Source organism: Malus sylvestris, chromosome 17 (assembly GCF_916048215.2).
Source record: "Malus sylvestris chromosome 17, drMalSylv7.2, whole genome shotgun sequence".
Classification (NCBI taxonomy): Eukaryota; Viridiplantae; Streptophyta; class Magnoliopsida; order Rosales; family Rosaceae; genus Malus; species Malus sylvestris.
Genome location: NC_062276.1, coordinates 13,326,696 through 13,395,276, shown reverse-complemented (window position 1 = coordinate 13,395,276; position 68,581 = coordinate 13,326,696). Strand labels below are relative to the sequence as shown.

Genomic DNA, 68,581 nt, shown 5'->3' with positions numbered 1-68,581 from the left:
GCCTCCCTTAAACTACTATAATGGCATTTGTTTAACGTTTAGTTGAAGGATTGAGCAATGGGTTACGCGTCGAATGTTTGTGCAGGTACTCACATCTGTTCTACAGAAGTTGAGTTGTTCATAAACGAAAGTGTTGTTTGGATTTTGCTGCTTCTTGAATTTATATATAAATGAGTCGTTGCGTAAAAAAAAAGTATTTGGGGTTTTGTTTTTATGTTGGAATTCTGAGTGTGGGTGTATGATTTGGTTCTCTTTCTATTTTCAAGAAACGGTGGTTTTCATTTTTTGGGGAGCGTAATAGCGTTCTAAGATTCATATAGCCGACCTCACTTAGTGGGAAAAGGCTTTGTTGTTGCTGTTATTGTTGTTGCTGTTGTTGTTTGTATTGTGTGGTAGGCTTCCAAGCGGTCTGTGCTTGAGGTATATAATTTCAGCTTTTTTCTGTGGGTTTTTTTATTGAAGAATGTAAATTTTTGTGTGCTCTGAAACTCGAATACGTAGGGATTCATCTGATCTTATATTTTTGTGTATTTTGAAAATGCCTTTTGCTGCCTTTTTACAGTTTTGTATCATATTTTGTGTGTGTGTGTGTGTGTATAGCTCAAAACAGAAAGTTACATGGTCCTAATGTGTTGTTTATTTAGCTGCAGCCAACATTCTGTTGGGGCTTAAAAAGACTTCACTACTTTGGAGATTTTATCTCACAAAGAAGAATGTAATGCAGCGGAATTGATAGGCAAGAGAAAGAACACTCAAAGTTTTTACACAAAATTTTTTATTCACTCATAAACTAGTACAAGAGGAAACACTTAAACACTCTTACACTTCTTCACTCTTTTCTCACTTCTTGCTCTCTTGGTTGTTTCAAATGGTGTGGATGCCTTCTCCTTTTATAGGCATGGATGGAACCTTGGAGAAGCATGGAAGCATCATGCTAGAGATATCTAGATAATTCCACTACCTTCTTAAGCTATAATTATCTACATTAATCTTGTATGTAGGTGAAATCCTCACCATTCTTCTAGACTCTTCCACCAACTTTGAACTTTGCTAGAATTCTCTAGCATGTGCATGGATCTTTCTTTGTGTATGGGCCGGATCAATTGTCTTGGACCAAGACAAGATTACATTTCAACATCCCCCCTTAATCTTGTCTTGTGACGCCGATTGATTTCCTCAATCAACAAAGTCTTCTTGTTTGAGTGCTTGGTGAATATGTCGGCGACGTGGTCTTGAGACTTCACGTATTCCACTTGCACATCCTTTCTTGCAATACACTCTCTTATGTAATGATAGCAGGTATCTATGTGTTTGCTCCTGTCATGGAATACTGAATTTTTTGCTAGAGCTATTGCAGACTTGTTGTCGATATAGATCTCTGTTGGCTTTTCTTGTGGCATGCTTAATACTTTAAGCAAGTTTCTTAGCCAGATTGCATGACAGACACATGAGGTAGCAGCTACGTATTCAGCTTCGCAGGTAGAGAGAGTGACAATCGGTTGCTTTTTCAACATCCATGTGAATGCAGTGTCTCCCATGAAAAACACAAATCCAGTAGTGTTTTTTCTATCGTCGGAATCTCCTACCGAATCACTTTAAGGTATCGAAGAATTCTTTTGGCGGTCTTCAAATGTGTAGTTGTGGGATTTTCCATGTAGCGACTGACTAATCCGACGGCATAGAGAATATCTTGTCTTAAGCAAGTCAAGTAGCGCAAGCTTCCAACTAAACTCTTGAAAAATGTTGGATCTACACTTTCTCCTTCGTCATGCTTGGTTAGTTTAACTCTGCACTCCACTGGTGTGCTTATGGGCTTGCAGTCATCCATTTTGAACTTTTTTAGTATCTCCTTTGTGTAGCTTTCTTGGGAGATGAAAATGCCTTCTTCGTTCTGCTTGACTTCAATGCCTAGATAGTATGCCATCAGCCCGATGTCGATCATCTCAAATTCTTTGGTCATCACTCTCTTGAACTCTTCATACATGCTTGGATTACTTCCGGTGAAGATTAGATCATCCACATATAAGCACACAATCAGAATATCTTCATCCTTGACTTTGACGTAAAGAGCATGTTCATGAGGGCATTTGATGAAGTTGTTTTCTTGGAAGTACTTGTCGATGCGACTATTCCATGCTCGTGGCACTTGTTTTAACCCATAGAGGACTTTCTTCAACTTCAAAACTTTGTCTTCATGCCCTTTTGATTTCATAGCCTGATGGTTGCTGAATGTAGACTTCTTCTTCAAGGACTCCATTTAGGAAAGCGGACTTCACATCCATTTGTTGAAACTTCCATTTATTTGGAGCTGCCAAAGAAATTAGTAATCGTATAGTTTCCAACCGAGCAACGGGTGCAAGTACCTCATCATAGTTTATTCCGGCTATTTGACTATAGCCATTTGCCACTAATCTCGCCTTGTATCTTTCGACCTTTCCATTGGCATTCTTCTTTGTCTTATGCACCTACTTGACTCTGATGGCTTTGTGTTCTTTCGGAAGAATAGTGAGTTCCCATGTATCGTTCTTCTGGATTGCTTCAATTTCTTCATCCATTGCTTTCCTTCACTTAGTATCTTGCACTGCTTCTTGGAAGTCAACTGGTTCACAATTAGCAAAGAGACAGAAAAGTGTAGGATTATCGAGTATTTCAGCTACCTCATAGAGATCTCGTAGACTTCGTATGCATGGTATTTCTCTTTCATTTAGACTCCCACTTGATGATGCTGATGCTGGTGAATTACCATGATTGGTTGATGTTAGTGAAGCAGGTGGAGTAGTGGATTCTTGTTGAACCTCTCTTGCTTGCTCCATCATCCCTTGTTCATTCTCTTCTTCAAACTGAGGAAAGAAGTGAAGATCACCTGCATGAGAGCAAAAATCCCATTCTTTTTTTTCATCGAACGTCACGTCTCGACTGATCACCATCTTCCCATTGTTTGGATTATACAGTTTATAGCCTTTTGAATTTGAGTCATAGCCGATGAAGATGAACTTCTCACTTTTGTCGTCGAGTTTGGTTCTTCTCTCGTCTGGTACATGTACATGGGCTATGCTTAAAAAAACTCTTAGATGGGAGATACCTGGTTTTTTTCCACTTCATGCTTCTTGCGGAGTTTTTCCCCACACATTTCTTGTTGGAGACCGATTGGATAGGTAGACAGCACATGCTACACCTTCTGCCCACAACTCCTTAGGCAATCTCTTACTTTTAAGCATGCTTCGAGCCATGTCGAGGATGGTTCGATTTTTTCTTTCCGCCACACCATTTTGCTGAGGGGATCTTGGAACTATCAAAGGTCGACGAATTCCATTGGCTTCACAGAATTCTTGAAATTCCCTTGAAGTGAATTCTCCTCCTCGATCAAATCTCATGGCTTTGATCTTACAACCACTCTCATTTTCTATAGCGGCTTTGAATTTCTTGAATGCTCCAAAGACTTCTGATTTTTGCTTCAAGAAATATACCTAGGTTTTTCTTGAAAAATCATCAATGAAAAGAAGGAAATAATTATTTTTACCCAAAGAACTTGGTTTTATTGGACCGTACACATCGGTATGAATGAGCTTAAGTGGGTTCTGGGCTCTTATGGTTGACTCCTTTGGAAAGCTTTTCCTGAATTGTTTCCCAAGTAAACATCCTTCGCAAACTTGATCAGGGCGATTTATGCACAGTAAGCCTCTCACCATCTCTTTCTTAGATAATAACTCCAATCCCCCAAAGTTAAGATGTCTAAAACGAAGATGCCAAAGCCAGGATGTGTCATTTCCTTTAACGGGCATTTTGGATTCATCTCCAAAAGAAATGTTGCCACTCACCGATTCATTGAGCTTTACGAACATGCTTTTTCTTCCGCACATGTGGTTGCTGGCATCGGTGTCAAGATACCATGTATAGTCTTGATCTCCATCATTGTTCTGGCATACTAGTAGCACAACGCCATTATCTTCTTTCTCTTCTTTCACATAATTGACCTTCTCATCAAGCCTGTTGCTTGGAGCTCTACATTCCCAAGCATAATGCCCAAACTTTTGACAATTGTAGCATTGAACTTGAGATTTTTCATACCTCAAGTTTGAGCGTCCTCTTCCACGACCATTTTTTGAGCTTTCTTTTCTTTCGTAGTTGCTATGGTTGTTGAAGTTCCAACCACGTCCACGTCCATGTCCACATCCGCGTCCTCGATCACGACTTCTTTCATACTGGCTTCTCTCGTTATCGAAGCTTTCTTCTTCCTTCTTTGGCTGAACATGCATCTTGAGGAGCTGCTCATCATTCCCTTGCCTCTTCTTATGTTTCTTTTCATATGCTTGTAGCGAACCCATTAATTTGCTCTATACTAATTTCTTCCAAGTTTTTAGTTTCTTCAATCGTCACAACAATGTGCTCGAACTTGGGGTCCAACGAACGTAGTATCTTTTCCATAATTCTAACATCTTCTAACTTTTCTCCATTTCTTTTTAATTAATTGGAAACGGTTAAGACTCTTAAGAAATAATCAGAGATTGATTCAGACCTTTCATATGTAGAGATTCGAACTCACCTTTTAATAATTGAAGATGAACCTTTTTCACTTGTTCGGCTCCTTTGTAAGAGGTTTGAAGCTTCTCCCATGATTGCTTGGCAGAGGTTGCACTCGAGACCTTCTCAAAGCCATGGTCTAAAATATCCATAATATCCCGATATTTCCATCGAAATTTTCGTGTTTTTGGACTACAGATATTTCCGATATCATCGATATTTTAAACTTTGCTAAGTCACTTATGTATCTTACCATGCAATGTAAAAAGTGTAAAATATTATACTAATTCATTATATGTAAATGATTATGGTGTGTTTAAACTTCTTTAATTAATTACTACATATTTTCTACACTCACAATGTTTGCCAGCTTGCTATATAATCAACTTAAATCAGTTATATCTATCATGCAATGCATTTCCTTCCAATTTTTGTGATAAACTAATAGATAATTGACTAAATAAACATCCTGCAAAGTTTTAATAAAAATTTCTAAGTTTTTCTTACAATTTCTGTGGTTTTTATTCAATTTTTATTGATATCAATAATATCCCGATATTTCTATTGTACTTTCCGTGTTTTTGGACTACCGATATTTCTGATATCATCGATATTTTATTCCTTGCTCAAAGCCATTGTTATCTAATGCTTGGTAGATGAGGTAGAGAGTCTTCTTGTCTCTCTTTCTTGAATCTTTCAAACTCTCCTTCTGGGGTTAGGACAGAGTAGCTTCATCTTTTGGCTCAGTGTAGCCTTTCTCCACTACTTCACATACATCGTGTACTTCCAAAAGGGCATTCATTTTGATACTCCAATTATCAAAGTTATTGTTGTCAAGCACTGGAACTTGGAAGGCTGCCATAGTGTTGCTAGCCATAGCTCTGATACCATTTTGTTAGGGCTTAAAAAGACTTCACTACTTTGGAGATGTTTATCTCACAAAGAAGAATGTAATGTAGCGGAATTGATAGGCAAGAGAAACAAAGAACACTCAAAGTTTTTACACAAAACTTTTTATTCACTCACAAACTAGTACAAGAGGAAACACTCAAACACTTTTACACTTCTTCACTCTTTTCTCACTTCTTGCTCTTTTGGTTGTTTCAAATGGTGTGGATGTCTTCTCCTTTTATAGGCATGGCTGAAACCTTGGAGAAGCATGGAAGCATCATGCTAGAGATATCTAGATAATTCCACTACCTTCCTAAGCTAGAATTATCTACATTAATCTTGTATGTTGGTGGAATCCTCACCATTCTTCTAGACTCTTCCACCAACTTTGAACTTTGCTAGAATTCTCTAGCATGTGCATGGATTTTTCTTTGTGTATGGGCCGGATCAATTGTCTTGGGCCAAGACAAGATTATATTTCAACACATTCTGGTGTCTGAGATTGGTGTGCAAATTACTGGTACTTTGGATTGGTGTCTGAGATTTAGAGAATGGCTCACATCTTTAATTTCTTTTTCCTGCATTACTACTGTTTTCAAAATTTTTACTACTAGGTATTGATGATTTGTAGTCTGTGAGGGTTTCAATCTGTTGGAATTTTGAACGGTTATTGCTTCATCGGTATTTGGGTGGTCCAAATTTTGAATTCGAAGAAAACCCATTTGATTTATATTTTAGGTGGATTGGCTCTCTGTATACTATTTGTTATTTCTTCCCCGGTTGGAAAGTGGAAGCCCCAACTTTGAGTTTAGAGCTTGAATTTCTCAATCATTCATTTCTCTGCACTCTCATAAGTCACTCTTGATCCTCTCTCTGAGGAACTGGGTAATTTTCCAGCTCTATCAAGTAACTCCATTTAATTGCTTAATTGAGATTTTTTTGTTTCTCTTTTTCGCTCTTTCATCAGTTCATTGGCTTTTTTGTTTCTCTTGATCCTTCTTAATTATCATCTATTAATCTTTCCATTCATAATGAAGCATAATTGTCAACCTGCTTTGAGGTAGCCACGTGAACCATTGCAGGAAACGTGCTGCCGACTCGGGATTTAACATTGCAAGTTTCATTGACTTCCTATCCTGTGCTTAGTTATTTTTTAGGGACACTTTGGATGCGGTCCCTAGCTATCAATATTTTTTTATTGAAACCTTGTTAGTTTTTAGTTTTTGATTGAGGTCCTTGACATTAATGTAATAATGTAAGTTACTATATTTTTTAATTAAATATTAAAAATTGAAATTTGTAATTGTTTATATTAATGAGATTTTAAATAAAACCCATAATTTATGGGATTAAAAATAATAAAATATAAATTATACTCTCTATTATATTGTGTGTGTGTGTGTGTGTGTACATATATGTATGGGTACATCAACCAAAATTAACAAAAAAAAGTTATTGTACCAAAACATGGATACATTTTCAAATCAACGAAAAAGAATCTACCATATAAGTTTAAACATGGTTTAAAAAATTTGAATGGATTTTATATTAAAAAAAGGTACATTTTACATATAACAAATTGATATATTTGAGAATGGGTACATTTAAGATTAAAAAAATTGAAAAATTATATGAATGGGTACATGTAAGATTAAAAAATTGAGAATCTTTTTATATATATATAAAAAAACTAATAGGTACAAACTTAATTTAATTTAATTTATTTATTATTTTGGAAATGTTTGAATTGAAAATTAATTAGAAGTTTAATAGAGGTGTGAGTATTAAACCCTAAATTAATTACTAATTTTTATATTAAAAAATTATATAATAAACATGTAAATGCAATATCACATTAATGCTAGGGACTTGAATCAAAATTTGATAACTAATACTAGGGACCGGATACAAATTTTTCCTATTTTTTATTATGTGATTTTAATCTTTTAACAGCATAAAGCTTATGAAAATTCAAATGTATTTGACCACGATATAATTTTAGAGGATTTAAAAAGTGAAGAATTTTGGTGGATGTAGAGGAATGTTTTAAGTCTCAACATATTTTAATGTGGAGTATCCTTTTATTTGGGTCAATTTACATTGTTGATCATTGATAATATTAATGTTGCAATCCTTGATTCCCAATGAAGAATGGTTGTTTTGTATCAATCATTATTAGAAGGAAAAGAGAGGCGAGAGAAACATTAGCTGTGTAATAGTTTTACTTAACAAACAGAATTATATCACACATTTTGTATCCTATAGCTCATCACAGTAATCATAGTTGGTCAGTTTAATTATTAGCAGCTGATAAGTGTTTGTAAAGAAGTGTAGCCATGGGAATTTAAACAAATTCAAATTTATAGATTCGAATGGGTCAAGGTTGATGTGGTAAGGAATTTATGGACAGTTGGACAAACACACACACACACACACACATATATATATATTAGTCCACCCTATATGTATTATGTTGTCAAGCATTTCCAAAGTTCTACTAGCTTAGATACTGATTGTTTTTCAGAAATCAAACATGCAAATTTTCTATGCATGTTTTAAAATTGGTTGTAAGAAGTAGGCTTCTAAGTGGACATTCTGTGTGAAGGTTGTTTTGGTCAGATATGCAATAGAAATTTGCATCATTGGGGAGTCTGGTGTTTGCACCCGTTGCTCGGTTGGAAACTATACGATTACTAATTTCTTTAGCAGCTCAAAACAAGTGGAAGATTCAACAAATGGATGTGAAGTCCGTTTTCCTAAATGGAGTCCTTGAAGAAGAAGTGTAAATTCAGCAACCGTCAGGCTATGAAATCAAAGGGCATGAAGACAAAGTTCTGAAGCTAAAGAAAGCCCTCTATGGGTTAAAACAAGCGCCCAGAGCATGGAATAATCACATCGACAAGTACTTCCAAGAAAACAACTTCATCAAGTGCCCTCATGAACATGCTCTCTACGTCAAAGTCAAGGATGCAGATATTCTAATTGTGTGCTTATATGTGGATGATCTAATCTTCACCGGAAGTAATCCAAGCATGTATGAAGAGTTCAAGAGAGTGATGACCAAAGAATTCGAGATGACCGACATCGGGCTGATGGCATACTACCTAGGCATTGAAGTCAAGTAGAACGGAGAAGGCATTTTCATCTCCCAAGAAAGCTACATAAAGGAGATACTGAAAAAGTTCAAAATGAATGATTGCAAGCCCATAAGCACTCCAGTGGAGTGCAGAGTTAAACTAACCAAGTATGACGAAGGAGAAAGTTTATATCCAACATTTTTCAAGAGTTTAGTTGGAAGCTTGCGCTACTTGACTTACACAAGACCAGATATTTTCTATGCCGTCAGATTAGTCAGTCACTACATGGAAAATCCCACAACTACACATTTGAAGACAACCAAAAGACTTCTTCGATACCTTAAAGGTACTATTAACTTTGGCTTGTTATATTCAAGTTCTAGTAACTAGAAACTTGTTGGATATAGTGACAGTGATTGGGTAGGAGATTCCAACGATAGAAAAAGCACTACTGGATTTGTGTTCTTCATGGAAGACACTGCATTCACATGGATGTCGAAGAAGCAACCGATTGTCACTCTCTCTACCTGCGAAGTTGAATACATAGCTGCTACCTCATGTGTCTGTCATGCAATCTGGCTAAGAAGCTTGCTGAAAGAATTAAGCATGCCACAAGAAAAGCCAACATAGATCTATGTTAACAACAAGTCTGCAATAGCTCTAGTAAAGAATCCAGTATTCCATGACAGGAGCAAACACATAGATACCCGCTATCATTACCTAAGAGGGTGTATTGCAAGAAAGGATGTGCAAGTTGAATACATGAAGTCTCAAGACCAAGTTGCTAGCATATTCACCAAACCACTCAAACAAGAAGACTTTGTTAGATTGAGAATCAATCGGCGTCACAAGACAAGATTAAGGGGGGATGTTGAATTGTAATCTTGTCTTGGCCCAAAGATAATGGATCTAGCCCATGCACAAAGAAAGATCCATGCACATGCTAGAGAATTCTAGGAAAGTTCAAGTTGGTGAAAGAATCTAGAAGAATGGTGAGGATTCCACCAACATACAAGATTAGTGTAGATAATTCTAGTATAGGAAGGTAGTGGAATTATCTAGATATATCTAGCATGATGTTTCCATGCTTCTCTAAGGTTCCATCCATGCCTATAAAAGGAGAAGGCATCCACACCATTTGTAACAACCAAGAGAGCAAGTAGTGAGAAGTGAGAAGAAGCAACAAAGCTTCTAAGAGTATTTGAGTGTTTCCTCTTGTACTAGTTTGTGAGTGAATAAAATTATTGTGTAATACCTTGAGTATTCTTTCTTTCTCTTGCCTATCAATTCCGCTGCGTTACATTCTTCTTTGTGGGATAAACATCTCCAAAGTAGTGAAGTCTTTTTAAGCCCCAACATGGTGTCTGTCAATGTTTAATGGGCTTCTAGCTTTAAAACCCCACAATTCGCAAGCAAGGCGAGGTCTAAATTGTGGGCATAACTCATATGGTTGGTTATTGATTTTTCCTCATGACGATTCCAATGTTTCTTTACGTAGAGCTCATGAACAATAAGATTGATTCCCCTTTGTTAACGTGTTTTCTTTTCTCAATAGCAACGAACCATTCAGCCTACATTTATTTATTTGAGAAAACTTTAGAATTAGCCTTTGAAATTTTTACTCTAGCATCTCTTTAAGAATAAAAGAAAATTACCAAATTAAAATCCCCATAGACATTGCTTATATTTTCATCTCCGTAAGACCCTAATCCAGAATTCCCAGGGATGCAAAATATTCCACATATGTTTGGTCATTTTGCTAAATTTCATTAGATTTGGCCCTCAAATTTGAAAAAGCTTTCATCTTGCTGTAAATTTAAGTCTTTTCTCTCTGTGTTGGTCCATCTCCTTATAATTGAAAGTCTCAGAATTGATAATGGATTTATTGTGTTTGGGAATTTCAGGATTTTGGATTTTGGTTGGTTTAGGTTGCTGCAGATGGGGGCTTTGGATGTAAGGCGGTGGTTGGCAGACACCGAAAGGTTGATTACCCTCCTTATGGAAGGGACTTTGTGAACCATCAGCCTACTAGAAGGTTTTGCAATGGCAAACTGGCCACTGACATCAGTGGTAAGTGGAAAATTTAGCTTCCAAAAAAATTGCTTTTAATTTAATGTTGATCTGCGCAATGTTTTTAGTTAATAGAAATTGACTGGTAATTAACAATATTACCATTTAGATGCCTTCAGTTGTTCTTATTGAAAGTATTTAGTTGAATTCTACTATTTACAGCAAACCATATAAACAATGATATGTAATTCTGAGAGGAGAGAGATTTAATGGCATTACTATGTTTTTAGTTCGATTCAATGATGCAAACTGTTAATTTCCTTTGCAGTTACTTTTATTTCAAGACACTGCACTCTTCTTTCAATCCCGCATTCTTATGAATCCTCTAAATATTATTTTTGCGCAGAATTAGTTTGCCAAATCCACATGACTGTGTTAAAATTGAGAATTGTTAAAGTAGTATGATTTACTTGGAATTTGATGGTGTTAAACTGCAGCAAATAAATTTTTCCTGTTGTATTGAATTTTCAAAGGGCTTCCTTTCCACTTTTGATAACCCAGCATCTGCAAGCAAAGCAGAGAGTTTTTTATTCAAGAGCAACAATCCAGAAAAATTTCCATGGGAAGAGTCATGGATTCCTATTTCTTAGCTCTCACTGCCATTCTCACCTCTCTCTCTCTTCCTCTGAAAGATAAATCTCAATTTTTGAGCCCTGATTTGCTAGTTACGCAGTCCTTGGAACGGAATACAAACACAACTCGACAATAGGATCTTCATGTTGTCCCACATCGGGGGATTATTATAAAATTTATAAAATTTATTAGGGTTTACATTAGGCTTTTCATCTCCAAATAATTCTTTAAATTTGGTTCCTTTATGGCTCGGATATGCATACAATCATCGTTTGGAATTTGGTGTTTATAGCATTTAATTTTCTCGGATTTTTTACATGTTTTTGTGGTGACACAGGGGATGAATTCTAGGACGGAGGTGAAAGGATTTGGAAGAATCAGATGTGCCTATTCATTTGCAAGGTGATTGTTTTATAACTTAAAATACCGTGCGAGTTTATTTCACTAACATTGCATTGGTTTTTTAATTTGATATGTTGTTTTGGTGTGTGAAAATCGAAGAACTTTTAAATGTTTGCGAATTTGGTTGACACTTAAGTGCAGTTCATTTTGGTCAAGGCTTTGGTTTGTGTGGCCAGTTGGAATTAATTTTGCTAAAATAAGATAAATCTCTTTTTGAGCGAATCTGGGGTTTTGTTAGGTGTGAGGTTCTTTTGGCCTAATTTGTTTTTTAATTGCTTTGGGGTTTTGTTTGGTTTGGGGTTGTAATATTTCTGTATTTAATTTGGTATTTCATAGTTTAGCTTACGATTGTCAGCAGTTTTCTTAGACAGGGACGTAATGTTCAATTGATGGAATGTTTTTAAAAGATATTGCTCTTAGAAGGTTATTATGTTTTATGTATAAGTATACTTTATACTGTAATGAAATTTTATAAGAATAATATTTCAGTCAGAGAGATACACAAAGATAAAGACAGGTTGAGCGATAAAAGCTTAGCCACAAGTGATCAAGTAGTGTATTTTCTGTTTCCCTTCCTTCACTGAGAAGTTTGTGAAATTGCTGTGGTTGGAACGCCACTATTGGTTTGGGTATGCTCTCTGTCTCAGTGTTATGAGGTGAAAAGTTATCTGAAAAAAATGGAAATAAAATTTTCTGCATTGCGATTCTTAATTAATTGTATGATAATGTTTCCAATGTTTTAGATTACATTGATATGTATTATTTTAAAATATATATAAAGATTAGTTTATAGGTGTATGCACTTAATATTGGATATATGGTATATTTCAGGTTATTTGACATACAAGTCCATATAATCTCAATTTTCTCACGCAATTTTTATGCTTTGGAATCGTTGAACAGGATGATTCATACTTGGGTAGCTACATCAGCACAATTGGAGTTGAATTTGTAAGCATTTTGTCAGATTTACACTACTGATTCCTTTTATTCAACTCTCGCTAATCTCTATTATTTATTGTGTCGTTTAGAAACAAGTCATGAAAACGGTGAAGTATAGATGAATTCACTTACAGCTTCCCTTGACATTTCTAGATGGAATGCCATTGAAAGTAATCATTCTCACATTCATATGAATAAATAATGTTTCAGATGTTATGCATGGTAGACAAGTTTCCAATACTGAGTCCAAAGTATAAGAAATGATGAGCTGTCAAGGTTCTTATTTCTTCACTTATCTGACTTCTTGCATTTGGCTTAACACCTAAACTTGTCTTATCTCATCTACGTGTAGATTACATTTTGTTTGTGCTTAATGGAATGTTGAAAAATGCTCAAGTGCATGGTAAGTTCTTATGAATTTACTCTTTAATAGTCAGGTCATTTGCAACCATTTATATAAACGTTTGATTAAGTAAACGTTTGATTGTGTATTTATTTAAACGTTACAATTAGTGATATACATGTAAACGTTACATTTTGGTTGGGCTGGATTAGTTACAGACAGAGAAGGGGGGAAGGTGTGGAATGTCAGGGAGAGGAAGGGAGAGAGAGGTCTGCATCTCAGAGCCCAGCTCGAGTCCTCAGGTAAAACCCTATTGTTCCCTGTTTTTCTTCTCAGCATCTTACAAAACTACTTCTTTCTTCATATTCTCTTTATCTTTGGCTGAAATTCTGAGTTGCCGACTCCCACTGTCTTCCTTCTCGACTTATTTGCCAAAATCTTTTCAGTTTCAGCAGTAGCGGCCACCACTCTTCCCCAAAGGTAAATTTCTCTTCTCTTTCTTAGATTTAGAATCTTCAAAAGCCTCATCTACATCGTTTGATTTCTGTAATTTAGCCAAAAATTACTTTGTTCTCTGTGCAGTGCTGCCCATTTTCCACCATAATCACATCTTAAACTCTTCCAATGAGATGCCCGGAGAAGGTCCGTACGCTCACTCATACCCAATTTACCCAAAAATAATTTTAATATCAGTGATGGGTTTGTGTTTTCTCGCAAATTTGCTCTGTTGCTTCCCGCTTCGTTTGACTGCATCTTCCTTTGTTTTGACTTTCGTTTTTGTTTTTGTTTTGCTTTGTGCTCTCTCGCCGTCAAACGATGTTCTCTTTTTGTGAGGGTGGTCGTCCCAAAACGTTGTTGTCTTTCTGTGAGAGTCGTTGTCTAAAAAATTTCTAAATATTTGTCTCTCTCTGTGTCTGAGTCTGGGATTTGGGTCTATTTTGAAGGCATCTTCACGGCTGTGAAACTGAGGAGCAGATTCGTGAGATTGTCTAAAAAAGTTCTTTTATATAAGATTACCACTTATGAAGAAGTGAACTAAATAGGGTGATTCTTATATTTGCTAAGATTTGGTTCCCCAAAATTAGTTTTGCATGCAATAAGAATCCTGCGGATCAAATTGTAGGTCCAAACGTCGCTTAAACATGATTTGGATGGTAAACCTTCCGTTGATATACCAAGCTGCCCAGTTTTAGTGTTTGTTGATATAAAAGATGAAAAGCTTGGAGGACGACTCTATAACGAATTTTGCTACCGTCTTAATAAAAAAACAGGTATTATTCTTTCTCTCTTTGTAATTGTCTCTCCTTGGAGAAAGGCATTTTGAAATGATTATTTTAAAAAAGAAATCTGACCTGCATGATTGTAAATATGCTTAACTTGATAGTGTTCAAATTAGAGTAAATTGTAGATATGGTCCCTTAATTTTAACTCAATTGAAGCAATGGTCCCTCAACTAAAAATCCATTATCATTGGTCTCTCAACTCATCAAAACGTGCAGCTAGGGTCGCTCAACTAAAAATCAATTACCATGGACTAAAAATCTATTATCATTGGTCCCTTAACTCATCAAAACGTGCAGCTATGGTCCCTCAACTAAAAATTCATTATCATTGGTCCCTCAACTTTAATTCAACTGGAGAAATGGTCACTTAACTTTAACCCAATTGTAGCAATGGTCCTTCCAACATAACTCGTTTTGACAAAAAATTTGACATAGTTGACGAAAACGACCATAATTACACACTTTGATGAGTTGAAGGACCCTCATTATATAAATGGTTATTCCAACATAACTTATTTTGACGAAATTGATGAAAATGACTATAGCTACACATTTTGATAAGTTGAGGAATCAATGATAATGAATTTTTAGTTGAGGGACCATTGCTCCAATTTGATTAAAATTAAGGGATCATTGCTACAATTTACTCTTCAAATTATAATTTCTTTCCTAGGTCTTTGCTGTGCTGGAAGAGGACTCTGATTCTAAGAGGCCAATAAAGATAGAGGATCCTGAGGGCGTGCTAAAGGAGGTTTATGGTACTCTACATAAGAGTAAAAAATATGAGTTTGCTGATGATATTCAAAAGAGGATGAGAATTATAGTGAGTAGCATGTTAAATTTATCCCATATAGCCAATTGTTCAACACTTTTTCTTATTTTTTTTGTTTTTGTTTTTGGATTTGTAATTATAGTTTCAACACTTTCTGACATACATTTTGGATACTTTTTTCTTTAATTAATCTTTGGGTTGTGCTGTAGCTGTCTTTCTAACATATATTTCTTCTCAGATTGTTGGTGGGGATGATGTGGTTAACTGGATTCTTTGAGTTATTTGTGATTTGAAATTACCAGAGTCACCCTCCATTGTGCCGATATCACATGGGACTGAAAATAATATCCCACTTTCGTTTGGATGGGTAGGACATCTTTTAGTTTATGAAAGCCTCTTTGAAGGGATCAATTATTTTTCTTCTTTTGTTGTTGATTGAGGTGGGTCATAGGAATAAGGTGACGTTTTAGAGTTGAAATTGTTAGTGTTTTCGTGATGCTCTTTCATTTTCTTCTCAGTGAAAAAACTTACTAAAGTAACAACGCAATGGTGGTGGGAATAAGCGTTCTCAGGTATCTATGGATGTGTGATATGAATTAGGTGGATGATTCAACATCAATCAATAAAAAACAAATAGGATCTCAGATATCATACATTAATCCATACATTAGTGCTTGAAAGATTAGTTGCTAAAATAAGAATAACACTCTTTCTTTGCTTTTTTGTTTAGCTGTTAAAACACATGCCTAGCCTGTAGGACATATATTTTGCCATCTTAACTTGAAGGGCAATATAAAGTGTTAAATGCATGTTGCTTATGTTTCTTAGGAAACAGAGCATTTTTTGCAACTATATCTTTTATAATCAGCTCGGTTGAATGTATATAAAAGCCGAACTGCTTATCTTACCGACACCTTTCACTCATCTATCCCTTTTGTTCACTCATGATTATGTTGAATTTTTTTCAGGTTAAATGTCTTATTCATTTGGTTAAGGTTGGTGCATTCAAGTCCCACAGCAACGTGTGGGCATTTTTGCTAGTTCACACTGATGAGTCGATATTCATTTATATTTTATCTTAATCTTAGTTATAATTTACTTGTTATTTTGGTAGAATTAAAATGTTTTGTTCTATATTTTCAAAGTGTAGGACATGCGAATTCACTTTGGGCATAAAGTGATGAAACTGACGAATTTTTTAGTATTTCCAATTGGAGAGGGTTTGTGAGTTTTTCAAGATGATTATGTCAAAATTCCAGATTTTTATTCCATGTCATTTGACCGAGTGAAGAAATAAGTGCTGACTGCTTAGCTTTCCTAGATTGACATTTCTGGACGTTTAGGCATTTGGACGATCAAGATGACATTTTTTTTTGTGGAAGGATCCTTTTGAGCATTTGAAGAGTGTGACAACCCGTCCCAAATCTTACATTTTTACAAAATTTAAAAGCGTGATTTTACGAAAATGCCTTTAGAGGCGAGGGTCTGACATCCTTTGACCAACGTATAGCGAGGTGTATGAACTAATACTTAGCGTTTTCTTGAAATACTTGACGTTACAGAATTATAAAACCGAGAAGTACTTTTGTTTAGTCGCTATTTATATATTTTATACATTTTTATAATGATATATTTGGTCTATCAATTAGTGGTTTTAAAAATTAGTGGAAGAAGAAGAGGAAGAAGAAAGAGGGGACGGGAGAGAGAACAGAGGGAAGGGCTGCTGCCCAATCAGATGAGAGGAAGAGAGAGACTGCCCAATCAGAAGCAGAAGCGAGATGGGAAAGGAGGGAGAGTGGCGAGCGAGGGAAAAAGGGGGAAACGGGTTCCTAACTCGTGACCCGTGTACACCCATTCCCATTTCTTCATATTTTCCGGTGGTTTTCCACCGGATTTCTCACAAATTTGGACCAAGAAACCATTCCCAATCATCCCCTAGTCCTTTCCTCTTCCATTCCCAATCAGATTTTATGGGATTTGAGCTTGAATTCGAGTAGAACGAAACTATGGGTTCCGAGGGTGCCATGACAAAATCCGACGATCGTGAAGGTAATCCAGAAAATTTCTACCACCACTAGACTCCCCTAGAACCCAGGAACAAAGCCCAATCAATGGTGGAGGCGTCGGAACACGTTTGGAGGTCGAATCGAAGCACACCCAATTCTAGGGTTTCGATGGGTTTTGATGAAATTGGAGCCTTTCCAGGACAAATTGGCCTTGGTCACAGGTATGAAAGTTGTTCTACTCATTGAGATCTTCAAATCTAAAAATTTTGGTAATTTTTAGAGATAGTTGATTTTTTCGACAAGTCGGGGCAGCCAACCGCCACCCACGGCAGCAAGTGGCCAGAAGACCGCCAATGCTATTTTAGGCTATATTTGATGCCTTGAATTAATTTTTGAGAATTGAATGACGTAGATTGATCGTTAGAACCAAAATTCTCTAAGATACGTTAATAGGCCATTGTATGAATTGACGATCTGACCGTTGGATTGTCATCAAACTTTAATAGGTTATTATTCATAATATTTGAGGAATATAGGAACTTACGGATCTGGAATCCGATGTACGGATCTTCTCGAATTGGATTTGTAAGTTCGTAAAATAAAATGTTAACCGCCACTTGGTTTTGGCAATTGGCGGATATCCGACCGTTGGATCGTTCCGAAACTTTAGTATGTTATTCTAGAAACATAATGTGGATCCTTGGAAGTTATGGATTAGAGATCTGATTTATAGATCTTCTAGACCGAATTACGTAGACTCATGTGCGATGTAAGTTATGTATTGTATCAACAAAAATTCTGAGATATGATTTGATAATTGGTCACAGGCGCCGATCGATTGTGACGCCTCGATGTTTGTGCTAGGAAGTTGTAGCGCGGACTCCAGGTGAGTGGATCTTTCCTTGCTTATCATATTTTTTTCATGATTGATAATTCTATAAATGCTTTTAAATAAAACTGAGAAATTTATGTCATGACATAAATGTATTTATATGTTATAAAATACTATGAGATGGTTGAGTTTAGATTTCATTGTGATATATCCATATGCAAACTACGAGTGGCTTGATCCCTGTTTAGGGTACGTAGGCAATCTAACGAGACATTAGATGCAGCCATATAAGAAATGAGATTATATAATCAAAACAATAGCCTTGTTTAAGGAATTGAGCAAATTGAGGGATATTGGTGAAAAATGTGCATTTAAACTTTATGTTTTGGTGATTAATAGTTAGTACATCGTATTATATAATTGGAAATACTATGATTACTGTGAGGCATATCCATACGTATATTCCTTGCACATAATTACTGTGATAGCTCTGAAGTGCAAAGGTGAATGCAGGACACACATGTAAGTTCAAGTAAGTTCAGGTAAGTTTAGGTAAGTTCAAATAAGTATACAGTATTAGTTGAATTGATGGGGTTATTATATGACTACAATTATGTTTTTAAGCAACTCCAGCATTGTCGTACAGGTTGCTTATGAATCGTATACGTTGTATTAGATGCATTTAAAGCTCATAAACCTGCACCCGGGGTGATTGTGATTTAGCCAAAGATATGGCACATGTCTGTTTATAATGTCACCTCCCGCACCATATGCTCACATTGGATCCAATTTAGGTGCACAGTCTTGTCGTACAGACCATCATAGGTGGTTCCGACTTGTAGGTGACTAGCGATTTATCACACCGCTATTATGAGAGCGTTGTATTGAGCATAATTGTATTACACCCAGTTTTGTCGTACATACCTTTTTAATGGTTACGACTTATGTGCAGTGAATATGCCGTATAGGTCACTATAGGTGACTTCAGCTAGATTGATTGATGAGATATAGGTAAGTCGTACAGGTCACCCTAGGTGACTCCGACTCACGTTCTAGTATGAGTTATTAATCGCATGATTAGTTGATATTACTGAGGAGATGTTGTGTTGTGGTATATTATGAATTTTGTGGAAATTATACAGATGTTGCAGCGAGGGGTTATAATATTCTATATGGCTTCTATAAAAATCTTACTTACAGGGCCACTCACCTTTGTCTTGTCTTCACCCTTCAGATTTTATCAGATGAGCTTTCTTATAATCGAAGGTTCGTGGTGATTCTTATTACTAGAGATTATTTCGAGGGTACGATTCCCAATTCACTCTTCTGTACTTACTTATGCTCTAACATCACGTATGCAGTGGGTTTATTCCCGCTCGCCAGTGCACTCTGGTATTTAGGCACTCTTAGGTTTAAATTTATTCACAATTTTTCCACATCATTACACTTTTATTTAGATGCTTGATCACCATCTAGGTTTAAGTTAAGTTGATTTGATGCAAGTTAGAGTAGATGTCATACTTAACTTGGGTTTAGCTTCTTGCAATTGGTACCATAAACACCTATTTGTAGATGCCATGCAATTAGGGTTTGTGTGATTTTTTAATGATTTCCATAGAGCTTAATGGGTTCTTACTTGTTTAAATTCATCTAGATGCCATACAGGGTTAACATGTAAGGATACTTTTGATGCAACCAAATGCCATGACCGTTGAATAATTTAGGGAAAATCGATCGTCAATATTGGGGAACTACTTGAGCATAACATATTAAGGGAATTGAGTAGAATTGGTTACGGTGAATTCGGATGCCCTAGGTCTTCTTTTCTTATGTTTTCAATTTATAATTTACATGCATTTTATTTTCAAGCTTTAGTTTAATTTCAAAGTTTTATATCTTTTCCATTAAAGCTTCTCCACTATGATTTGTTTCAATTTAATTAGTAAGACTTTTCGACCTCTGTGGGACGATATCCATGCTTATATGCTATACAATCATCTGATTCATATACTTGCAAGCACTAAAATTTGAGACTTAATGAGTTTAATTTTGGTTATCTAATTTACGCAACAGTTATTAATCACAGTGGTTAAAATATCTATATTCTTTGATGATAGGCTGCCCTTTGGATGTTTACACAAATAATTTGATGCAATTTCTGTTGGAATGCCACACTGAAATTGAGTAGCCTTTTTTGTGATTAGTATTTGTAATTTCACTTACACTATGTTTGGATGAAGAAATTTAAGATTACTAAGGAATTTTAAAATGACGGAAATTTAAATGATGGAATTTTATTCTATAGAATTTGTGAATTTTCTTGTTTGGGTAACCTAAAAGAACAATGGAATTTAATATGGAATTTGTTGTTTTTAAACTCTCATTCATAGAAATTGGAAAATAACACATATTTACATAGAATTTAAACTTGGGAATTGGAAGTCCCAAATTCCAAGTTTTTTTTCCATGCAGAAATTCTAAATTTCTATATTTATGAGTCCAAACAAGGGAATTGGTGCATGTTAATTTATAAATTATGTTTTTAATCCAAATTCCAAGTTTATTTCCCTCATCCAAACATAGTGTTAAAGTGAATGCCACGTTTTAAAGGTTGCATGGATTTTTAAAAGGTTTTCACAAATCTTAATGATTCTTGCATGTTTAGATTGATCTGAATGCCACAAACAGATTGTATGTTATAATACGTTCTAGCTTGTATGACACAAGTGGAATATGAATTAGGAAAGCCTAACAGTTGCATTTTCTAACTCATAAGTAATTGGTAAAACTGTAAACCCCAGTGGATTTTACCTTTGATTTTCTCAAAATTGCTTGTTTTTTTTTTAGCCCAATTTTCATTAAAATCAATTTCTATTATTTTACTTTTCGTCCTTTTATTTTAATTCACAATTTCAATCTTTTCATAAATCTTATGTTAAATAGTTAGCTAAGAAATGGTTTTAAATATTTTTGTTCATATATTCCATTTGGAAAACGACTTTACTTAAGATGTTTAGACCATGATTACTATGTTCTATTGTAAGTGTTTTTACATGATTTAACCGACGGAAGGTACATATACGTTGTTACGGGACAATATGAGCCACAGTGCACTGCCGACGGAAGTCGGAAGTCAGAACTTGTAGCTCCGAGTCCTTTATCCGGTTTTTGGATTTTTATTCTATTTCTTTATTCTCTTTTCAAAAAGATAGGATTTGGGCCCCATATTAGACCCTAACCAATCAAAACCAATTGTTATGAACAGGTGCTGTATAATTTGCGTACATGAAAAACTAAGTTTTGATTATCATTGCATGGCATTACCTTTATTTATAGATTTGGTTTTTGGATTACCACATCTTTCGTATAAACGGTACAAATTAAAAGCAGTGTGACATAAAATATGCCTCAAATTATTCAGTACGGATAATATGTAGACTTGGGTGTAGTAGTGCTCATAATCGATAAGGATCTGTACATCCTCACTTTCTTAAGATTGCTGATGCGCAATTCGGCGTGCTAGAACTGAGCCGTCGGGCAAATGTGCGACGTAACATCGATGGCCCATCGTGCTCAATGAGGCACGGCCTCCAGACCCAAAAACCACATCAATCAACCAGGTGGCAAATTCTCCAATAAGAAAAGCTCCGGCAATGCTCGCTGTTATTCCTGCCATGAGTATTAACAACGGATTAGCAGTGACCATGGCCGCGAGGGCAACACCAACAAGTTCTCCTATCATCGCACCACCAATTGATGCTGCAGTTATTACAGCATCACGCACTGCCGTTTGAAGAGGGTTATCTGCTGAAAATATGTCCCATACCATAAATCCTGTAGCAAAAATAAGAACAGCAATGCCAGCAGCCCCAAACATCTTTGAATAGGCGGTTACATTAATATTTGCCCGCCCCGATGCAAATATTATTTTTCCGAACACCTATACGTACATAGGAACAAGTGAAGTTTGGAAAAATAGTTAATAAAAACAATTAATGAAAATTTAATAATAATAACGACAAAAAAAGAAAAAAGAAAAAAGAGCACTGACATTTTCTTAAATAAATTGAACTTTGATAGCCGTATTGTAAATAAGTTAAAGTTGAAAAAAGAGGCAGTGACATTTTTGTAAATAAGTTGAAGTTTGAGAGGCGCTGACATTTTCATAAATAAGTTAAATTTGGCACTGACTGTTTATACACGAATAGAGCAACTGTTTATACACAAGTCACCAAAAAACTATGACCAGTGTATAAACATTTAATCTAATCGCGTATAAACAGTACTCGGTGGCATCAAAGTTCAAGTTATTTACAAAATGCCATTGCTTTTTTTTTTTCTTTTCTTTTTTTTTTCATTTTTGTGTTCTTATCATTAAGAAAAGTTTATTATGTTCTTTTTTGTTAAATAAAAATGTTTGTGAAACTCTTTTTATTAGTTTTTCATAGCAATACTAATAGATGGTTTCATTTCTATGTACGTATGTGCACTGAGGTCTTTTGACGTGGCTTTTTTTCTTTGAACTTTATTATTATTAAGGGAAGGAGTAAAAATTTGAAACTATTAAAATAATTTAGGAGAGGATAGAGCTTTGAGGCTGGGACGTATTCGGAAGTGGAAAGATTTTGACGTGGCTAATCCAAAATGGTTTCATGCTAATACAAAATCAATTAATATACTTTTTGATAAAAATTAAGATACTTTTTAATTGTTGAACAAATACTAAATGACAAGCACAATCTAAAATTTTGAAGTGGATTAATCCAAATGTTTGTAAAACATGCGTGTTTTTAAAAGCGTATGTCAAATGTGTTTTATATACGGAGAAATTAGGTTTCTATTCCTTAACTTTTTATTTTATTGATTGAACCTTATTCTTTTTCAATTTGTAATCAAGGTCTTTTGATTTTTTTTTCACATTATTATTTAAAGAATTAATTATTAACATGTCATCATATTTAAATTTTATATTTAAAAATTATTTAATCATCAATATTATGGTACAATGATATTCCTCTTTACTTGTACGTGAGAGGTTTTTTATTCGATTCTCGTCAAAGGCGAATTTGAACCCCAGTATTGCTAGCCCATTGTGAGGCTAAATCCACCCCTCTCCCTTAATGTTGATAATATCGCTTATTAAAAAAATATTTAAACATTTTCAAATATCTTTATTTAATTTAAAAAAAATTATATTTGGTATAATTATATTTATGGCTAAGATATGTATCATATATTTCTAGAGAGCTGATTCGTGGCACCACTTTTTTTTTAAACAATTTTTTACCCAAGTTTTGTAAGGCTTATTTTGTAATGTATTTCAACGATCTAGACCGTCTACATTTTAGAACATCGTTCATAGATTATCCTTGCAAAAATTAGACAAATCCAAAACCATTAGGACATTCATTTGTAGTGAAGGGAATGGACGAATACAGTTCCACAAAGAAACACTTAATTTAATTCAACGGTCATGTGGTGTCAGATTTGAGTGATTTTAGTAAACATGATATTTGAGGGAATACCTAAAAAATAGACGATTCAATCGTTGAAATATATTACAGAGTGGCCCTTACAAAAATATATGTTAAAAGTTGTGTAAAAAAGTGATGTCACGGATCTGCTCTCATATTTCTGTTTTTAATTTATACTCATTTTTTAATTTGCAACCATTTTTTAATCCGCAACAATTTTCATTTTAGTTTTAGTTGGTACTCATATATTTAATTTCTTTTTGTGCACTTTTTTTTTACTTATATATGTACTCATAATTTTTTAAAATCATTTTATTTGTACCCTTAATTTATTTCTAATATACCTATCTTCATAATAAAAAAAAATGTTGCCACTTTATTATATGTAAAATGTGCCAATTTTTAATGTAAAATGTACCCATTTTTTAATGTAAAATCTAGTCAAATTTTATCTGTAATTTACCCTTATTTTATAACAAAATGTATCTTGTTTTTTTTTTTTAAAGTACCCATATTTCAAAATAAAAAATTGACAAAAATAAAAAAATCTGATCAAATTTTACACATTTCAAAATTTGAGGAAAAAAATAAAAATTCCCACTTGGTGTTCAACTTTCCATGATTAGGGAGGAATTATTAATCTTTTTTTTTATTAATACTAAAATTTAACATTTTGTCATTCAATCAAAATATTCAAATTAATAAAATTTCAGTTTATGATTTAGGTCAACCAGAGACGGAACAAATGTTTCCCATGTATATACAATCTAATACCAATTCTTGCTTTTCTTTATCATTCAAATGGCTGCAGTTTTGTTTCCAGTTTTAGGCTTTAGAATAATTACTAGAAAGTAAAAAGCCCCTAATGTATATGAGTCACTCTATGAGGAGAAATTATCGTTTATAGCCAAAATTTATGTCTTAAATTCAAAATTGTCAGTTTTTATAAAAACTATCATTTATAGCCAAAACCTCACATCAATATACCAAATTACCCTCAAAATGGAAAACCAACGCCAAAGAGATTCTCTTTGTGTTTTTTTTCATTTTAGGGTTTAATTATTTTCATATCTCAATTCGAATCCAAAAAGATAGAAAAAGGAGCCTGATGAAATTAAACATTTAATAAAGAGGTATTTATTCTAATGAAAATTAAGTAAATCAAATTATCAAATTTCATTTCTTAATTTACAAGCCTACAACGAAGATCATCATAAAATTTCACATAACTACAGTTTTTGAATTTTCTTGTGTGATAATTAATTGATATTTCTTAGAAAATTTTGTTAGAACTATTAACTTCTGGATATTTTTAAAATTGTATTCGGCAGGTAATTTTTTTTATGAAACTGCTATTGCATGTTCTTATGCATTCTGCATATGATCTCTTTAAGTTGAGGGTTACCCAAATTAGGCATTTAATTAAGGGAAATTGAGCATACTATGCACAACCGGTGAATCAATTTTAATATGGATCTGTAAAAGGCAAAAGAAAAAGAGGGAGGCGGGGGAAGGTCTTTGTAGCAAATCACTCCAGACAAGTGCATTGGAAGATGAGAATATTTTAGATCGATTTTATGGTAATTGGCTTCTTCTGTGAGGAGAATCATATATATGACGATTCAAATCCAAAGTCTAAGAAAATTGATTTTGTTGCCTCTGGATCCCAATATGGCAGCAATGTTACTGGGGAACAACGATGCTTAATTAGCTTTTGGTTTTAGGTGTAATTAAGTTTTAATTTTGAGGGTAGTTTGGGTCTCAAGTGAACTTTTGACTATATTTGAATTGTTTTATAAAAACTGACATTAATGAATTTGTGTGCTAAATTTTGGCTATAAATGATAAAAACCCCTCTACAAGTGAGGATGTCCTAAAAAATCACCGACTATTACCAAAAAAATATAAAATAAAAATAAATATTCAAGTACAGTCGTAACTGTGCAGTATAATGATATATAGCAAATCCTTAATTAGTATTACCCGTATCTTTACTACATCTTCCAGTTCTTCGAAAAGAAGTCCCCCGTATCCAAGGTCTGTCTGATACCTGCACGAATGGTGCACCCATTAATAGACACACTCATTAATGTTATATCAAGTAATTGTAGAATTTGTCAGGGAAAAAAAAAAAATTAGAACAATTCTTTTGGTCAAACAATTGTATGTATGTAATATATACAGGATATACACAACATACATACTTCTGCACTAGTTCTTCAAACGACTTGCCGGTTTCCTTGATCCATCTGGAGTATTGGCGTGATGCTGGACTTTGACTACCCCTGGCGATCTCCAGCATGTCGTTCCTGAATGTGGAAGCTTTTCTTGCCAGCTCTTCCATATTAGTCAGATCATCATCCAGTTCAGCACGAAGGCCGTCGACATGCTTTTCAATCTTGTTTACGTAATCCATTCGCACACGAAAGTTGCGCACGAACTGGAGTGCATGGTTGGTAGCGTTTACAACATAACCGTAGATGTCGTGAGCAATAGAAGCCCGATCGTTGTCGTCATTATTAAACCAAGGCTCCAACTTACTACCACTATCCAAAAGCCTTATCGCCGATTCGTAACAAGCTTTGCAATCTCGGAGGTATTTCGCGAGTTTGGCTTCGTATTCAAACTGGATATTCTTAATGGCCTCAGTTTCTTGGTAGTAAATTATACGAGCAAGCTTCCGCAGCTGCTCAGGACCGAGATAGGTAAAGTGATTAAAGTCTGCCTGAGACATAATGGACGAGGAGGAGGAGGAGGAAGAAGACAACGCACAATAACGGTGGTGGTGGTGGTAGTAGTGTAAGTCTTTCTAGGTGGATGCATTTATAGCTTTAGTTCAAAGCGCGACAAGTGAGCTAGTGCTAGTTTGATACTGAGGTGCTTTTATAAAAAGTGGGTATAAAAAAAAACTGAGCTCAAAAAAATGTTTGGTAAACACTTAAAAACAGCTTATTTTCACAGTTTTGGATGAAAAAAAAGCTGAAAACGTGAAGCAGCAAAAATGAGCTTATTCTCACAGCATAGCAGAACCGGTTTTTTTTCAAAGCACAGCAATACCAAACCAGCCCCTAACCTGTTTATATATAGTGAAGTAGTGGGCGAAGTCTCTCACAAGTACATTCATGTTTTTGAATGCATTATATGAAAAAAGGAGCTTAAACACCCAAAGACAAACTAAAAGACAGTCCATTACAAATCAAGTATATTCATGTTTAATCATGCTTGTTGTTTTGTTTGATTGATCTGATCTAATGATCAGAACTAAAAAGAATGTCTGTTTATATCTTTTGTGGATGACAACTTTCATGAGGCTTAATTAGTTATATATGGAAATTCCGAGTATCTACAATTTTCTTTTCGTGCATTTATCCGCATTTTACCATATCTAAAGTAGTAATCCTACGATTTAAAACATAGGACATCCACTAACATATAATTTAAATAATTTAATTTAATTTCTTACTTTTCTACGTTGTTAGCCTCGGTTAGGTTATTAGATTGTCCGACTTCTTGAGTCCCAAATATGCAGACCATTGAAACAACGGCTGCCTCTATAAAAATTAAATCACGGCTGCCAAATAGCGAGCATAAAACTCCGATGAAAATATTGTTAAATTTCACTTCTTGAGTCCCAATATGCAAATCATTGAAAATATTATATATCAACAAACTTTCTTTCCTTAATATCAATATCAATAGTTGTTAATGTGAAACCAAAACTTTGTTCACATGCATTCCTCACTTACTTCAAAACCACCGCATTTGCCTCAAAGCCAATGACATTATATATCAACAAAATTTCCTCAATTTCAATATCAACCGTTGCTAATGTGAAATCAAAACTTTGTTCACTTGTATCCCTCACTTCCTTCAAAACCGCCACGTTTGCATCAACGTCAATGATAATATTATATATCAGCAAACTTTCTTCTTGAATTTCAATATTAACACTTGTTAATGTGAAACCCAAAATTTGTTCGCTTGTATCCTTCACTTCCTTCAAAACCGCCACGTTTGCCTCAACGTCAATGACAATATTATACATCAACAAACTTTCTTCTTTAATTTCAATATCAACTATTGTTAATATGAAACCAAAACTTTGTTCGCATGCATCCCTCACTTACTTCAAAATCACCGCATTTGCCTCAATGTCAATGACAATATTATATATCAACAAACTTTCTTTCCTCAATTTTAATATCAATAGTTGTTAATGTGAAACCAAAACTTTTTTCACATGCATCTCTCACTTTCTTCAAAACAGTCAAGTTTGCTAATCCTTCACTTACTTCAAAACCGTCGTGCTTGCGTCAACGTCAAAGACAATATTATATATCAGCAAACTTTCATCCTCAATTTTAATATCAACAGTTGTTAATGTGAGACTCAAACTTTGTTCACATGCATCCCTCACTTACTTCCAAAATCGCCACGTTTGTCTCAACGTCAATGACAATATTATATATCAGCAAACTTTCCACCTCAATTTCAATATCAATAGCTGTTAATGTGAAAATGAAACTTTGTTCACATGCATCACCTACTTATATCAAAACCGCCGAGTTTGCCTCAACGTCAATGACAATTTTATATATCAACAAACTTTCTTTCCTCAATTTCAATATCAATAGTTGTTAATGTGAAACCAAAACTTTGTTCGCCTGTATCACTCACTTACTTCAAAACTGCCATGTTAGCTTCAACGTCAATGACAATATTATATATCAGCAAACTTTCTTCCTGGATTTCAATATCAACACTTGTTAATGTGAAACCCAAAATTTGTTCGCTTGTATCCCTCACTTACTTTAAAACCGCCACGTTTGCCTCAACGTCAATGACAATATTATATATCAGCAAACTTTCTTCTTTAATTAAAATCTGAACTATTGTTAATGTGAAACCAAAACTTTGTTCACATGCATCCCTCGCTTACTTCAAAACAGCCGTGTTTGCCTCAATGTCAGAGACAATATTATATATCAACAAACTTCTTTCCTCAATTTTAATATCAACAGTTGTTAATGTGAAACCAAAACTTTGTTCACATACATCTCTCACTTGTTTCAAAACAACCAAGTTTGCTGATCCTTCACTTACTTCAAAACCACCGCGGTTGCGTCAACGTCAAAGACAATATCATATATTAGCAAACTTTCGTCTTCAATTGCAATATCAACAATTATTAATGTGAGACCCAAACTTTGTTCACATGCATCCCTCTCTTACTACAAAACCGCCACGTTTGTCTCAATATCAATGACAATATTATAAATCAACAAACTTTCCTCCTCAATTTCAATATCAACTCTTATTAATGTGAAACCAAAACTTTTTTCACATACATCCCTTACTTACATCAAAACCGTCGAGTTTGCCTCAACGTCAATGACAACATTATACATCAACAAACTTTCTTTCCTCAATTTCAATATCAACCGTTGTTAATGTGAAACCAAAATTTTTTTCATATGTGTGCTTTACTTACTTCAAAACCGCTGCGTTTCCCTATACGTCAATGACAATATTTTATATCAGCAAACTTTCTCCTTTAATTTCAATATCAACTGTTGTGAATGTGAAAACCAAAATTTGTTCACTTGTATCCCTCACTTACTTCAAAATCGCCACGTTTGCCTCAACATCAATGACAATATTATATATCAGTAAACTTTCTGCTTTAGTTTCAATATCAACTATTGTTAATGTGAAACCAAAACTTTGTTCACATGCATATCTCGTTTACTTCAAAACCGCCGCGTTTACCTCAATGTCAATGACAATATTATATATCAACAAACTTTATTTCCTCAATTTTAATATCAATAGTTGTTAACGTGAAACCAAAACTTTGTTCACAAGCATCTCTCACTTTCTTCAAAACAGCCAAGTTTACTGATCTTTCACTTACTTCAAAACCGCCGCGCTTGCGCCAACGTCAAAGACAATATTATATATCAGCAAACTTTCATCCTCAATTTTAATATCAATAGTGGTTAATGTGAGACTCAAACTTTGTTCACATGCATCCCTCACTTACTTCCAAAGTCGCCATGTTAGCTTCAACGTTAATGACAATATTATATATCAGCAAACTTTCTTCCTGAATTTCAATATCAACACTTGTTAATGTGAAACACAAAATTTGTTCGCTTGTATCACTCACTTACTTCAAAACCGCCACGTTTGCCTCAACGTCAATGACAATATTATATATCAGCAAACTTTCTTCTTTAATTAAAATCTGAACTATTGTTAATGTGAAACCAAAACTTTATTCACATGCATCCCTCGTTTACTTCAAAACCGCCGCGTTTGATTCAATGTCAATGACAATATTATATATCAACAAACTTCTTTCCTCAATTTTAATATCAACAGTTGTTACTGTGAAACCAAAACTTTGTTCACATACATCTCTCACTTTCTTCAAAACAACCAAGTTTGCTGATCTTTCACTTACTTCAAAACCGCCGCGATTGCGTCAACGTCAAAGACAATATCATATATTAGCAAACTTTCATCTTCAATTGAAATATCAACATTTGTTAATGTGAGACCCAAACTTTGTTCACATGCATCCCTCTCTTAATACAAAACCGCCACATTTGTCTCAATATCAATGACAATATTATAAATCAGCAAACTTTCCTCCTCAATTTCAATATCAACTCTTATTAATGTGAAACCGAAACTTTTTTCACATACATCCCTTACTTACATCAAAACCGTCGAGTTTGCCTCAACGTCAATGACAATATTATACATCAACAAACTTTCTTTCCTCAATTTCAATATCAACCGTTGTTAATGTGAAGCCAAAACTTTTTTCACATGTGTGCTTTATTTACTTCAAAACCGATGCGTTTCCCTATACGTCAATGACAATATTTTATATCAGCAAACTTTCTCCTTTAATTTCAATATCAACTGTTGTTAATGTGAAAACCAAAATTTGTTCGCTTGTATCCCTCACTTACTTCAAATTCACTGCGTTTGCCTCAACATCAATGACAATATTATATATCAGTAAACTTTCTGCTTTAGTTTCAATATCAACTATTGTTAATGTGAAACCAAAACTTTGTTCACATGCATATCTCGTTTACTTCAAAACCGCCGCATTTACCTCAATGTCAATGACAATATTATATATCAACAAACTTTCTTTCCTCAATTTTAATATCAATAGTTGTTAACGTGAAACCAAAACTTTGTTCACAAGCATCTCTCACTTTCTTCAAAACAGCCAAGTTTGCTGATGCTTCACTTACTTCAAAATCGTCGCGCTTGCGCCAACGTCAAAGACAATATTATATATCAGCAAACTTTCATCCTCAATTTTAATATCAACAGTTGTTAATGTGAGACTCAAATTTTGTTCACATGCATCCCTCACTTACTTCCAAAGTCGCCACGTTTGCTTCAACGTTAATGACATCATTATATATCAACAAACTTTCTTCCTGAATTTCAATATCAACATTTGTTAATGTGAAACACAAAATTTGTTCGCTTGTATCCCTCACTTACTTCAAAACCGCCACGTTTGCCTCAACGTCAATGACAATATTATATATCAGCAAACTTTCATCTTTAATTAAAATCTGAACTATTGTTAATGTGAAACCAAAACTTTGTTCACATGCATCCTTTGCTTGCTTCAAAACCGCCGCGTTTGCCTCAATGTCAATGACAATATTATATATCAACAAACTTTCTTTCCTCAATTTTAATATCAACAGTTGTTAATATGAAACCAAAACTTTGTTCACATACATATCTCACTTTCTTCAAAACAGTCAAGTTTGCTGATCCTTCACTTACTTCAAAACCGCCGCGATTGCGTCAACATCAAAGACAATATAATATATCAGCAAACTTTTGTCCTCAGTTGCAATATCAACAGTTGTTAATGTGAGACCCAAATTTTGTTCACATGCATCCCTCTCTTACTACAAAACCGCCACGTTTGTCTCAATATCAATGACAATATTATAAATCAGCAAACTTTCCTTCTCAATTTCAATATGAACTCTTATTAATGTGAAACCGAAACTTTTTTCACATACATCCATTACTTACATCAAAACTGCGGAGTTTGCCTCAACGTCAATGACAATATTATCCATCAACAAACTTTCTTTCCTCAATTTCAATATCAGTAGTTGTTAACGTGAAACTCAAACTTTGTTCGCATGTATATCTGGCTTACTTCAAAACCGTCACGTTTGCTTCAACGTCAATGAAATATTGTATATTAGCAAACTTTCTTCCTCAATTTCATTATCAGCAGTTGTTAATGTTAATCCTGATCCCTCACTTAGTTCAAAATCGCCGCATTTGCCTCAACGTCAATGGCAATATTATGTATTAACAAACTTTCTTTCCTCAATTTCAATATCAACAGTTGTTAATGTGAAACCCAATATTTGTTGATATGCATCCCTCGCTTACTTCAAAACCGCTGCGTTTGCCTTAATGTCAATGACAATATTATATATCAACAAACTTTCTTTCCTCAATTTCAATATTATTAGTTGGTAATCTGAAATCAAAACTTTGTTCGCTTGCATCCCTCACTTTCTTCAAGACCGACGCATTTGTCTCAACGTCAATGACAATATTATATATCAACAAAGTTTCGTTCCTCAATTTCAATATCAGTAGTTATTAATGTGAAATCAAAACTTTGTTGACATGCATCCCTCACTTACTTCAAAATCGCCGTGTTTGCCTAAATGTCAATGATAATATTATATATCAGCAAACTTTCTTCCTCAATTTCAATATCAACAGTTATTAATTTGAAACCCAAACTTTGTTCACATGTATCCCTCACTTACTTCAAAACCGCCGAGTTTTCCCATCCTTTACTTCAAAACCGCCACATTTGCTTCAACGTCAATGAAAATACTATATATCAACGAACTTTCTTCCTCAATTTCAATATCAACAGTTGTTAATGTAAAACTCAAACTTTGTTCACATGCATCCCTCACTTGCTTCAAAACTGTCGCGTTTGCCTCAACGTCAATTACAATGTTATATATCAACAAACTCTCTTTCCTCAATTTCAATATCAACAGTTGTTAATGTGAAACCAAAACTTTGTTCACATGAATCCCTTTCTTACTTCAAAACGGCCGGGTTTGCCTCAACATCAATAACAATATTATATGTCAACAAACTTTCTTTCCTTAATTTCAATAACAACGATTGTTAATGTGAAACCAAAACTTTGTTCACATGCATCTCTCACTTACTTCCAAACCCCCGCGTTTGCCCATCCCTCACTTACTTCAAAACCACTATGTTTGCCATAACGTCAATGACAATATTATATATTAGCAAACTTTCTTCCTGAATTTCAATATCAACAGTTGTTAATGTGAAACCCAAATTTTGTTCACATGCATCTCTCACTTACTTCAAAATCGCTGTGTTTGCCTCAACGTCAATGACAATATCATATATCAACAAACTTTTTTTCCTCAATTCAATATCAATAGCTGTTTATGTGAAACCAAAACTTTGTTCACATGCATCTCTTGCTTACTTCAAAATCGCCACATTTGCCTCAATTTTATTGTCAAAATTAATCGTTGTTTATGTGAAACCAAAATGTAGTTAGCAATCATGCTCCGATGGTGTAGTCAATTAGATAGGTAAATTTTGCCTACACTCACAAAGTAGGCAATATTGCCTCATTCCAATTGGATCTCACGTAACTAAAGATGAAGTAAAATAAAATTTACTTGGTTTGCCTATTGCAAGATAATTGGATAAGCAACATGCCACTTCAACCATTGTAATACATTTTTACCTATGTTATTTACCTACACTTTGGAGAAATAAAGTCACATCACGCACGTCAAATGAGAAGTTTGTATTTTTGAAGAATGGCTCAGTAACTTGGAGGCAGATTGTCTGCCATCCTATTTGGGTACCCTTCCCATCCCTCCTATTTTGTGCGGTCACGGTTAAGCTACGTCAACATTTTATATTATTTTTTTTATAGAGATAATAAGACAAAAAGCAATAAGAATATAAAATGTTGACGCGGCTTAACTGTGACCACACAAATAAAAGGAGATGGGAAGAACACCCAAACAGGAGGGCAGACAATCTGCCTCCCAGTAACTTTCACTATCATAATTGGTAGATGTAAGTTTGAAAATAGTTATTCACGTGATAGTGTGATTCCATGCATGCTTCATGCATCCCTCATTTACTTCCAAAACATCATGCGATTGTTTCCACAGGGACATGATATCGTGTCCTTTTTTTATTTTTTAGTTTTTATTTTCTTAAGGGACACTTTAGACTTTTCCTTTTGCTAAACATGCCTGCTCATGAGATTATATAAATATGCATGCCTCACCAAGAAATGCTCCAAGAAAAATCGCAAGAGAGAGAGAGAGAGGGAGAAAATTAATTTGAGTTCAGTCTAGAGATGGCGTATAACGTTTTTGGCAACCCCATCACGAATGAAACTTTGGAGGGGATGCCAGAGTATGCCGGCAAGACAATAGGAAAATTAGACAGGGCACTCGTGGCACTTAATATGAAAAATGCCGCGGAAAAGGACTTCAACGCTCGAACACATGTGGAAAAATTGAAGGAGCAGTATGGCGACGGAGTGTCCACACTCTGCCTTGTTTACAATGCAACTGGGGATACCATAACATATTCTGATAAGAAAGATTGGTTGGGGCACATCGGAAAGGCACCATACGTAGCACTGATTGCAAATGGTCAGTGGGGTGCGTTTCTGCACGTCAAAACTGCCGGTGAGTCTTCTGGATCCACTGCGGCTGTTGTGTACCGAGGCACGGATAAGAATGGTACCGAATGTGATTGGATGTTGTCCTGGAGCAACCCATGGGGAAGGACTAAATGGGACAACACGGTTAGTAGTACAACTCTTTTTTAATATAACACTATATTTACACTAACGAATATAAAAACTAAACACATTCGATATCCCTCGAATCCTCACAATATGTACGTAAGTGCAGGTCTATACAGAGATTCGCGAACCTGGCCACTTTGAAAAGGAAGGAACTTGGGACATAATCTATAATTTCTTGTGTCAAACTCGTCCGTACAGCAAGGACACCTGGAATGGATGCGTGTCAATCATGTCAACTGGCAGTGACACCTCCCCAATTGTTGAAGCAATACTCACTTTAGAAAATGCTTAAGTTTGTGCATCTGTGACACTTTATTTTCTCACGCGGGGCCTTTCAATTAAAATGGGATGCATATTCCATGTTAATTCTATTTCAATAATAGGCTTGTAGTTTGAATTTGAGTCTTGTATTCTGTTTCAAAATAATGTAATATATTGTAATGTTTCAGCAAGGACACCTTGAATAGATGCGTGTCAATCATGTAATAAATTGTAATGCTTCAGAAAGGGGAGAAAATAAAGAAAATAATGTAATATACTAAGCTTAATATAATAATATTTCAGAATAATCTAATATATTGTAAGGGAGCATTGCATAGACGAACAAAATAAAGTTATAAATTGCCCACAAAGACATAGTAAATATTTCCTTGTAAAAGACAAAAGAAAGTTTCAAATTGCCCACAAAGACATAGTAAATATTTCCTTGTAAATATTTCCTTGATAATTTTTTATAGCTACACTCCTTGACCCTATATGAATACAACGAATTAATTCGATCCTCAATTTAAAATATTTACACAAGTGTATACCACAAAATCTTATGTTATAGTTGATGAAAGTATTAATAAATTCCAAGTGTTAGTGAATCTATTGTTTTGATGGGAAATGCATTGTACAAAACTAGTTTCAATGATCCAACCGTCAAACTTGTTTGTAAATCCTTCGAGATCGCATATGCCAAAAATCGCAACAAAATAAACATTCAGAGATCAAGTAATGGGACAAAACTTTTCGAATGTTATAAACAAAAAATCATGATTTAACGGTTATTTTAAATCCGATTTTGATGATTTTTTACAGCCACACTCTTTAACTCTATAAGAATACAATGAACTAATTGATCATCAATTTAAAACATTTACACAAGTGTATACCACAAAAAAAAAGGCAATGCAAGAACCTAAAAAAAACAAAAAAAAAAGCCTTTGCGCGAATTAGGTACCACTGCGTCGCGCAAAGGGTTTTTTTTTTGGGCCCTTGTGCTTATAAGTACAAAATAAATAAATGAAAATGTACTTAGTAAATACATATACCATTGATTTTGATGGGAAAACGCATTGTATGAAACTAGTTTGAACGATCCAACCGTTAAACTTGTTTGTATATGCTTCGAGATCGCATACGCCAAAAATCTCAAAAAACAAACATTCAGAGATCAAGTAAAGGGACAAATCTTGTTGACAGCTATAAAAGAAAAATCACGATTTAACAATTATATTAACTCTGATTTTGATGATTTTTTATAGCTACACTCCTTGACCCTATATGAATACAACAAACTAATTCGATCCTCAATTTAAAATATTTACACAAGTGGATACCACAAAATCTTATGTTATAGTTGATGAAAGTATTAATAAATTCTAAGTGTTAGTGAATCTATCGTTTTGATGGGAAATGCATTGTACGAAATTAGTTTCAACAATCCAACCGTTAAACTTGTTTGTAAATGCTTCGAGATCGCATATGCCAAAAATTGCAAAAAATAAACATTCAAAGATCAAGTAATGGGACAAAACTTTTCGACTGTTATAAACAAAAAATCATGATTTAACGGTTATTTTAACTCCGATTTTGATGATTTTTTACAGCTACACTCTTTAACTCTATAAGAATACAATGAACTAATTCGATCATCAATTTAAAACATTTACACAAGTGTATACCACAAAAAAAAAGGCAATGCAAGAACCCAAAAAAAAAAAAAAAAAAAAAGCCTTTGCGCGAGGTAGGTACCACTGCATCGCGCAAAGGTTTTATTTATTTGTTTTTATTGTTTTTTTTTTGGCCCTTTTGCTTATAAGTACAAAATAAATAAATGAAAATGTACGTAGTAAATACATATACCATTGATTTTGATGGGAAACGCATTGTATGAAACTAGTTTGAACGATCCAACGGTCAAAACTTGTTTGTATATGCTTCAAGATCTCATACGCCAAAAATCACAGAAAAAAACATTCAGAGATCAAGTATCGGGACAAAACTTTTCGAAGGTTATAAACAAAAAATCATGATTTAACGGTTATCTTAACTCCGATTTTGATGATTTTTTACAACTACACTCTTGAACCCCTTATGAATATAATGAACTAATTCGATTATCAATTTAAAACATTTACACAACAAAAGAAAATGGCAATGCAAGAACCCAAAAAAAAAAAAAAACAACTTTGCGCGACGTAGATGCACCTGCGTCGCGCAAAACAACTTTGTGCGACGGCAGTCTTCGTCGCGCAAAGCAGTTTTGCGCGACGCCAACTTTCGTCGCAGAAAGTGGCGTCATGCAAAGGATGTTTGCGCGAAGTTTTGTGTTTTAGGTCGCGCAAACATACTTTGCGCAGCGAAATTTGCTCCGTCGCGCAAACATGTTTTTCTACTAGTGGGGGTATATAAATTAATTAATAAATTGTTGGTTCATTAACTGTATGCATGCATCGAATGTTTATTGTTTTCTTTGTTTGTATTACCTTTTGAATGATGAATTTGGATGATATTACCTTTGAATGATGAATTTAGATGATATTATCTTTTGAATGACTATGAATTTGAATGAAAAATTGAGAATGGATGTTTATTTTACATAGTATTATTTTTATACAATTATATGTATAATATATAAAACATATATATATATATATATATATATATATATATATAATTAAATCCCGTGAGGCTTCACCTCACGCCTCATGCCTAGGCCGGGCTTTGCCTCGGACGCCTCGCCCATGCCTCACGCTTTTAATACATTGCTTCGAACCATTGCGGCTGCAAAGGTTTATCTTCACCGAATGGTATCTAATCTAGATTGCCAAATTTTGATGAACAATGCCATTAACCGCTTTGTTTCCTCATGAGATCGTTGAATTCCCTAATGGTACTAGCTCGCCATATCTTGCTTGAGACGAAGTTGGTCGTGCTCATGTTCCAAACTAAGCTCAAGATGTCTTATGTGTTCGGCAGCCTACATTGAAAGAAGGTCTTAGGAAGCACATCTGAGGTCTAATCGTCCTCCTCGTCGTGGAGGTCTAAAATCAGTGGGTTTAGGCCATCTCCAATCAAAAGGGCTAAATATAGGCCAGTTCAAAATTATAGCCCTGCAAAAAAATTATTTTTAAATAACAGTGTCAAGCCATATCATGTACCATCTCCAACCGAATGAGCTAAACATAGCCTCCTCAATAATTTATTAGTTTTTAGTTTATATTTCAAATTTATTGGTTAATTTAATTAAACTACCTTTGGATGCTTTTGAATCTAGTAGTTGAATTTGAATAAATTATTGCAAGTGAGTAGCTAGGCCCTAAAAAGGGCTAAGAGAGGAGGCTACATTTGGCCAAGCTAATGCCCTTTTGGCCACATTACAGTCTGGTGGCTCCACATAATTATTGGCCAACCATCGATTGGAGATGAGTTGTTGGACAAATCAGGCTATTTTTTACTTTTGGACTTTAACCTTCTCCATTGGAGATGACCTTAGTAGTCTTTGCAATAACCATCGCCGTTAATTTCTAGTTGCCGTGATTTATTTCCACTTATCAATGTTCTACACGATCTGCTGTGACGGAAGCAGGAGGATCCTGTGCCAATTCTACGCTTGAAGGTAGAATTGTCTGATTTATAGATGTCTGACTTGTAGATGTTTTCCCCATTGTCGTTTTCTTCTTAACAAAGCGAGCTTGATGGTTATGAACTTCGTAGCTTTTAACATTTAGTCCCACCGTGCGTGCCAAAATGTTGACCTTAAAAATTACAAGACCTACATGGTACGCAAGCTAAGTATATGTTTAGCTAACTACATCCTTTTTGTGAATGCTGGCGTGCCAACTCGCAACAAGCTTGGTTGGGAATAGATGTGGTGGTGGTGTCGAACGCTCTGATGACTTCTGCACTAGGTTAGGCAACTTCAACTATATTCATGAGAATATAAGTGCGTTGAATTGGTATCAAGTTGTATGGGCAAAGATATTCCAAGGAGATGAATGTCTTTATGGTGAACGTCGTTCAACCATCTGAGTGCCCAACTCTAAAATGCACATGTGAGTAAGCAATCATAAAACACCTCACTTCATTGAGAAGCTAGTGAAGTGATATATTTCGGCAAAATAATTGAAAACTCTTTTCCGGCTGAGACTTGGATAGATAATCAACCAACCAGAAGCCATGTTATTAATTCAAACTGAAGATGCTCCTAAATTACTTAATTTTGCAACTTCAGTGTTGTTAATCCAAACTGAATATGTCGTGGTTCCCAACACAGTGTTGTTAATCCAAACTAAAGGTGTGTTGGCTAGAGCGTTATGATAATTATTATTTTTCTGAGGGATTTGAGAATGTTTCATGTAGAGTGAGGGTTTTCCCGTAGAACATTTGAGTTAGTTGTTGAGTTGAAGGGCTTTCACGTTGTCAAACCACTTCTATTTATAGTGGTGGATTTCGTGATAACCAAGCTTGCCGAGGTAGAGTCCTGATAGGACTATGCCTTCTCGGCATCCACCCATATATCCTTGACATTCTCTTCAATCCTCTTTTTAACCGAAACTCATTCTCTAGCTAGTCTCGGCCTCTCTTTGACTTGAACTAGGATTCTAAACCCAATCTCTTTATGCACTTAATTCATTCTTATTTGATTAGCTGTAAGTTTCGATTCTTGGAATAATTCAAACTTATCAAAACTCGACTTGATCCATAGTAATTTCAATACTCAACCGAGCCACGTCTAAGTTTGATCCCTTAATAATCCTACTTTCATTATGAGTCGGCCGCCAAATCATGGTTTTCTAGGATGAGCTAGCTATCGTTTCTCAGCCCAAATCCTGTATTTTAGTCCCAAACACTAGCATTACCCCAAAAATTAATATTACCCTCCTTTTGAAAGTGGGAAATAAACTTCGAATTTCTTTTTGGAAGGATAATCAGCTCGGAAGGCCCCTGGCTTTGGATGGGCTCAGAAAATTGAAAATAAACGAACCAAATACAAAAAAAACCAAACCGAAACTAAAAAGCAAACTGAACCAAAAACTATTCGTTTGGTTTTGATTTTTGTTGTTCAAAAACTGAACCAAATGAATATAATTTAATATTTATTTATTTATTTACGTTCGGTGTTTGCTTCCCCCCGATTCCAAATCAACTATTAGCCTAATTTCAATCTAAGGTTAAACTTAACTTTACACCCAAATATATGTTACAAATCTTGTTCCAATTCTCGGTTAAAAAGAAAAACAAATTTTTTTACTAAAAAACCAAACCGAACTAAACCTAACCGAAAAAATAAAAAAAAATCTAACTGAATAATAATTTTGGTTTGATCTTTGGTTTTGGCAAGACTCCAGTTTAGCTCACTCCACTAATGCTCAGGTACATGATTTTATTTGTGATGATAATTGGAATCTTCCGTTATCTCCTTGGGTGGATTCTCTTTGTTGGTATCGTTCTCTCAATCAAGGAGGCATATTTGCATTGGTTTGATTTTGATTTACCAGTTGTGTGGGGGAAGATTATTTAGTCACAGTTAGTCAACCCAGGAAAAAGTTTTACACGCTCGTCTCCTTACAAATTCATCTCTTTAGCTCATGAGTGTTTCTTTAATATCATGTTGTTTTTTTGCCACATGGACTCAAAATCTCTTTTGCCATTTTCTCTTTAAGCCTTTTCTTTCCATTTTTTAGGTCAAGCGTAAGCTTTGGATTTTGGTGCTTTCTACGTTTATTTGGGGTATTTGGTATTTTTATAATCAATATAGATTCCAAGGGCTTCAGGTAATCTTGGTGTATGTTAAACATTGGTTCATTGATCGTTTTCGTCAATCAGTTTTGGTATGCTTTTCTAATCTCGATCTATCTTTGCTTCCTTATCTGTTTATTCATTGCTAGGCATTTCTCCATTTTTTGTTATAAAATGTAGTGCATTGATGGGTCATAACAATGGATGAGATGGTTTTGGAGGGCTCTTCCGTACAAGTGAAGGTCAGGTGTTCTCAGTGCCTTTGCTTCTACAAATTTTGTGAGTTCAGTTGCAACATAAATTTTACTTTTTATTGAAGTGGTTCGGGTAGCTTGGGTTTGTGACTGGAAGTACATTTGGATAGAAACAATTTTCGCTATGGTTCTTCACTTCTTTTATAAATACTCCAAATATGGCGCCTTGATTTTAATTTCTTGGTTGATTAGAATAATGGGAGTTTTAACGAAAAGGGCTTTGTACTATTCATTCTTAACCATAAGGACATTTTATGTATGAAAAGTCTGTAATAGATCAAACTCTTCTCTTTATTTACTCTTATGCCATTACATGCGGACCATAACGATGTTGACATTTTTGTCTGGAAATACATTATGATGCTATTCATCTTATGCTAATTTATAGCTAGTTCTTCAGGCTTCCATCATGTTGTCGATGTTATGCAGCTCTTCTTCTGACAAATTATTCCAATACTGTTCATCGCCTTCTACTAGCTCCGCATCTCTTTCTCTATCTTCTTTCACCTTGTAATATATTTCCGCTGTTTCTTCTTTGAAATTTTGGGGCTTCCAATAAGGCTGATGACTGATTCTTGTCTTGCTGTAAATATACATCTCTTCTTCTTCTGCTACTAGTACCATATCATACCCAAAATCTTCAAACTCATCTAAAGCAAACATTTGGATCCCTCTAAATTTTAAAATATCTTTGTATGAAGGAGTCTACCTATGTGAGGAGATAGAGTTTAGTCTAAAGGACTCTTCATTGATCATGGCTATATGCCTAGCTTTCTCCTTATGCATGTGTACATACCAATCTAGAGAACTACTAATAAAACTTATGCAAATTTCTTTCCACCTTTCTAGATAGTCTTCTGCTACTTTAATAAGCTTTTCAGGAAATGATTCTAGTTGAGAAATACGGTTAATAAATATTTTATTGAGATAACCAAACTCTAATAGTAGGGCAGGGGTAACTTCTACCTCATTATGCTTTTTCTGATGCTCATAACTAAAATGCCATGTTTTAAAATCTCTCATGTCAATCCTGGCCACAGCTACGCAAACCTCTGGTTTACAAATACAATTCTCTGTACTATCACAAAGACATGGAGGATACATCTTTGTAATAATATCCATCCCTGGTTTTGGATCAAAGATGGACTGATACAAGGCGCATTGTAATTGTAATTGTAACTCTTTCATGGACTGTGATGCTCTGCTCAGGATCTCATTTTGCATATCTGTTGGCATTATTCTCAGTTTTGCTTTTGAAATTTCTTCTAATAAAACATCGTCTAATATTAAGTCTGAAGATATATTCCTAAGAAAACTTTCATATTTTTCTTGTTTTTCTTTGTCACTTCGAACCTGATGTTGATCATTACTTTGATGTTGCTCCATTTCAACGTCTTCTTCTAAGAGCTCAATCTTAATTTCTTCTATGGGCTCATTAGCCTCTTGTTCTATGGGTTCAATAACCTCTTTTCCTTTATGCTTATGCTGATCAATCTCTAAACCTATTTTTAATTCTCTTTTCAAGGTATCACTTGCCTTTTGCTGCATTCTAAGAGATTGGAGTTCTTGGTTCATTTTGGTAAACTTACCAAGTAATGACTCATGGTCCCTAGAAATGGCTTGAAGATTGTGCTCAAGAGAATGAATATGCTGCTGGTTTTGGTGGAAATTAAAATTAAAGCTATCAAACTCTTGTTCCAAGGCTCTAATTAATTTTTCATGACCTAACCTCATGCTTGGCTGCTTAATTTGGATATTCCAGAAATTATCTAAGAGAACCTGCTGCCTATCAGAAAGCCCCGGTACCCTTGACCTGTATCTCATAGTTGGATTTCTGATTCCTTCAACAATATTGCCATTAAAGTTGAACGTGGGTACTGGTGGTGATGCTGGTCTGCTCATGCTATTTTGAAATCCACTGAATGGTGGAGGTTGATGGTGCATCATCATGCCATTGAAAGAAACTCTTCTGTCTTACGGTCTTGTGCTATTTGCTGATGATGGTCCATGATATTCCATACCTGTTCAACAAATTAATCTTGATAAGATATCAGCTAATGTATTGTCATTACCTTTTATATGTTCAAAAATTGGTTTAAAACCATTTCCTGTAATTGAATCAACAAAATTAACCCATCTTCGGGCTGCCTGTTTATTAGCGTGTATCTTGTTATAATGAGAAACTATATTTTGACAATATGTTCTAATCGTAAATACTTCATTATGTAAAAATAAAGAAAATGCTTCAAGTGAATTAATTATCCCTAAAATTTCTAAATCTGTTGATGGTAATCTTGACTGTACATCACTAAACTTTCCTGAGGAATATCTACAAACTTGTTCGTCAGACTTTGGAGACTCCCTATGCCTTTTCTGGTATAGTATACCTGCCCATCCTAATGATGAAGCATTTGTTTCGACTATCTTGTAACTATCATCTAATGGTAATGTTAATGGCTTAAGTTTAGTAATTTCTTCTTTTATTTTTTGAACTAATTTAATATCTTCACTATTAAAATATTTTTGTCCTGTTTTGCTAGTTTTACTATGTAATACTGCTATTTTTCTTCCTAAATCAGGGATAAAATTTCTTGCATAATTTAGCAATCCTAAAAATGCTTGTAACTGTTTCTTATCTTCTAATTTATCTGGAAATTCTAACACCTTTTTAGCTATATGATCTTGTAATTGGATTGTACCTGACTTGATATACATTCCTAAAAATTCTATATCTTGCTTTTCTAATGCTATTTTATTTTTGCTAATTACAATTCCATTATTGATAAATTCTTGTAATACTATCTCTAAATGCTTCCTATGTTCATTTTTATTTTTACTATGTACTAAAATATCATCTACATAAACACTAAAAAAATTATCATATTTCTTGAAAATTTGGGCCATCTTTCTTTGAAAGATCGATGTAGCATTTTTAAGTCCAAATGGCATAACAAACAACTCAAAATGTCCTTCTGGACAAGTAAAGGCTGTCCACTCAATTGATTCTTCTGCTAATCTTATTTGCCAAAAACCTGATTTACAATCAAATTTGCTAAAATATTTACTCTCTTAAATTTTGTTTATAAGCTCATCCTTATTTGGTAATTTATAACTATCTTTGTATGTATTATCATTTAATCTCTTATAATTATAAACTATTCTAGCCTTACCTCTTTTTAATTCCGAATGTTTCCTTACAATAAATGCTGATGATCTATGTCTATACTTAAATGGTCTAATTACTTTTAAATTTAACAACTCTTTTATTTGCTGCTCAAACTCTTGTTTATCTATTAGATTACAAGGCATATCAGCTGTCTTAATGGTTAAATCTGGGTTAATTATATCTAATTTTGCTAGTATTTTATTTTTGCTCCAATGTAACAGTGGGTCTTCTCCTATAATCCTAGTTTGTTCTGCTAATTGTAACAATTCTTTTAAACTCTTTGGTCTGTCTAACTATAATATTTCTATACAGGTTCCTTCTTCTAAAATCGGGTATTCATGTTCAAAAATGTCTTCATCAAACTCTTCTACGTTATTATGCTCATCATTTTCTTTTGAGTTTTCTAAATGATAACTATCTTAGTCACTAGTCTCTTCTATACTTATGTTTTTGTATGCTTCTATAGTAGTACTTTGATTAGTTATTGTAATGCCTCTTTTGAAAAATGTTATGTTAGGGTTCATAAATAAAAAACCTTGCAAACTTTTCAAAAAGTTTAATCCTAAAATAAATGGATATGATCCTACTGGTGAGACAAATGTTAATGGTAAATTAAATTGTTGTTTTTCTACTTTAATAAACTCATTATTTATACAATGTGTTAAGTAAACTGGTCTCTCATCAAATTGTGTTATTCTTACTGGTTTTGCTAATTTTTGTCTATATTTTTCTGGTACTAATTCTTCTCTTATGACACTTTTTGTACTTCTTGTATCTATCATAGTTATGGTTTGTATCTTATGTTCTTTTGCTAATTCTATTTCGCAATTTATAGTGATTAAGGAACTAAACTTTGGTTTTTCTATACTATCAACAATATTTCCTAATATTTCAGATTCTGCTGAATTAACTTCTAATAACCTATTACTATAACATTTTTCACATAATATTGAGTATGTATTGTAGTATTTATTTGCAACTAATTTATTACACTTATGACATTTTTCTGGCCAACCTAAATTAATGTATTTATATTCTTCTTCATGCTGTTCTTCTATGAATGCACACATATATTCTTCTAGATCACTATTTGTGCTACTTGAATCTTCCGAATCTGAATCTATCATGTTAATACTCTCTATACTATAAATACTCTCATTATCACTTAAATTATCTAAACTGTATATTGACTGAATATCCTTATCTTCTTCTAACTTAAACAACTCCATCAAATGTACTTTTTCTTTCGACTGTTTACCTAATTTTGGACATTTAGGTCTAATATGTCCAGCTTCTCCACATGAATAACATTTACAACTACTCTTATCTTTTGGTGCTTTATATTTCCTAATCCAAGGTCTGACACTTCTTTTTCTAAATTGTTTTGGAATATATTTTCTCTTCCAATATGTTCTTGAAGGTCTTATACTGAAATTCTTATGTTGTTTGTAGGGTTTATATGACTTATATTTCTTTTTGTATATTTTCTTATGCTTATTTTTCTTATGGCAACCATACTGTTGTGGTAAATCTATATTTTTACAACTCATGTAAAATTGCTTCCTGATTTGTCTCTTAGCCTTTATTTGACTACACTCTTGTCTAAGTATATCATATACATGTTGAATTCTAGGTCCTATAGCAATATCATTTTTCTTCGAATGCTTTTGCCATTCATTCCAAATCTTTTCACCTATTGGTCCTTTTATTTTTGTCATATAAGTATCTAATAAATTAATATCACTAATTCTACCTGTTGTTCCTAAATATTTAAAGAAATCTGTGGTATACTCAGCTATATACTGTAAATCGCAAATTTGTAATTGCTCTAAATTTCTGATTGCTCTTATTTGTTCTTGTTCACTTCTGCCATCTAACCTATTATGATCTAAAAACTCTTGTTTAATTAAAGTAACAAAACCATCAATATTAAAATGTGTTTTAGCTGCCTGATGTTGTTCTGGATTTTGAACTTTCCATGACTGGAAATAATCAAAAACTAAACCATCCAAAGTATGTTCAAAGTAATCTAACATGTTTTGTGAATTACTAAAATTTAACATTAATGCTGCATGTACGCAGCCTTTTTCCCATCTCTCAATCGTTCTTTCCCAATCTTGTGGATCTACATTATCTAAATTTAATATATTACCAGCTATATTAATTTGTTCTAACCCTCTCAAATATGGAATCCTATTTTTTCTAGGTTTTATCATACTTTCTTCCATATATTCTACTTTTGCTTTTTCATTATATTGTTCATTTGTTGGTCTTAAAAATTGTTGATCGGTTCTGCTTGCGTGTCCTGGATTTTCTATGCCTGATGTACTACTTTCTTCTGCTGGATTACATTCTGCTTTCAATTTTAATAAATTATTATATTCTTTTGATCCTAAAATGTGTTCTACTCCTATTTCTAAGATTATAATTTTCATTTCTTTGTCTTAAATTTTATGTAGTCCTAAATCATATGTCTTATATTTTTCCAAATATTGTTCTTCATCTAAATGATCAATATCTTCTATAAGTTTATCTACAATATAGTCAAAATTTTGTTCAACCAAATTAATATCTAAATTATCAAAAGCCATATGTATACTTTCATTTTCAATTTCACTCTCATCCTCTTCTATTTTTTCTAGTTGCTTATAATTACTAAACCTAATTGTTGCTTGACCTGTACTAGTTTCATATATTTGTACTTTATCTGGTTGTCTATTTGGTGTTACTTGTAAATTAGGCAATGTCCACTGAGTTCCTTCTAAAAAGCTATTATCTACGGGTTTTGTTTCTATCATATTTACATGTTTACTGCCAAATGTTTGAACTAAATTTTGAAACTCTAAATTAAACTTATGATTATATCTATCAGACACTTTACCTATATACATTAGGCTAATACACAAATTTTTATACTCTCCTTTCATATTATAATTTTTTGTTCTTATGCTCACTTTAATATATTTACTAAATTCATTAATCGTCATAACATAATTTGGAATACAACCTATAACTGCTAAGTTTGAACTTAAGTCTACTTCAGCTGTTGCTATTGCTGCTTGTTGGTGATTATCCCATCTATCATCATATATGTATACTAAAGCTTTTGTACCTACTTGTGCTCTGGCTAATCCTGCTATTCCAATTAATATTGTTCCTATATGAGTCTGACTAAAATGTGATTTTCTCAAATGATTAACTGCTTCTTTACTAATTAGATTAAGTGTGACTTCTTTATCAATACAGCTAACTTCATGTTGACTGATGCTGTTTACAATTCTACTTCTGTTTTCAAATAAAACTAATTGATACAAGTTATATTTATTTTCTGTGTTCTCTCAAAACCTCTTCGAATGAATTCTTGTGCTTCTTCTTCATTTGGATAAATATCTTCCGCTCTAACTACTTCTTTTTCTTTTTTCCTAAAGAGTTCCATTTTATATTATCAAAAGGATTTAGCTTAGGTCTTCTATTATTATTTGCACTCAAAGTTAAATTTTCTAATTTATCTAGCAAAGATGGTGGAAGTGATGAAGATGTGTTACGTAGAACTTGGTTTATTTCTGCTATTTGTTCTTCAACTTGATCAAATTTTTCAGCTAAACTTAAAACTAATTGGATAATCAAATTATTTTGCCTAATGGGAATATTACTACTGGATACTTGTGTTGAAAAATCTGTTAATCCTACTGGTTCTGTATCTAATTTACTAATTTCTTTCAAAGCTTGAATATTTTTTCTGCTAGTTCTAGAATCTGTGATTAAGCTAATAACTTATCTATTTTATTATGCAACTTATCTACTTGTTCACTTAACTCTTTTTGTACTAATTGAATTTTTTGAACTTCTGATTTTAGCTGTTCAACTATTTCTAATGATCTAAGTTCTACTTGCTTCGGCTTACTATCTATAAGATCAACAAGCTCTTTTATCTCTCTTTTGCTAGGAAACCTTTGAATATTTCTATTATTATCTTCTAACTGAGATGTAATATAGTCTAAATTTTGTCTAATTATTTTTATGGAGTTTTTCTGGAAATGTTCTAACAACTGATTTAACAAATGATTATGCTTATTATTTTCTGCTTGACTAATAATAAGATCTACAATAGTATTGGCTTGTGAATTTTCTTCACTGTGCAAAATATGATTATGCTTTCTTGATGGAAAATAACAAACTAAACTATTTTGGTCTAAAGTTATTTTTCTTTTTTGAGGTTCACTAATTTCTAAATTAAGATAATCTATCATAAACTATAGTCTACCTTTCTCTAGGGTTACGGCTAACTGGTTTCTTAAAAACTCTCTTTCTTCTCTCAATGTCTCTAAAACTTGATCTGTTATTCTTTTGGCTTCTAAAACTTTATGCTACAATTCTGTGTTATTATATTTACGAATAAATGAAGGATGTTCAAGATATCCAAGATAAAACTTTTGCTTCTTCAAAGTACTAATAATTCTTTTGGATATATATGCTAAACTTCTCTTTATACTAGTTATAGTTGGATGTCTGGGACAATAAATACCTGGTAATTGTGGTTGACAGGGTCTACAGGGACAATAATATCTGTTGTTCACATACAATAAACAAATATGATATCAGTTGTATCTACGACTTCTATCCTCAAGGTACTTTACTATTATAATTATATTATTAAAATGTTAAACTAGGCTCTGATACCAAATTCGCAATGCATGCTCGGTTAAATAGTCGGATGACCATTATAACAACTAGACATAGAACCTTACACATGGAACTCGACATGTTTCAGCATGACGGCCACTCACAGTACAAGTATAAGGCCTTAACGGCTGAACTCAGAGGTACGAAGAACTTAGAGGTACCCTGGTTGATGTCCAGTTATTTGTATGATAAACATTCAACTATAACAGAGTGCTCGAACAAAGTATGATCTTCAGTTTAACAGGTTATTAATATAACAACAATAGTGTTTCCCTGTTTTGGACTAGAAGTCTAATTAAACAAACACACTAAAGAAGGAAAAGAAAACTTACTTAAGACTTGGAGATTGCTTGAATATGGACACTTGAACTTTTATTGATATATGAAATGTTTACAGAGATGGTTGTTTACAAGAAAGTGATTACAAAAAAGTGTTAACAAGGATGCTATGAAGGCTACGAATGCTTGAGTGTATGAAGTGAGTATGATGTTTTCAAATGTTGAGAAAACGTGTTCTGTATGGGAGGAAAGACTCCCTTATATACAAAATCTAATTCTTCAATAACATTTCATCTATTTACAATTTTCTGAATAGTGACAGCACACTGTTTCTGAAAATTGTCAGCACTGTCTCTGAAAGCTGGCTATCTTGTCTTTGCTTGAATGTCATGTGAATTTATGTTGTCTTGGTTGCTGCAGTGTTTGCCACATTTTCTTTTGCATGTGAATCTGTATTGTCTTGGTTGTTGCATGTTTGTCACATATTCTTTTGCATGCAAATGTTTTCTGAAAATGTCAATCTCCTTTTTCTTCTTTTGGATGTATCCACTTGAACTTTGCAGAAAACTGACCCAATCTTGTACATATGTGTGAAGGGTAGGATTGGCATTTTTGAAAAAATCTGTCCTTATGATTAAAAGTAAAGTTTTAAGGGTGTTTTGGTTAGTTTTCCATAGAATAATTGTTTATGGTGTCTTCGTTAGATAACGAAGACGCATCATACGCTTATTACAGGTGGTCGTCACTTTCAAGGTTTGCGGCTTTTAAACATGGCCAAGATCTTTCTTTTTACCCTACTTATCAAGTTCTTTAATTGTTTTTCTCTGCGGGTATTGGCCTAGTCCCCCTGTTTATTTTCTTTTTTCTTCCTATTATTAACAACATAGAGCTTTATATATAGAAACAAAAACTTTCACTATATTTCAAGGAACTCTATTAGTTTTTAAACATGTTAAGGAGAGACAAAAACATAAAAACAACTAAAGTTCAGCCCAAAAAATTATGGAAAACAATATTTTAAAATATCAGTCATACCCCTAAGACTTTAGGGCTGTTAATAACCCAATCCTCACAAACAAAATTAATATGTGTCATAAGCTCAATCTATCCTTGACAATTTCTGCAGAATCAGTTTTGAAATTATATGTAGAATCAGTTTATATCTTTTATTGCTAGAATCAATTCAATCAATCATCAGTCATTTTTGTAGAATCAGTTCAACCCGTCATTGGCCATTTTTGCATAATCAGTTCAACCCTGTCATCGACTATTTTTGCAAAATTAGTTCAACTCGTCTTCAATTATTTATGCAGAATCAGTTCAACCCATCTTCAATCATTTTTTCAAAATCAGTTCCTGACCATTTTTGCAGAATCAGTTCAACACGTCTTCGACCATTTTTGCAAAATCAGTTCAACCCACCTTCGACCATTTTTGCAGAATCAGTTCAACTTGTCTTCGACCATTTATGCAGAATCAGTTCAACACGTCTTCGACCATTTTAGCAGAATCAGTTCTCGACCCCTCATTAACTATTTTGCAGAATCAGTTTAACTCATCTTCAACCATTTTTGCAGAATCAGGTTTTGACCATTTTTCCATAATTAGTTCAACCCATCTTCGACCATTTTTACAAAATCAATTCTCGACCGTTTTTGTAGAATCAGTTCAACCCATCATCGACCATTTTTGTAGAATCAATTCAACCATACTTCCATTTTTGCATAATTAGTTCAATCAATCCTCGACCACTTTTGCAGAATCAGTTTAACCCGTTTTTAACCATTTTTTGTAGAATCAGTTCAACCCATCTTCGACCATTTTTATAGATTCAGTTTCAAATACATGTAAAATCATCTTTGTATACTTTTTTAGTAGAATCAATTTGTATATTTTTAGTAGAATCAATTTACAACAACATAGTACCGACATAATTTGGAGAGGAAACAATGTCAAGAGGAAGGTTTATTGCTTCCCGCTGTGATTCTATCAAACCTATGGTACATTGGGTCCTTTGTCTTGAAAGTAACAATAAACTCACGTGAATGGTGCCATTTTATCCGTTATTAGAGCAAGTGGTTAAAGATTTTCTTTTCTACTAAGGCTCTTTAGCCACGTAATAAGGTACTTTATAAAGAGGAAAATGGCTTCAACTTGTATATGCATATATCATTCCTTCTGCATAAAGGATAACGGTTTCTCTATTACGGAATGAAGATGTGAATAACCTATACATCAAATTTTAAAATTCAATCAAATCAACCTTTAAAAAAATCTTGAAGATGGATAACTATCTTGAAGAACACCACAACACTTTAGAAGTATCGATAAAAATGTCCCAAAAAAATTTATGCTTGCATAGCATTTGATCAAGTCAAAACCAAATAAAATAAAAATGTCCCAAAAAACTGTATGCATAATGCCTAAAACAAACATCAAACAAGACATAAGTAGTGAACTCAACGGTGTATGATCATCCTAGGATGGGTGCCTCATTAAAACCTCGTCAGGTAGCAAAAACCCAATGGGAAAAGTGCTCATAATCGTAGGAACAAGAGTACATTAAGATCAAGTGAGTATGGTTCTAGATACTCCTCCTGAGTTAGACATAACATCTAAATAAGTAAACTACAAGCAATTCAACTTAGATAATTTACGCATACCGATTCCTTGGACGAGCTTTTGAAAAGTAGACTTGGGCAATGACTTGGTGAAGAGATCGGCCAGGTTGTCCTGAGAACGGATTTGCTTGACTTCAATGTTCTGATGCTGTTGTTGTTGATAAGAGTAGAAGAATTTCGGCTCTATGTGCTTGGTGTTGTCTCCATTAATATATCCCTTCTTTAACTACCTGATACATGCTGCATTATTTTCAAAGATCATCGTAGGAAGGTCAACGACGGAAGTAAGACCACTAGTGTTTCAAATATGTTCCATGGTTGCTCTAAACCAAAAGCACTCATGCGATGCTTCATGCAAGGCGAGAATCTCAACATGGTTCAAAGAAGTCGTAACTAGCGTTTGCTTGGTAGACCTCCAAGATATAGCGGTGTCTCCAACGGTAAAGACATAAACTGTTTGGGAACGTGCCTTATGTGGGTCAGACAGATATCCAGCATCTGCATAACTAACAAGGCAATAATCAATTCGAGAGACGAAAGGGGCGACAACACTAGAACAAGCCCAAATCCGTTGTACCTTTGAGGTAGCGAAAAATGTCTTTAACACCATTCCATTGCCTGCGTGTGGGCGCATTGTTGTATCTAGCCAAAAGATTAACAACGAAGGACATGTCAGGTCTAGTGCATTGAGCCAAGTACAATAAAGTCCCAATTACATGGAACTTCGGGTTCCAAAATCTCATTCTCATCTTCCTTTGGACGGAATGGATCTCATTTAGCATTTAGAGTCCAAACGACCATAGGTGTACTCAAAGGCTTCGCTTTATCCTCATTAAAACCTCGCAACACTTTCTGGGTGTAGTTCGATTGATGTACTAGGATTCCATTCGAACAATGCTCGATCTCCAGGCCGAGACAATATCGAGTTTTCCCAAATTCTGATTTCAAGTGCGCGGTAATTTCCTCAAGCTTTGCTGGAGTTCCAATGAGGTTCATGTCATTGACATAAACTACAACGATTGCAAATCTGGAATGTGACTTCTTTATGAACACGCATGGGCATAATTTGTTATTCATATAACCCTGACTTGTCAAATATTCACTCAGACGGTTATACCACATCCGCCCGGATTGTTTCAATCCATAGAGTGACCTCCTCAATCTAATAGAGAGAGTGTTTCGTGGTCTAGAACTATTTGAACCAGTCAATAGAAGTCTTTCTGGAACGTTCATGCATATTTTTGTATCTAGATCCCCATAAAGATACACAGTTACCACGTCCATAATCTGCATATTCAGTTTTTCAGAAACTACCAAACTAATAAGGTAGCAGAACATTATGACGTCCATTACGGGGGAATACGTCTCCTCGTAATCAATCCTAGGGCGCTGAGAGAAGCCTTGCACTACGAGGCATGCTTTGTATCGCACTATTTCATTCTTCTCATTACGCTTCCTCGTGAAAAACCCACTTGTAGCCAACGGGTTCACTTGTGAAAGAGTAAGAGCTACAGGCCCAAACACCTTACGTTTTGTAACTGAATTGAGTTCGACCTGGATTGCTTGTTTCCAATTTGACCAATCTGTTCTATGTCAGTATTCATCAACAGAAAGTGGTTCAATGTCATCACTAAGCATGATGTCAGTAGTTATTGAGTATGCAAATGCATCGTCGACGATTATCTCATTCCTATTCTAAACCTAATCAAATACTGCATAGTGGACTGAAATCTCACTATTCTCGGGAGGTCGGTTTGTCTCGTCTAAAGCATCACTGTAATCTAGAATAACCTCATGCTTTGGAATGGATGAGTGAACGATGGTCGAATTTAAACTAAGGTCACTAGCTGGTGCTAATTTCTTCTTCCAGGGTTATGAATCCTTTGAACCAAGGGGTCTGCCACACTTCAGGGTTAGAGCAGATGATTAGCTAGCAGCCAATGTACTGGGCCGTGTAGAAGCTGTGGCTTCCCCACCTTCAGGAACGGTTTGGCCTTTTTAGGTGAGATGGTGACGTATGCGGGATACGTCTATCCTTACAGGTATGTTTGTAGCGGGTATATGTGATCTTGTCACTTTTGCTAAATTGATAAAAGCATCTGGTATGCACTGAGCAACGCTCTGAAGATCTATAATTCTACGCACCTCAGTTTCAGACTGAGCAGTGCAATGATCTAAATGAGATATAATGGGAGCATACCACACCAATTCGTGGCGTTCTCTAGGAACGTTAACATGCTTATCTCCTTCTAATGATGGGAAAACTGTTTCATCAAAGTGAAAATCCACAAAATATGCGATAAAGAGATCTCCTGTCAAGGGTTCTAAATAGCGAACAATTGATGGCGAATCATAACCGACATAAATTCCCATTTTTCTTTTAGGACCTATTTTGGTACGTAGTGGCAACGTTATTGGCACATAAATGGCACACCCAAACACCCGTAAATGCGAGACGTCATGCTCGTATCCAGTGACCAATTGTAACGGTGAATGTGGTTAGGTAGTGGTGGGCCTTAGGTGGACCAGCATAGCTGCGTGCAATATTGCATAGCCTCAGACAGATACCGGCAGAGTATAACCAAAGTTAAAGCTATTAATTGAAGGCCTTTTTATGAAAGCTTCTGCCAGGCAATTTTAGGTGTGAACATGGGGTATAGGATGTTCCACATCAATCCCTACTGACATGCAATAATCGTCAAAAGTCTGTGATGTAAACTCTCCAGCATTATCCAGTCGAATCAACTTAATCGGATAATCAGGGTGGTGAACCCTTAGCTTAATAATTTATGCTAGGAGTTTAGCAAATGCAACGTTATGTGTGGACAATAGGCAAACATGTGACCATCGTGTCGATGCATAAACCAATATCATAAAGTATTGAAATGGTCCACTGGTTGGTTGGATAGGTCCACAAATATCCCTTTGAATCCTCTGAAGAAACTTAGAGGGGGCGTGAATGATCTTTGTATATGAAGGTTGAGTATTCAACTTCTCTAAAGAACAAGCTTTGCATGGCGGGAATCCAACATAGGGAGGTAACGGATGCCCATGTGATGATTTAAGGATACGGAGCATCATGTCACATCCAGGATGTCCCAAGCGATCATGCCAAACCAGCAAAGTGTTTTAGAACTTAGGCATAGGGCCGGCCGCATGATGGGCTTCTATGCCATGAATGGTTGTAATGTACAACCTACTCGAGAGACGTTCCAACATCTCGTGAATACGCTTATGGCCATATTCATATGAAGTGATACAAAGAAATTCAGAACCATTAGCTTCAATGGTTTCAATATGATATTGATTATCTTGAATATCTCTAAAGCTCAATAATGTTCTTTCGGAACGTGGAGAATAGTGTGCCTACTTAATGGTTAAGATTGTACCATTAGACAACATGATACCGGCCTTTTCGTATTCTTCAATCAGGTTGGATAGGCCTGAGAGAGTTGTCAGATGAGCATTCTTGGGTATTAAGTTAGTAAAATAGTGTCGCTCACGCAAAATGGTGTGCGTGGTAGCACTATGAGCCAGATAACTAACTTCCCCACTAGACATACCTAGAAAGAATTTGATTGAATTGGTTACATGTATAAATATAAGTCCATTCATTCAAATAAGAAATTCGAGAAAATAATATACATTAATAACAATCCATAATTCAAAACAAACCAAAACCAAATAGATTATTCCAAATACTTAGAAAAATTGTTCAAACTTAAACCATAAACCTAGGAAAATAAAAGGGAAGGGTCTGGCCATTCCTAGTGGGTTCGGCCACTAGGGTTAAAACACCCTAAAACATGTCTAAAATTCATTCCATAGGAGTTGATGCCTCTTGAAAATCTGATATCTCCATTCAAGTAGTATCATCTTCTGGATGTGAAATATGTGCAAAGTTAGACTTATGACGGGAATGATACTTGGTAATAGCCTCGGGGGTAGTTCGGCATACGGGTGGATCCACAGTGGTAGCACATGTCCAGTTTAGTTGAAGCGAATTGAACGGGAGTTTTGCCGTTGTTCTTGATGTTTAGGATCTTAGGGGCAAGAGGTAGACGATGTTAGGTTGAATTTCCTCCATTGGCGCCAGCGCTTTGTGGACCTTGGGCTCGTAGTTGGGCTTGCCACCCATTACCACTGCCATGATGATTCTTTCGTTATTTGTGGTTGCTAGAATTTGTCGCATGTGCTTCAGGCTTGGCATTCAAGCCAGTCGGTCAGGCTTGATGATTCTTCATTAAAAGCTGGTTCTGCTTTTCATCGAGAAGTAGTACAAAGATCCAATCCAAAAATTTGGTGAATTTTTGTGCCCTATATTGTTGCTGTAGGAAAATATTAGTGGCATGGAAGGTCGGATAGGCCTTATCCAAGAGATATGATTCGGTTAGTTCCACTTTACAAAAATTCAGAAGTGATAAGATTCTACAAACTTCAAAGTTGTATTCATTCACGGACTTAAAGTCTTGGAAGCGAAGATGTTGCCAGTCGTGTCTTGCTTCAAGTAAGTAGATGTCTTTCTGATGATCGAAACGATCGGTTAAAGGGTGCGTGGGTCCTTCTCAGCAAGGTACTCAATCTGTAGTGCATCATGGATATGTCTTTGAATAAAGATCATTGCAATAGCTTTCTCAGCTTCATCGACGGGTTCATCGTCAGTTGGTTCCTCGATGACGGCTAGGAAACTCTTTGCAATCAAATGGATCTTCACGTCTTGAACCCACCTCATGTAATTTCTTCCAAATACTTCTAGAGTAGTGAAATCGAGTTTTTCAAGTTTGACATGTCCCTAAACAGAGGGTACAACAAAAAACATGATTAGTCATATGGTGATCCATAGACATATATCGTAGAACATTTGGGTTCTATAGACATGTATTGGTTTAATTTATGCATGAAAGCTATAGGTTTCATGTGGTAAGTTTTGAATGAAAACTTCGAGTTTCAAAGGCACTAAATATGAAACTACAGGTTCAATTTAGTTTTTATGAACAATTAGTTCATGAATGAGAGGTTCCTACAAGAAACACAGAATGCAATATGCTGATTTAAGTATAGTGGAATTGAGTTTCTTCGGGAACTCAAGTGTGAGAGTTTCGTTACTACGAAAGTATATTAACGGTTCAAAGTATGAAAATAAATTATTGAATTGTTAATGTCCATAAATGATCTTCAGGTCAATAATTTTGGATTCATTATCAAATTAATGGACTGCATGTCATTTTTAATTAATTCAATAGATCAGGACCAAACGAGGTTAATTGTGGAAGCAAAAAAATTTGGGAAATGGGCCTTGCAGGTTCAACTGCAGGCTTGTTGGAAGGGTTTGGGGAGCCCAACAGCCAATGATGCTGACTTTAGGTCGAAAAAACATAGCCCAAAAAATCTGGGCTTGGGTTGGCTGCAGAAAGGTAGCCCACGGGCCAAAGAGGAACATGGGTGTAATCCCAACAAGACGCTGGCCTTGGGTTTGGGTTCAGGGCAGATTAAACCCAGTAGCCAAGGCTGTTGGCAAACGGGCTGAGACTAGGATGAAGTCCAGTGAGCGCATGGGGCCAAGGTGTCACATCCCGACCGAGGCTCCACCACATCCTAGGCTCGACTCTACAGTAGCAGGATATTGTCCGCTTTTGGGCCCTGACCACGCCCTCACGATTTTGTTTCTGGGAACTCACGCGAGTAGAACTTCCCAGCAGGTCACCCATCATGAGAATGCTCTCGCCCGAACTCGCTTAACTTCAGAGTTTCGATGGAATCCGAAGCCAGTGAGTTCCCAAAATGCCTCGTGCTAAAGGAGGTAAGCATGTGCATATAAAGTATAGATGATCCACTCCCTTGGGCGATGTGGGATCTAACAATCCATCTCCTTTAGGGGCCCGATGTCATCGCCAGCACATTTCTAGCCAGAGAGTGGCTTTGATACCAAATTGTCACATCCCGACCCGGGCTCTACCACATCAGGGGCTCGACTCCAACTAAGCAAAAATGGAGAGGTGGTTTGAGCAATACAACAGTTTCCAAAAGATACTACTTGTTGAGGAAGATGACATCTCATTTTTTGCTTGCATGGCTCGAGCTTTTAGGTATACTATTAACATGGTAGCCACATCTCTTAAATCCCAAAGTACAATTTTCAAGTGGTTTCTTCGTTAGCAAAACACTAGAGTAGTTGGTCACATTTGAAAGAACTAAGGAGGATATGATGCTTGGTACTGGATAGAGTTTTACGAAGACAGTTTATGTTTTGTTCGGTTTGAGTTTGGCGCTTTTTGCGACATGGTACGAGAGTTTCTACATGCAACATTAATTGACAGAGAGGTTTTGCTAACTAGTATTTGGAAGATTAAATTTACAACGTGTGAAATTGTGCACCCTCAGGAAATTACTGCTTGCTTATCGAAACAACATATGTGTGATCGATATCGCAGGCGGCCGACTATGATATCGATAACTTATTCGTTGGGTTCGTTAAGTAAGTAGGCAAGAAGATCCGTCTACGGTAGCTAATACAGATTCAGAATTGTTATTCTTGGGACTCGACCCAAAGACACATCTGTTCTCGGAGTACGTGAGGTTACGATTTCTTGGGCGAGACCACTCTCATTTTTTCAGTTTTGGTTTTCAGTACAAGTATTTTAACTTCCTTTACTTTAGTTATTTGTTTTTGTCATTACAAATGTTTTAGGGGAAGTATTTTCGTTTTTAGTTTTAAGTTCAACACAAATTTTCAACCTATATGTTAGTACCTATCTATTTGACGTTATCGTGTTTTGCGTACTTACTTTTGACCCTATGTCAATATAAGTTTTCAACTTTATGTCTTTATAAAGTATAATTTCTAGTATTACACTGATAAGGGAAGAATGTGTGAGCCTAGAGGCACGAAAGATGGAATCATTGCAACCTGATCGCGACGGGGTGATATTTTCCCTTTTATGCAACCACTCTGACTTGATTTCTTTGCTACATATATATGTATTATTCTTCCTATTTTCAAGTTTTTCAGTATAGCAAGTTATTTTAAATTTCGGGACGAAATTTTTTAAGGGGGTAGATTTTTACACCCCACCCTCGTTTTATTTTAAAAAATTGTTTTGGGTCTTAATTGGTGAGCCCAAGGGGCCCCCTTTTATTTTTGTCCCCCGGCCTCTCTCATCTCTGCTCTCCCATGTGTTATCCCTCTCACAGTTCTCTCTTCTCCCTCACGCTCCCTTATCTCTCCCTCTCGACTCTCTGTGCTTTCATTTCCCCTGAGCACCAAACACCCACACACACACATAGGCAGTCACCATGACAACCACACCACCATCATCACCCGGACCTTATTTCCCTTCCTTACCTCTCTGATCTCTTTCTCGACACTGTGCATATTGCGATGCACGTAGGCTCTTCGACGAGGTAGGTCGAAACTTACCTCTAAATTTTCTTAATTTGAGTTATGATAAGTGATTAGGTAGTTTTCGAGACGTTTTAGGGTGATTTTGGACGTAAAAATGGCACGGGAATATCTTCCCCAGTTTTCCGATGAAATGACCGACAGGTGCAGGCTTTTCTGGCTAACTGCGGCCACCACACGTCATGAAATTGGTATAGATCTCTTCCTTGTTTTATGGGCTTCAATTTGGTATATTATATGTCATGCTTTGGTCATGTCGTGAGGTTGAACGGAGCATGGAAGCTCCGGCTTTCTCTTACCTTCGAAATTTGGCCAACCTGGCCCAGAAATAGGTCAAACCTGACCGACCTGTTTAGATCGGCACAATTCGTTGGGCCATGGAACCCAGCCCTTTTGGGCAGCCCAACCCTTTACCCTCTAAGCCCTAAACCCAACTCCAAGCCCAACCTAATTATCTAACCCAGCCCCAAAACCCTATTCTACCCTAGGCCTTTGGGCCGGCCTACCACTACCCTTAATTCCAGCCCAGTTTCAAACCCAAACCCGGTAGCCTTTAGCCTAAACCCATTAACCCATTATTCTAGGACCTAACCCACTAACCTAACCCTAACTCAAGTCCTAAACCCTAAACCCTAACCGACCCAAACCCTTTATGTGGAATATTCCGTTAGGGAATATTCCATCAGAGAATATTCTGTCAGGAATATTCTTAGGAATATTCTATTGACGTTTAAGAAATTTATCTGGGACCTTTCTTAGGGTAATGCGACGTCCTAAATCTGTTTCCGACGTCCGTTTTCCCAAGTTCAATTGTTATAATATAGTTTTATTAATTAGACGTTTTATGTGCTTAGGGGCAATTTTATTGTGGCGTTCTGTCTCTGCTAGTTTGCGTGGCTCTCGGCAGCGAAGTATCTGTGAGAGGACCCCTTCTAAAAATGCATGTTTTAATAATAGAAATGCATACATGAAAATCATGATTTAATGATTACGTTTTATGAAAAGTTTTATAAGATAACATGCTTACTGAGGCTAGTTTGAATTATTACTATTTTTCCTACAACCCGTGTTCTTTATAGAATATCTTATGGATGATGATATGATATTTAGAACACGTTTAGAACACCTCTTTATAGTATAGATGATGAATGACTTTATACTATGAAGTTGTTTTTCAAATAAATGTATGTTCAATGGTTTGTATTTACCTAGTGGTCCCAATTCCGCTACGGGGCGAGGGATAGATTCCGGTATGTCCCGGGCTACAATTATGGTATTGGCATAGGGCCTAAAGTGTTTTTCCTCTGACAATTAGCACAGAGACGGGGAGCTGGCACGAAGCCTGAGGGTTATTTTCCTCTGACAACTGGTACAGAGACGGGGAGCTGGCATGGGGCCTGGGGGTTATCAAACATTCACTAGTGATTATTATATATACGAGATATGTTTGGAAACATTGCACGGCATGCTAGGTTTCGGAAAACCTATTTTAATCATGTTATATGAATTTTCATAAAACCTGGGGATTAGTATGTTGATAACTATTTTATTATTATTATTATTATTATATTTATATATATATATATATATATATATATATATTAACTTGGTCTACTCATGTTTGTTTTGTGCCCCCTTCAGGACTTGGAATCTAGGCATACAATTCCAGCGTCAAGGCACTTCCGCATTGGCATCTTCGAGTCCTCTTAGTGTAGAACCCATTCTCTTATTCATTCAATTTTATATTATTTCTTTTAATGCTCTAGTTAGTTGTATGCTCTGAACACGTTCCTTAAATGCATATTCATTATTTTTAAATTTATAAGTCTTATATATCCCTTGTTTTTAGCATTTGCATTCAATAAATGGCTTTCGTCACCCTCGGGTGTCGGCCAGCACGTGCCTATCTTGGTATTTGAGAAATATCGGGATCGGGGCGTGTCACAAGGGACTCGAGACAATGGGCCAAAAAAAAATATATGCAAGTTTTCTCGGTTGGGCTTAGGGACTACAGGCCCTATAAACTAAGTAAGTCGAAAAGCCTAGGGTCCGGGTCAGTGCAACAAAGCCCAAAGGGCTGCTGCCATGAGGTCCAAGGTGTCAAACGATATCGTGCCATGTCATGCTCCATAAGGTTAGGCTGTAGGCCAGCGGTGGTGAGTCGGCAAAGCCACGGTGGTGGTACGGCGGTTGTGTCACATGTTTCCCAAAGTTGTTCCTTTTTTTTCTTTTTCTTTTTTTCGACGTCCCTAGGGTTTGAAAACCCCTAAATTGCTTCTAATTTATTTATATGCTTTGATTCACAATTCCACATAGCAATTTAATTGCGTAATGCATGAAACGTGTGTGTGTGTATATATATATATATTGACAAAAATATGAAACATATACAATATATATATCGGAAGGAAAATATAAACATAGAGGGGTTCATGCATCATGGGAAATGTTTTCATGCATTATAGACATTTCAAATATCTTCCTTTATTTTAAGCGTACCTGATTGCAGAAAACTAATAAGAGCCTTTGAATTTTGTGGAAGATAGCCTCCTCCTACGATCCGTCAGTTCCTCAGCTTCTGAAAGAGTGTGCTGATAACGTGTTGTAGGCCTATTTAACTTAACTATACTAAGGGGTAGGGAGAGAAGAGAGAGGAGAGATTTAATTGTGAGGAGTGTGATGTATCACCTCATTGTGTCTTTATTTATAGTAGTAGGATAGGTAAAAACTTTACCTAATTAGGATTACAACTCTTAATAAGTAATCAACTCCTAATAGGAATACTAGAGATACGCCTAAATTTACTAGGATTTACACAATCACATTCCTATTCCAAATATAACTGCAACATGAAATAATTTTTAGGGAACACATGAAGTATTTTTTTTTAACTCATAAACACTTTTTTAATTTAATTTACCAAATACTGTCAAAATGTGTATTTAATTATTTAAAAACACTTCTAAATAGACGCAAAATGTATTAACCACCATCTAAAAACCCTTACGCCAATTTAACTGACCTAATTATACAAGACAATAATTGCCAAACAAGTACAACAAAAACTCCTTTGCCCAATCAGTACAACAATTATCAAAGTGTAAGGCATGTGGACCTTGTTGGCTTTGAACATGATATATGTTTTTGTCATTGATCCCTAACTACCCAAATTTTTATATATTACGAAGTTGGCGAATTTAATAACTTTGATTCCTCATTCAATCAATTGCGTTAACCCTAGGGATGGGCAAAATACCCATGGGTATGGGTAACCGCGGTTACCCATCCATTTAAAGTTGATGGTTATGGTTATGGTTAGGATTAACTTAACCCTGATTCCCCTTTTTTCTTTCCCTAGTTCGTCAAACAGAGTAGGGAATCTATATTAGCGAAAACGGATTTCTTGTCCTTCACTGCTTACGAATACCATGGCCAAGTGTTTTTTTATACAGGATTTGACTGACCTAATTATACAAGGCAATAATCAAGGCAACAATTACCGAATAGAAAAAGACCTGGACAAATTTATTGTATTTTACCTATCTGTAGGCAGTCAGCAGATCCGGTACTAAAATATGTTGTCATGCATGTGGCTCTTTTTTTCTTTTTCTTTTTAATCAAAATAGAAAATTAACTTAACACAAATATGCCTTGATCACCATCTATAAACAATTGCCCGAATTTCACTGACCAAATTATACAAGGCAACAATTATCAAATAGAAAAAGACCTGGAAATTTTATTTTATTTCTCCTATGGTAAGTGTTCTTGGCATTTTAAAAATCTCATTCTACACTCCCCACAAATATATTTTTCTTTCCAAATATATAAATTTGGAGTGTAAAATGAGATTTTTGGAATGCCAATAACAATTCTCACTCCTATTCGTAGGCAGTCATATCCAGTAATAAAAAATATTGTTACGCGTAGCCCTTTTTTTTGTTTTGTTTTTGAAAGTAGGAAACTGAATTAAACAAAAAATTTCCTTGATCAGCATCTAAAAACACTTGCGTGGATTTGACTAACCTAGTTATACAATGCAATAACTACCGAATAGAAAAAGACCTTGGCAATTTTATTTTACTTTTCCTATTGGTAGGCAGTCAGATAATAAAATATAATATCATCTAGAAAACAGCAGGTGGCCCTTGTATTTATAATTAGGGTAAATTACACAGTAATCTCTCAGGTTTGAGGTCTTGCACAAACTCATACAACATCTTTAAAACATTTCACTTTCATACCTCACGTATCATTTTATTTCAAAATAATACATTTGTTACATTTTTCATCTATTAATCCGTTAAGTGCTGACGTGGCTGCTATATGGCTGCCAAATGTGTGCCATGTGGCAAATATTTTTTTTATAATTTTTATTTAAAAAAACCTAAATCTTCTAAATAAATATTTAAAAAAAAAACTGAAATAAACCACCCCCGTACCTAGCGGTGGCAAATCAACCCATTGGGTTGTTAATGGGTACCCGTTAAGACCTGTTTAATTTGATATCACCTTAATATAGAGGTGAGATTGGTAGTGGTGGTGATAGTGTAAGGTGAAATCAAACTAAATGGGTCTCAATGGGTACCCATTAGCAACCCAATGGGTCGATTTGCCACTTCTACCCGTACCCCCCCACCCCACCCCACCCCACCCCACCCGCGTCCCCCCCCCCCACCCCACCCCACCTGCTTCCCCCACCCCAAAACCAGAAACCCAGAACACACCCCCCAACCCGCGACCCTTCCTCCCTAGATCCCCAATCTTGCAACCAGTTCGTCTTCTCCCCGCACCTGCACTCACCCTCCCTCCCCGTTCTCCTTCCTCTATGTTCATCTTCTTCGCCCGAAACCCCTTCCTGTAGCCCAAAAAAATAAAAATAAAAATAAAAAACAACAACCCAATTCGTCTTCCCCCCGCACCCGCACCCACCCTCGCACCCAATTCCACCTCATGAACTCGGCGATGGCAGCGTAGACGCGATTTGGCTTTTTATTTTTTTCCTTCCCTTTCTTTTCTGGGTTGCAGGGGGAAGAAGATGAAGATGGGGGAGAAGAGACGAGTAGGGGGAAAGACGAACTAAAGGGGTTTCTTTCTTTCTTTTTTTTGTTTTTTCTTTCTGGGTTGCAGGGAAGAAGATGAAGATGGAGGATATGGGTTTGGGGGTTGCGGGGAGAAGAGAGGAGGATGAGGGAAGGTTTCGGTTTTTTTTTTTTTTAATATTTATTTAGAAGATTTAGGTTTTTTTTTAAAAAATTGCCACGTGACACACATTTGACAGCCATGTCAGCACTTAACAGATTAATGGATGAAAAATGTAACGGAGGTATTATGTTGAAATAAAATGGTACGTGAGGTATGAAAGTGAAATGTTTTAAAGATGTTGTATGAGTTTGTGAAAGACCTCAAACCTGAGGGTTATAGTGTAATTTACCCTTATAATTATAATAGCAGGAAATTAAATTAAACACAAAAATTCCTTGATTGCCATCTAGAAACACTTAAGCGGGTTTGACTGACCTAATTATACAAGGCAATAATTATTGAATAGAAAAAGACCTTGGCAATTATATTTTATTTTTTCTGTTGGTAGGCAGTCTGATCCAGTAATAAAATATGTTGTCATGCATGAGGCCTTATTTCTTTGGGTAAATTACATAGTAGCTCCTCAGGTTTGAGGTCTATTGCAATCTTATACAACATCTTTAAAACATTTCACTTTCATACCTCAAGTACTATTTTATTTCAATTTCATACAACCGTTAGATTTTCCATCCATGGATCTGTTAAATGCTGACGTGGCTGCCACATATATGACACGTGGCTGCCAAATGTCTGCCACGTGGTAAATAAAATAATTTTTTAATTTAAAAAAAAAAAACATATCTGCTACTTTTTTTTTTCTCTCTTTCTTGGTTCGGACCCTTTTTTTTTTTTTTTCCTTCTTCTTCTTCTTCCTCCTCCTCCTCCTCTTTCTTCTTCTCTTCTTCTTCTTCCTCCTTCTTCTTCTGGGTTCCGTCCCTTTTTTTTTTTTCTCTTTCTTCTTCTTCTCTTTCTCTTTCTTCATCTTCTGGATTCGGACCCCTTTTTTTTTTTTCTTCTTCTTCTTCTTCTTCTTCTCCCTCTTTCTTCTTCTCTTCTTCTCTTCTTCTTCTTCCTCCTTCTTTTCTTGGGTTCGGTCCCTTTTTTTTTTTTCTTCTTCTTCTTCTTCCTCCTCCTCCTCCTCCTCCTCCTCCTCCTCTTTCTTCTTCTTCCTCCTTCTTCTGGGTTCGGACCCCTTTCTTTTTTTTTCTTTTTTTTCTTCTTCTTCTTCTTTCTCCTCCCTCCTCTTTCTTCTTTTCTTCTTCTTCTTCCTCCTTCTTCTAGGTTCGGTCCCTTTCTTTTTTTTTTTTTTTTTCTTCTTCTTCTTCTTCTTCCTCATCCTCCTCCTCCTTCTTCTTCTCTTCTTCTTCTTCCTCCTTTTTCTGGGTTCGGTCCCTTTTTTTTATTTTCTTCTTCTTCTTCTTCTTCTTCCTCCTCCTCCTCCTTCTCTTTCTTCTTCTTCCTCCTTCTTCTGGGTTCGGACCCCTTTCTTCTTCTTTTTTTCTTCTTCTTCTTCTTCCTCCTCCTCCTCCTCCTCTTTCTTCTTCTTCCTCCTTCTTCTAGGTTCGGTCCTTTTTTTTTTTTTTTTTTTTCTTCTTCCAATTTCAGGTTTTTTAAAAAAAAATTAAAAAATTATTTTATTTGCCACGTGGCAGACATTTGGCAGCCACGTGTCATATATGTGGCAGCCACGTCAGCATTTAACAAATCCATGGATGGAAAATCTAACGGTTGTATGAAATTGAAATAAAATAGTATTTGAGGTATGAAAGTGAAATGTTTTAAAGATGTTGTATAAGATTGCAATAGACCTCAAACCTGAAGGGTTACTATGTAATTTACCCTATTTCTTTTCTTTTTTTTATACAAGTAGGAAAATTAAACAGAAATCCCTTGATCACCATCTAGAAAAAAGCTCACGCTGATTAGACGGACCTAATTATACAAGGCAATAATTACTGAATAAAAAAAGACTTTGGAATTTTATTATATTTTTCCTAATGATAGGCAGTCAGATCTAGTAATAAGATATCCTGTCATGCATATGGCCCTTCTTTGCTTTTTTTAAGTAGGAAATTAAATTAAACAGAAAAACCCCCAAAGCAGCCAAAACAACGATTATCAAAGTGTAAGGTGTGTGGACCTCGTCGGCTTTGAATATGATATAAGCTTTTTTATTGATCCCTAACTACCAAAATTTTATTATATTACTATTAGCTAAGAGGGATTTCTTGTCCTTCCCTGCTTAAGAATACCATGCCAAGTGTTATTTTATACGAGAGCAAGCAAATTCTTGGAATGGGTGGATTAGCCAGTTGAATATCAGAGTGCGTGATGAACAAGACTACAAAATATTAAGAATATTATTAAACTAACGAGAATGCCGAAACGGCCACAAAACTCCAAGATATTACATTGTAAATGACTTGTTCTCTAATGAATAACAAAGCACTCTATTTATAATAAATTAACCCTAATCTCTAACAAAACCTAATTCTAACGGGCTAAGCCTAGAAAACCAAATATTAAAGTAAACCTAAATACTAATATTTTCCAACATCCCCCGTCAAACTCATGGCGGTATACGACATGGGTTTGCAAATAAGCAGATGCGGACTGACTCCGTTAAGCGGACTGACAGATAGGCATGCTCCACAACGCGAACAGACAGACCAACTAGCGAACTGTCAAACTGATTCTTGCTGCCAAGCTGATTCTGGCTGGCAAACTGGCTAGTATTGAGAGTATGGAAAGAACTTGTCACTAAACGGACGAGATTTCCATATCTCAATTGTACCAACAAACGAACAACGCCAACAACTTGTGTGGCCCAAAACAAACTTAACTATGTTTTTTTTTCCTTGCCCACGTGGGCCTAAAACTAACAGCAAGCAATTTTTTTTCCTTTTCTTTTCTCTCATTTTCCTTCTTTTTGTTTCTAGACTGGTAGAGACAAACTCTCAGGTTGCAAATGAGCGTGTTTCAACAACAGCGTTCAAAGGTGTAACATCAGGTGACAACCTGGGCGCAAAACATTTGCAGACCAACATTCTGAACTCAGACTCCGAGGTGTGGTTGTAGGCTTGGCGGCGGGGTGGATTCGAATGACAGATGTGTTGGGTTTCTAGTTGCAGCGGCAGCATGCAGATTGGGTTCATGGGTCTGGTTCATGGTGTACGGGCCTGCAAATTAGAAACAACGGCAGTGATCCAAGGGTTGACAGATTCGATTCATGGAAGTCAACTGCGTGTACAAGTGTAGGTAGAGTGCAGGGTAAAGACTAACTTGATCCGAGTTTGGGTTCTCGGATCTAGGCTTCGTCAAAACCAATGGTGGACAATGAGGAAGACAGTAATGGATCGAGGTTAAAGGTGGGTTCAAGTGGCAGCAGATGGTGGTGCGACAGCGTGCTTGCAAACGCAAGGTGATCTGATGTGGATGGAAAATCGCGAAGCACGACAAAGCTTCATCAATTTTTATTTTTTTTAGTATCAAACTAAACCCAAACAACAACAGGACAGAAGCAACATACAAGATGAAACTGATAACAACCAAAGCAGATCAAATCCCTACGGATTGAGCTTGCTTTGATACCAAGTTAAATATCAGAATGCGTGATGAACAAGAGTACAAAATATTAAGAATATTATTAAACTAACGAGAATGCCGAAACGGCCACAAAACTCCAAGAGGTTATAATGTGAATGACTTGTTCTCTAATAAATAACAAAGCACCCTATTTATAATAAACTAACTCTAATCTCTAACAAAACCTAATTCTAACGGGCTAAGCCCAGAAAACAAAACATTAAAGTAAACCTAATATTTTCCAACATAGCCTTTATCTCTGTTAGAGAGTACTCCTTTTCCAAAGTATAGTCTTCCAATGAAAGAAAACTTATATAGAACAAGTTCACCGTTACCAGTGGTGAAACTAAGAATTATCAAGCATGGGTAAAATTTAAAAGGGTAAAAGGTTTTAAAAAAAATATAGACAACCAATTTTTTTAGATAGTAGACAATATTAATGCCATTCATAATATTTATCAGTACAAATAAGTTACAACTGTTACTGGCAAGGTTTCATGTCATGAAAATGACGCATAATAGGTTCATTATCAATAAAAGAAAAAATCTCTCTCTCAATGTAAACAATCGGGCTATCACTCAACCATTGATCTCTTATTTTGCTACCGCAGTAGTGTTTTCACAATATTCATGGCAAAAAATGTTCTCCCCACCGAAATTCGCACACCACCATGGATGGTGGAGGCACAAATCTAAGTAACTTGTAAAACAACAAACAATCATGAGCAAGCCTAAGCCAAGGGGGAGGGGTGTGCCAGCCAAAGGCTCTCCGACGGTCAAGTTAGTAAGCAAGTAGAAGACTTAAGCAGTGGACAAGAAAATTAGAACATGATGATTGCGTTACCAGAGACGAACACTAGAATGGTGAATTTATACTAGTCGGGAGAGAGACATTTTTTATGATAGAATCCTCGTGCTAAGCTGAGAGAATCTTATAAGATATCTAAAAGTAGACACTGCATCATCTTTAAGGGTGTGATTACTTGCAACACACGCTAATTCCTAAATTGTAAGAACTTCAAGACTCACAAAAGATCTGGCTGATTTCAAAGCGAATCAGATCCCGAGTCTTACAAAATAATCATGGTCAATCTCAGCAATGTCACTCAGTCCACTGCTCTGGAACAGGATGATGGTGACACCACTGCTCCATTAATCCAACTTTGCTCGGAGCTGTTGAGTTTATTACCAGACTTTTGAGGTAACTGTATTCCAATTAGCCTAACTCAGGCCCTGAAAAATCATTGTCCCACAACTTCCCCTAACTATGTACCTAAAAGGCACTTGTTCACCTTGGGGATGGATAGTTACCCAAAAGACCATGCCTTCCGAAGTAAGCTAGACTACGTACTGTTTGGTCTTCTATCTTCTAATGGTGATGTGGTTTTTTATGGAG

The 68,581-nt window shown here is 35.3% G+C and overlaps 3 protein-coding genes and 1 pseudogene across 3 annotated transcripts; 3 read left to right on the top strand and 1 right to left on the bottom strand.

Annotated features, from left to right (window-relative positions):
- Positions 1 to 10,769: 10,769 nt before the first annotated feature.
- On the top strand, positions 10,770 to 13,973 carry LOC126609577 (uncharacterized; annotated as a pseudogene).
- Positions 13,960 to 15,353, top strand: LOC126609579 (diacylglycerol kinase 5-like). The gene is made up of 3 exons (XM_050277428.1): positions 13,960 to 14,090; positions 14,776 to 14,925; positions 15,113 to 15,353. Exons 1-3 carry the CDS (start codon positions 14,031 to 14,033, stop codon positions 15,149 to 15,151), a joined length of 249 nt encoding a protein of 82 aa, XP_050133385.1. The 5' UTR covers positions 13,960 to 14,030; the 3' UTR covers positions 15,152 to 15,353.
- Positions 15,354 to 21,037: 5,684 nt separating this feature from the next.
- LOC126609572 (uncharacterized) lies at positions 21,038 to 25,960 on the bottom strand. Its single transcript, XM_050277416.1, has 3 exons — positions 25,391 to 25,960; positions 25,170 to 25,236; positions 21,038 to 21,652 (listed from the first exon to the last, which is right to left on the bottom strand). Exons 1-3 carry the CDS (start codon positions 25,918 to 25,920, stop codon positions 21,203 to 21,205), a joined length of 1,047 nt encoding a protein of 348 aa, XP_050133373.1. The 5' UTR covers positions 25,921 to 25,960; the 3' UTR covers positions 21,038 to 21,202.
- Positions 25,961 to 33,603: 7,643 nt separating this feature from the next.
- LOC126609576 (23 kDa jasmonate-induced protein-like) lies at positions 33,604 to 34,651 on the top strand. The gene is made up of 2 exons (XM_050277421.1): positions 33,604 to 34,101; positions 34,211 to 34,651. The coding sequence occupies exons 1-2, from the start codon at positions 33,646 to 33,648 to the stop codon at positions 34,394 to 34,396; spliced, it is 642 nt and encodes a 213-aa protein (XP_050133378.1). The 5' UTR covers positions 33,604 to 33,645; the 3' UTR covers positions 34,397 to 34,651.
- Positions 34,652 to 68,581: the final 33,930 nt, after the last annotated feature.

Bases quoted from the DNA above. Each gene is read 5' to 3' on its own strand.
- LOC126609579 (XM_050277428.1), top strand. From the start codon at position 14,031: ATGAAAAGCTTGGAGGACGACTCTATAACGAATTTTGCTACCGTCTTA. The intron at 14,091-14,775 runs GTATTATTCTTT...TTTCTTTCCTAG, and splicing joins CCGTCTTAATAAAAAAACAG to GTCTTTGCTGTGCTGGAAGA. The intron at 14,926-15,112 runs GTGAGTAGCATG...ATTTCTTCTCAG, and splicing joins AAAAGAGGATGAGAATTATA to ATTGTTGGTGGGGATGATGT.
- LOC126609572 (XM_050277416.1), bottom strand. From the start codon at position 25,920: ATGTCTCAGGCAGACTTTAATCACTTTACCTATCTCGGTCCTGAGCAG. The intron at 25,237-25,390 runs GTATGTATGTTG...CCATTCGTGCAG, and splicing joins TTTGAAGAACTAGTGCAGAA to GTATCAGACAGACCTTGGAT. The intron at 21,653-25,169 runs GTAATACTAATT...ATGTACGTATAG, and splicing joins AAGATGTAGTAAAGATACGG to GTGTTCGGAAAAATAATATT.
- LOC126609576 (XM_050277421.1), top strand. From the start codon at position 33,646: ATGGCGTATAACGTTTTTGGCAACCCCATCACGAATGAAACTTTGGAG. The intron at 34,102-34,210 runs GTTAGTAGTACA...ACGTAAGTGCAG, and splicing joins GGACTAAATGGGACAACACG to GTCTATACAGAGATTCGCGA.